The sequence below is a fragment of the Gymnoscopelus microlampas genome (assembly GCF_963454915.1).
Source record: "Gymnoscopelus microlampas genome assembly, chromosome: 3".
In the NCBI taxonomy this organism is placed as follows: Eukaryota; Metazoa; Chordata; class Actinopteri; order Myctophiformes; family Myctophidae; genus Gymnoscopelus; species Gymnoscopelus microlampas.
This window is the reverse complement of record NC_139940.1, coordinates 291,109-360,583: the sequence shown is the minus strand read 5'-3', so window position 1 is coordinate 360,583 and position 69,475 is coordinate 291,109. Positions and strand designations below refer to the sequence as shown.

Sequence of the window (69,475 nt, the reverse complement as noted above, 5' to 3'; positions counted from 1 at the left end):
AGCGTCCAAAGTCTGACGTCACGCAAGAATTTCCGCTTTTGCGCAGTATGCGTTAGCTTTAGCTACAGTTAGCTTTATTTTATCTTCATATGTATTAGCAGGTGTTATGTGTTTTATTGTTGCACTAAAGGACAGAAGGTTATTTAACAACTGTCGATTGAAATAAAGAACAGTTTTATAATCAATGCAGGACGTTTTACTTCATTTTAGAAGCTAGCAGGCTAACAGGCTAACAGGCTACCGGATGTAAACACAATGAGTCAAGTCATGTTCTGTCAAAAGCGAGCAGTCCTTCGGACACTTCCGGCGGAGGGTTTTCAAAATAAAATCATGCTCTGTGCGTCCAAAGTCTGAGTCACGCAGGCATTTCCGCTTTTGCGCAGTATGCGTTAGCTTTAGCTACAGTTAGCTTTGTTTTATCTTTATATCTATTAGCAGGTGTTATGTGTTTTATTGTTGCACTAAAGAACAGAAGGTTATTTAACACAACTGTTCTTTACTGTTGAAATAAAGAACAGTTTTATAATAAATACAGGACGTTTTACTTCATTTTAGAAGCTAGCAGGCTAACAGGCTAACAGGCTACTGGACGTAAACATCTGTTTACATCTGGTAGCATGTTAGCATGCTAGGCTAGCTGTTAGCCTGCCAGGCTATTTATCTGCTCTAATGATGTAAAATGTTCTGCATTTGTTATAAAACTGTTCTTTATTTCAATGAATCCAACAGTTGTGTTAAATAATCTCTCTTTTATTACAATAATAAAACACACGTTTATAATTAAAGTTAGAATAACAATAAAAGCATCACAAAGCTCAGAGTGTGGAGGTAATGATGAACCACAGGAGGGCGACACTGAGCCGCTGTTCTTTCTGAGTGACGAAGTAAAGAAACCAATGATGAAAACAATAGCAGATCTACAAGCCCACAACGCGTCGCATCCGTGACGCGTTGTAGGCTTGTAGATCTGCTATTTTCGCCACTCATCACCGTCTTACGACGGTGTATAAATGTACCTGCTGTGGAAAATAACTTTAAATGAATGGTTGTGAAGTAATCTAGTTTAATTATAGTTCTACAATATAACTATTAATTAATGGATTATTTTAATGAATATTAATTCATATTTTCTGTTATTTGTTTGTTGGTTTATATAAGTTTATATAAGTTTATAAAATGAACATTCACCCCTCTTCATAATGGCTTTGATTGATTGATTGGTTGATTGAATATACTTTATTAGCAGTAAAGTTCAGTTCAAAACAAGGTCTTTAAGAGGATTTTAAACCCAAGAAAGCCGATGGCTTGTTTGTGCTGTTTTACATTTATTTGCCTATTGATTGATTGATGTACTTTATTTAGTAAGACATGAGAACAACAGTACATGGAAGTACAAATTCACAATACAAGGTCTACTAAACTGGAAGACTCATAAAAGCACAGAGCTTGTTTCAAATGAGTTCCCCATGCACACAAATCATGATGACATATAAGAGACAGACAGATATACACAACTACTATAGAATGTCATACAATCAGTTTACAGGTTACTGGTATGAAGAGTGAGAAATATGTACAAAAGGAGAAGGAGAGAGGGGGGGGGGGGGGGGTAGGGGGGTAGGTTAGGTTAGGACTTAGACAGGGGCCATTTTCCAATTGCGGCCTCCTGAAGGTGTATCTTTAGGGCAGTTTTGAAAGAGAGTAGGGTTTTACACTCCTTTACTCCTTTTGGTAGGGCGTTCCACATTTTTGATGAATAGCATGAGAACGAGTTACTTCCCTTTGTTGAGCCAAAAAAGGGTTGGACAAGGTTTGTGGAGCTGCCTCTGGTATTGTGATCGTGGACATCATTAACATTTTGGAAGTATTTTGACAAATACAGGGGGATCCCAATGTTGTGATATATCTTGAAGACCAGGCCCATAGCAAGTTGCTGTACTCTGTCCGCAACCCTAAACCATCCAATCCTATCAAAATGATCAGGGGTTAGATGGATTTTGTAGTTGAGGCCAAGAAGTAGCCTTACAAGTTTGTTTTGGGATGTTTGGAGCCTTGTTTTTAAGGCCTTGGTGGTGTTGTGATACCATGAAGTACATGCATAATCGTAATGACCTTGTATGAGGGCCACTGCAAGAGTCTTCAGAGTCTTCTTACTGACTTTACGATCAATACTCCGCAAATAGCGTGTTTTTTTGTGGACCGTTTTGATCGTTTTTTCAGCATTTTTGTCACCAGAGAGGTCAGCCTCCAAGATAGAGCCCAGGTAGGTAATTTCGTTTTTTCTTTTGATGATATCATCACCCGCTTTGATCGTGAAGCTCTCTGCCTTTCTGAGGTTAGGAGTGGACCCAAAGAGGATGCATTCCGTTTTGCCCAGGTGTAATGAGAGCTTGTTGTCGGAGAGCCAGATGCAGATCTTGTTGAGTTCAGAGCTGAGAGTTTTCTCAACCTGCAGCCTGTCCCTGTCCGAGACTAGCAGGGCCGAGTCATCTGCGAACAGGAACAGGTTGCAGTCGCAGGCTGACGACATGTCATTCACATATATCAGGAACAGTAAGGGTCCTAGTATACTTCCTTGGGGAACACCACAAGTCACTGGGAGGGGGGGGGACTGGGTGCCGTTTACTTCCACCACTTGCTCCCTCCCTTCCAGGTAGGATCTCATCCAGTACACTGACGTGTCATCAAAACCTATTGCTCTGAGCTTATTGATCATAATCGGGTGATTAACGGTGTCAAAAGCCTTCTGGAGGTCCAGCATGACCATGCCGCAATATTTGCCCTTTTCAATCTCTTGTTTGATAGAGTCGTTCAAATAGAGAAGGCATGTGTCAGTGGAGTGGTTTGTTCTGAAGCCAGATTGGAATTTGTAGATTAGATTTTTCTCGGCAAGATACTTGTCGACCTGTTCATAGACTATTTTTTCCATGACTTTCGAGATGGAGCTTAGAATAGAAATAGGGCGGTAGTTGCCAGGGTCTAATTGGTTTCCTTTTTTGAACAGAGGGGTCACCCTTGCTTTTTTGAAGTCGTTGGGGACCTGTCCCTGTGTGGTGGAGAGGTTGAATATGTGGGTAATGATTGGAGCAATGGAGGCGGCTGAGTCTTTTAGAAATTTGGGGGGGATATTGTCGAGGCCTGTGGCTCTGTGTTGATGAAGAGCACTCAATTTTTTAAACACCTCTTCTGTTTTCACAGGGGAGAGTTTAAAGTCATCTTTGCAAACACCCTGTTTTTCGTAAAATGAGACAACATACTCCTCACCATATCTCCCAGAGTGTGGAGGAAGTTTTTCAACCAAATCTGAGGCTACGGTCGTGAAGAATATGTTGAGGATTTTACTCACTTCGTGTTTGGATGAAATGAGAGTGTCATTCACCTTGAGGCTTAAGTTTGAAAGCCTGGTTTTCAATTTTTTGCTGCCTAATAAAATATTCAATCAATCAATCGATCAATCAATCCATTGGGGTCCTTTAGTTTGTACTCAATTGATAGAGACATTTAATGACATACAAATATACAATATTATGCAAAACATCACATAAACATTTAGAAAACAAAAACAAATGATTACAGCAAATGTACACTCTCACAGTTACATTAACACAGAGGGTTTACAGTGTAGATTGGGGGTCCAGAGATTTTACAGTGTAGATTGGGGGTCCAGAGGGTTTACAGTGTAGATTGGGGGTCCAGAGGTTTTACAGTGTAGATTGGGGGGTCCATAGAATAATGTGGGGGTCCTTGAAATAGCCTACAAATAATACAACTCCTTGTATGCTGCAGTTGCTTAATACATCCAGCAGGTGTCATCAGAAAATCATTTCATAGACTGATAGACTTTTAGACAACTTGTAACCGTTTGACTTTGATGTAATGATTGACAGTTAAGAACAGCTAGGACCTAAGGACAGTTAGGACAGAAGGACAGTTAGGAGAAGGACAGATAGGACAGAAGGACAGTTAGGACAGATAGGACGCAATGTCTAACACGATTTGAGTCCAGTTTGGACAAAACTGCCTTTTAAAAGCAAATCTTACAAAGGATTTAACAGAACAAATAGCAAACTTTTGATCCTACTGTGAGATAATTAAAAGAACAACAACTTAAAACCATATATCCAGGGATTGGATCCAAAAAAAGCAAACCTTCAACTCAATAAATAAATCAACTGTGTATTGAAAATGTTCCAGCCCACACCCATACTCCAGTCCACAGTTTCCAAAATACCAGTTCCACAGAGCACAATCATGTTGGCTGAACATTGTGCTCTGTGGAACTGGCATTTTGGAAACTGTGGACTGGATTTTGGGTGTGGGCTGGGACATGCACATATACAACATGTAACATATACAACAACACAACATACAACATACAACATACACCATAACATGTTCAGCCTGTTTAATGAATACCTGCTTTCAAAAAAGAAACAAAAAGAAAACCTAAATAAAACTAGAAAAAGTGCTCCACGGAGCACAGATCTCTGCCAGGTCAGGTGTGGGCCAGTCATTTAAAAAAAAAATCAGGATGGGATATGAAACATAGGACGGATCCGTCTTGATCACATGACTATAGAGATGATGTGTACCCATTTGGGTGATGTTTGGAAATTTGTAGGAGTAATTGTTATGGCTAGTGTGTGAGACCCAAGCGCACAGCAAGGAGGAGACAGGTAGGGTGAAGCCCGTGGGCTAGGGGTGTGCCGATACACTAATTTCATGAAACGATACGATACTGGGCTCACGACATCCATATGATATCGATACGATACGATATATGGCACTTTTTTATTATGAAAATATATGGGGGGGGGGGGAAGCAAATGCAAACAAATATTTCTGTTTTGCATTATTCAGACATGCAAACTTTTTGCCGTTTTGAATCCAAATAGGGCAATAGTGTGACACCTGAGCCGAAAAAACAACAACATGTTGTCACCCTTTTCACCTCGGGGCTGTTTGCATGCCTGATTATTATTATTGTAAAAAAAGAACTATACATATCGCGATATATCGCGGGACGATATATCGGCACACCCCTACCGTGGGCGTATTTATTGAAAAGAGTATTTTCAGGTGGAAAGCGGAGTTGGTGTGGATCGGTGGCTCCGCAGGTCGGCACAACTCAGCGTTGGAATCCGGGGTACTGGAGAGGAGAGGAGACACAGGATCAGTGGAAATAATCACAGGGCAAAAAGCAACAGAAAGCTGGCACTGCAACTGAATGGAGTTAAACAGGCTGTTAAAGTAGCTAAAGCTAAACTGGAGAAGCACTACAACTAGAGTAAATAAACTACTGTAGGCTGGCCTGTACTTTACCGTACGGGTAGACTGGTGAAGCTCTGGCGAGGAGTGAAGTGCAGACTGGGCTTTTATAGTGGCAGCAGTTGATTGTAGAATGGAAGACAGGTGTGGAGATGAGGGAGAGCAGGTGCGCTGAGTTGAGCCAGGGAGTAGTCAGAGAGGGGGGAGGAGCCGTGAGTGTGAAGGTGAGGAGGACTGAGCCGTAACAGTAATATAAATAAAAAGTGTTAAGCAAAAAGCGTGGCATTTGTTCCTCAACGTAGTGCGAATCTGCGTGCAAAGTTTCACCGCAAACGGACGCTGCGTTCATGATTTGAGGCATTTTGTTCGAAACGGGCCACTCCTGCAAACTTTAGATGTCGATCTTAGCCAATCAGGATGGAATATATAAAATCAAACAGATCCGTCTTGATCACATGACTATAGAGATCATGTACATTTTTGTGTGAAATTTGGATAAAATCTGAAGGAGTAATTAAAAAAAAGTGTTTTACATAAGTCGGCCTACTGGTGGCGCTATAAATGGCAGATGTGAAAAATGCAGGTTAAAGGTTTTTCCTTGGCCTCTAGGGAGTGCACATACAAAGGTTTAAACAGATCGGTGCAGTTATAGGTAAAAACGCGAATCGGCCTGTTATAGTGCCACCATGAGGCTGATTTGAAAAAAATCAAGTGTAATTTCTTCCTCGGCCTAATGGGAATGTGCGTGCAAAATGTCACGGAAATTGCATGCTGTGTTCATGATTTGAGGCATTTTGTTCAAAACGAAGCACTATTGCAAACTTTGGAAGCCAATCTTAGCCAATCAGGATGGAATATGAAAAATCTGAAAGACCCGTTTTGTTTAATGACTATAGAGATACTGTGTACCGATTTGCGTGATGTTTGGACAAAATCTGTAGGAGTACTTTAAAAAAATGTGTTTTGCACAAAGCGGCCTCCTGGTGGCGCTATAACAGGACCATGTTAAAAATGTGGGGCAGAGGTTCTGCTCTGGCATCCAGGGAGTGTGTGTGCACAGTTTCACTGCCATCAAGCCAACGGTGCCGGAGATTAGCTGTTCACAGACGGAACCACAGACGGACAGACAGACGGACAGGGTGTAAAACATAGTCTCGGACTCGGCCATGACCATCACCCACAGCCTTTACCGTGGTGTGATATGAGGCAACCAGGCTACCGTAGTTTGAGATGGCGTTTGAGAAGGAGTCCACTCCGGATCTTCCAAGTCTCCGTCAACCGGTTTGTTTACAAATGGGCTTTGATCCTGATCCTCTGCAGTGATCCTCAGCCTGGTCTTCTGATCCTCAGCCTGGTCTTCTGATCCTCTGCAGTGATCCTCTGCCTGGTCTTCTGATCCTCTGCAGTGATCCTCTGCCTGGTCTTCTGATCCTCTGCCTGCTCTTCTGATCCTCTGCAGTGATCCTCTGCCTGGTCTTCTGATCCTCTGCCTGGTCTTCTGATCCTCTGCCTGGTCTTCTGATCCTCTGCAGTGATCCTCTGCCTGCTCTTCTGATCCTCTGCAGTGATCCTCAGCCTGGTCTTCTGATCCTCTGCAGTGATCCTCAGCCTGGTCTTCTGATCCTCTGCAGTGATCCTCTGCCTGCTCTTCTGATCCTCTGCACAGTGAACCTCCGAACATATTTTCAGACATCCGGTTCCTGAGCTAATATAAGTTCAAATATAAGGTTTCCGGTTGCCTTCAAAATGAGATTATCATATTTAATGATTTTTAAAATACATACATTTATGATGTATGTATTTCACTTCTAAGTGCCAGGTTGTTCCAGATTTAAATTGGCTATTGATCCCCATAAATGTGCACAGTTTCTGATATGTTTTGCACTTTAACTTGATGCTGTGTTCATTTGTGTGTTAAATAATACATGTTTATTATTATTATTATTATTTGCTTCTGCAAATAAACAATATAAGGGTAATAATAATAATAATAATGTTATAATAATAAAAACAATACACATGAGCTTTCAAAAGCACTGCCTTCTATCTGTCATCAAAGGTAAAAATAACTTTGTCAGTGCTAGTTATTTGTTGATTGCTTATTCACGTTGTAAACGTGTGACTGACATATACTAGATAACCTCTGTAATGTCTACTGTCAGCCTGAGAGTTATTCGTCATTGTTTTGACTGCAGAAGCCGTTCAGAAGACATTCAGAGAGACAATGGAGAACCTGGTCAGCGCTGCCATCTCTGACCACTTCAAGCAGGCGCCTGGTAGAAGTTAGTCTACTTGCCAGCCCATAGACCCCCATTGTGAACCCGGAAATGTTGAGTACACCAAGGTTTTATGTTAGAAATGTTGAGTATGGGTCCCCAGCATGTGGAAACTGCCGGATGCTAACTTGGATATGTTGAGCAATTTTCAGAATTGGCGTAATTAGCTTTTATTAGCATAATCACCTATATGGACAATATTTCAGCAATTGTCCCGGGCCTTAGGGATATTTTCGCGCTAATCAGTCTTAAATGCACCAAATTTGGCCCAGATGTAGCCCAGGGCATGCTCTAATGATTTAGCTAGGGCGCCCGAGCGGGCGACCTTTGAGGTCGCCATAGCGGCCAAATCCAAAATGGCCGCCATGTAAAACGGTTTTGGCTGTAACTTTTGAACCAGATGAGCTACAAATACAAACTTGGTGTCTATTTCATGTTTTTTGACCATTGCGAACACATTGGAATGCTTATCATTACGATTGGGTGTGTCTGGAACCCTAATTTGCATATTTCCAAGATGGCGGCTATGTGAAAACGTTAACTTTTGACAGTTTTGGCAAACTTAGTGTCTATTTTATGTTTTTTAACACTTGGGGTGCCAGAGTTTTATTAAATAAGTGTACGTTGAGTGCCTGGATTTTTAACCATTTTTTAACCTTTTTCAAGTAGTCACAAAATATTTTCAGTGATCACCGTCCTCACGGTGATCCCCTAAAAACATTCGGTAATCCGTTCCATTGTTGCAGCCAGTTGAAAATAGTCAAAAATACATTGTAAAAAAAAAAGTACACAGGAGCAGAGATACAGGCTTTTGAAGTCATAAGTTAACCAGGAAGTGGATTAAGGTCTAAATCTTCGAAAATGATATCTCCTGGTGCTGTGAAAGAAAAAAATATATATATATCAACACTATCCCCAAAAAGGTATTCAACATTTTCACCCAGAACACTTTTAGGAACAACCTTAATAAGCAACCTTTGTATGTTACACATATAATGTATTTGAAAGATGAGTGAATGGAGTGCAGCACATTCCTATTGATATAGATAGGAGTATTTGAAACAATCTTACAATTAATGCACAAAAACTGTACGTGCATACGTGGGCTGGGCGTATCAGTATAGTATAGGCATATATGGAGATCCGGTTGTCCAGAACCGCTGATCCAAACGATATGCCTCTCTCTGAAGACGGGGGGGGGGGGGGGGGTGCCGCAACTGTGGCAATCTTCCTGCATTGTCCCGGTGCCTAAGAAAAGTTGCACCTTGTGACTACAGGCCAGTGGCTCTGACATCAAAGAGCATGAAGACCTTTGAGCGTCTGGTACTGAATCAACTGAGACCGATGGTGAGTGAATACCTCAACCCCCTTCAGTTTGCATACCAGGCGGACATTTGATGATGCCATCATCTACATGCTAAACAGGGCATTCACACACCTTGACACCCTGGGCAACACAGTCAGAATCATGTGTTTTTACTTCAACACTATCCAGCCACAACTGCTTGCTGAGAAGCTTGCGTTGATGATGTGGACCACGGCTTGGTGGCATGGATCACAGACTACCTCTCGGGCAGACCGCAATATGTGAGACTGCAGGGTTGTCAGTCGGAGGTGCTGGTGAACAACACGCTGTCCCCAGGGCACAGTGCTGTCACCTTTCCTGTTCACCCTATACACATCTGACTTCCGATCAACTCCAAGACATAGCCCCTACAGAAGTTCTCAGATGATAGCAAGACCAAGGATGATGGTGGTGGACTATGGCCCGACCAAGAGGGTACCTCCGGTCCCCAGCACCATACTGTACATGCTGAGGTGGTGGAGATTGTAGCCAACTACAAGTTTCTAGGAGTGCACCTGAACAGGTCGTTGGACTGGTCTGACATACTCTAATGTAGGAGCAGGCTGTTCTTCCTGAGAAGACTCCGATGTTTTGGCGTGTGCAACAGGATGCTGTAAATGGCTGGTGAGGAAGGTGGGCTCCGTCGTGGGGACCTCACTGGAGGGGTGGCTAAGGTGCGTACAGTGAGGAGGCTGGACGCTATCATGGCAAACACGTCCCTCTCCCTTCACAAGGATATAGTGGGGCATCCCAGGGTAGATTCACCTACCCCGGGGTGGAACTGTTTGAGACTTGGCATGTCTTTTGTGCAGGTAGCTATGAGGATTTACAACGAGACACACGTTGGTCGCTCTGCCAGGTCAACTGTCTATAAAGAATACATCACATGGATGCACCTGGGACGTATCATCAGTGTTGTAGCCTGGGGTCATAGGGTGTTTCGGGTCTCGCAACAAACACCCTCGCCCAGGTGACCCAGCCGGGGTTGATCAAGCCCCAACTTACGTCCCAGGACCCACGGTCAGTCCTATAGGGAAAGACAGGGCCACTCAGTCCGCTTCTCCGGAACTACTCTGCCGGAACTCGAGGAGGCTCTGGCACGTGGAGGGACTAGGCTCTGTGGGTGGCCTCCTGGCCGGGCTCCTCCTTCGTCTCACCAGGTCCAGGACCTGAGCACTGTACCAGATCCACTGCACCAGATCCGCTGCAACACCCCGATCCAAACATCCAAGCAGTGATTGTACTGGTTGCACGGTTTGACAGGACATTGTAACCTGGTGTTGTTATTTTTCTGCATAGTGCAGGATAGTTTGTACAGGTGTATACTTTTGTTCTTTAGTGATGGTGCATCTTATTGTTATTCCTTACCTTTGTATTGCTGTATACATTCCTTACTCTGTATCTGTAACTTTGTAACTCTGACTGCTGTGCTGCCTCTGGGTGACTGAAATTCCCCTGTGCGATCAATAAAGGTATCTATCTATCCATTGTGCTTATATGTTGTCATCTGGACCCCTCATTGTTGGTGAGGCATCCTCACACCCACATAATCAGGTGCTACTGTGAGATCCAGTGTTGCCTCCTTAAGTTAATTTCAAGGACCCCCATAACCCTGAGGAACTAAATGGACCCATAAGGGTCTATTTGGTTCCATTTGTACACTCTCAGAGTTACACACCTGAAAGGGGCCTTTTGGAACCCCCTCAAGGAACCATGAGGGTACCACACTTTGAGACCCACTGGTGTAACAGAGTGTATCCAGTGAGGCAACATGCACACTACTTCTGTTTGACCAGAATGGAACAGAGCCTTCATTCTGGTCAAACAGAAGTAGTGTGCATGTTGCCTCACTGGAAACACTCTGTTACACCAGTGGGTCTCAAAGTGTGGTACTCTAGCCTACTGGCTTATTATCTGTATCAATAGGGATGTGCTCCACTCCATTTTTCTATTGTTTCAATAAAATTGTATGTGTAACATACATAGATTGCTTTTTTTAGGTTGTTGATAGTGGTCATATTGGTAATAAGCTAATTAGAGTGCTCTAGATAGATTTAATCATTAATCTGAGCATTCCAATGTGTTTCTAATGCTTAAAAAAAAAAACATAAAATCGACACCAAGTTTGCCAAAAGTGTCAAAGGTTAAGTTATAACTCGTTTTCACATAGCCACCATCTTGGAAATATGCATATTAGGGTTTCAGACACACCCAATCGTAATGATAAGCATTCCAATGTGTTTGCAATGGTCAAAAAACATGAAATAGACACCAAGTTTGTATTTATAGCTCATCTGGTTCAAAAGTTACAGCCAAAACCGTTTTACATGGCGGCCATTTTGGATTTGGCCCCTATGGCGACCCCAAAGGTCGCCTGCTCGGGCGCCCTAGCTAAATCATTAGAGCATGCCCTGGGCTACATCTGGGCCAAATTTGGTGCATTTAAGACTGATTAGCGCGAAAATATCCCTAAGGCCCGGGACAATTGCTGAAATATTGTCCATATAGGTGATTATGCTAATAAAAGCTAATTATGCTAATTCTGAAAATTGCTCAACATATGCAAGTTAGCATCCGGCAGTTTCCACATGCTGGGGACCCATACTCAACATTTCTAACATAAAACCTTGGTGTACTCAACATTTCCGGGTTCACATTCTGGCAAGCGGACTAAGTGGTGGAGGGGGTTACAAGAAGAAGAGGACAACGCCTTGAAGCAAATCCAATGTTATTATTTGATCAAAACATTTTGTTAAGACTTGTCTTTTCTAGTTGTTTAACCCATTAGGACAGGGAACGCATCTGTGTCACTTAAGATTTATTCGGCTATTCAAAAAAACATCAGATCTACAAGCTCATAGCGCTTCAGATATTCATTCAGATATTATAATACAACAAAAAGGCTAAATGGCACCATCAGCATCTTCAGTGATGTTGTAGTAGCCTACAGGTGTAAACGTGTGTTTACAAGAAAACATAAGAAGTGGGTTTCAGGTGAGCTGATTTGATACACAGCCAATACACACAGTTGTCAACAGTTTCAGTAAAATTGTTAATTTCTTAACTCATTAATAACATTTCATGTAATCATACAACAGGACAAAGGTGACACACTCAGCAGGGTACACAGCACTGCAGGGAGTTGCACCCTGGATCCAGCAGATGCTAGAAGTACTACTACCAGTGCTTGTTGGCTTTGTGACACACCACCATGTCTTACTTGCATGTGAAAACAGAAAATATTAAAAAAGGGCTGAATAGCCGGTGTAAAAACACAAATCGGCTGATTACAAGCCAATCTACAAGCTTGTAGATCGGCTATTTAAAAACATTAATGAAGTGTTTTGGAATATTTGCATACATAACTGTCTCAAATAGGAACACACAGTATCCCCTGTCACAGTGGTTCTCAAACCTTTTAATTTCAAGGACCCCCAGTTTGATATGCATTAGACCAAAGACCCCCATTTGATAACATTTTCTATATCTCTGGGACCTCAATCTATATTACAAAATCCTATCTCTCAGAGTGTACAAATGGAACCAAATGGACCCCTGAGGGTCCATTTGATTCCATTTGTACACCCTCAGTGCCCTATAATGTACAATAAACAAGAGCATGGGGGCCTAGACATACACAAACAGATCAGATACAGTGATTAGAATCAACATCTACAATACATTACATTGTCTGAAACAGTCCATCACTAATTAGATTTCTCCTCATTTAGCAGTATAATATATATCATGCATGTTACACTGAGCGGTTTACAGAACCCCCCACACACCCCAGATGGAGGTAAACATGTGTTGACCAACAACACACATTGACCCATGACCACAAAACATTAAACTGTCATGTTAAATAACAGTACAAAAACGGAGCTAGAGCTCTTTCCCTCAAACTGCTATATAATAACCAAGCTAAAATATATTATAAATAATATGAAATATAAAATCGGGGACTAGATATGTGTCTAGCATGGACTTTTTATTAGCTTTAAGCAGCTTTCAGCCCACTATAAAGCCTGCAGCAGCAGCTATATGAAAACAGCAGTTACAGTCAGCCCAATACACACTCATAACATCCCAGATTGATCTAACAATGAATCCACTGTCCATTCATCAGCTCACCAGGTTATCTGAGCACACAACCGTTAGCTTTACAGTGTTATAAACGGTCCCATACAGCCTTTAAACCCCTCAATAAATGACGCTAACGCGCTAATTTCGCTAGCATCTCCTCCTTTCAACAAATAAGAGCCTTAAACTAAGCTAAATGTATATTTAAAATCATATTAAACATAACATCGTCTTCCTTAGGGACTAGGGAGTATATACTGATCAATGATTATGTCCTATTAGCACAATTGGAGCCATTTAAACGTCTGTTTACAACGTTAGCATAGCATCCCTTGGTCATATAAAAAAAAGAAACATCTGTCAGTTTAAACACACAATGTTACACAATGTGTTAAGTGCCGTTTTGTGGCGTTTTGTGTCTGACTATGCTCTCACCAGTGGATCTGCTGTTTTCATACTGACGATGTAAACAGTAGGTTTAAAAGGCCAGCCGCTCGTTTCACTCCCAAACCTGGCAACGCTGGCCGTAACGGAAGGCTGCGACGGAGATGTAAGAATCCACGGCTTGATGTCATCAAAAGCTCATAAAACATCAAATCTAAACGTTATTGGGTCCCAACCAGCACAAAGAGACCATCCGTTGGGGCTCGCGTGGCCCATATAGTCCACACAGTCGCTTCTTTTGGGCTTTGTTTTCCCAGACCGGGTCGCTCGATTCTCTCCCACAGTCTGGCAACGCTGGCTGCAGCGGGCCCGGGCCCGGGCGTGCCCTCTCGCATGTACGCATGTCTGCTTGTCAGACCAATCACAGCCCTTGCTGACTTTGTCCCTCCCCTTAAATCCACGCCTCCTGCGCTGCTCGTATCACTTCTCATGTTATCGTGCGGATGCTACGTCTCTCCGTCCGATGAGAGATTACTATGGAAAGTGTTCTACTTGATGTCGCTTCATATTATATCACTGATCTACTTTCATTTCGTCGTCTTTTGTCTGAGGTGAGTAATATTACTTTATATTTACTTTTTTCCCGCCTTTATTACTTTATATATTTTTTTCCCGCCTTTTTTGGAACCTACATCTACGTTCATATTTCAAACACAGTTTGTACCCCATGGCCACGGATGTTATAATTATGTACGGGCCATCAGAAGTAGCCGTATCTTCCGTATTGTTCAATAAAAACGCATCTTAATCCGATCGGTGGCCATTTGCTCATAGTGGGCACAGTCTATCAGAGTGCAGTACACCTACCAACCGATGGGTAAAGCAGTTGAAAGCATGGCGGACATGCTGAGAAAATGGCCACCGATCGGATTAAAATGCTTTTTATTGAACAATACTGAAGATACGGTTACTTCTGTGGGCTCGAACAGAATTGTCACATCCGTGGCCATGAGGTAAGAACTTTATATTTGAAATTTGAACGTGTATGTACATGTACGGTCCTTAAATGAATTAAGTGCAATGGCCAGGTTGCGTTTGTTTCAGGCCCCAGGACTCTGGGTAATGGTTTGTTTTAATAAACTTATGTCACAATCGACCTGTCCATAACAATTCATTATACAACGCAGAATGCAGCTTTTAATCAACATTGCATTTGTTATATCAACAACAACATGTTGGTTTTCACATCCGTGTAATGAACTAGAGTTAGTCAGAAGCTAGCTTTCATCTGTAGTCCCTGAGCAGGCTGTTAAAAGTGGTGATATAACTATCCATACAAAAACGGTTGTATTAATACCATACAAGACCAGTAGACATAGTACAGGAGACAGAACAATGATATTTTATATGTTAGTGGACTTTACTGAGACAATGGCAAACAACGTGGCTTTGACTCAGTATAGAGTAACATGAGTTTAACTCTAGAAGGAGATGCTGTTGTAATTTGACTGTTTTACTAGCAGTAAATAGACATTCATTTGACGCACTGTTTGGTTCAACAAGTGTTTATCTGCACCGAGCATTGTACTGGGTTGACTAATGTTAGAGGACGACGCGGTTTTGTTGTTTGTTGTTGTTTCTCTCGCTGAACCTGGCAACTGCCATGTCCGCTTATTGTAAGCGGATGGTCGCGCTTCTTTTGGGGCTTGTTTTGGGGTTGAAAAGGACCGTATGAGAGTAGACGGTGCACGGTTGGTCGTACCGTGTCGGTCGCGCATGCGCGCCACTCTCAATTGTATATTAGGATCATCATATTTATGATTATGTGCCCACATTTGCCTCTAAATTGTGGAGAAACTGGAACCAAACTGTCAATCAATTGTTTCCGCCCAGACACGTTTCACTGTCGCACATGCTAAAAAATAGTGAGCTTGTAGATCGGCTATTTTCAAATAGACTATGTATAAAATAAGGCTAAAGTGGTTCAGGTATGTTTTATAATGTAACTAGAAAAAGTGCTCCTCGGAGCACAGGTCTCCGCCAGGTCACGTCGTTATTGTGGCCTCCTGGTGGCGCTATAATAGGCCAATGTGAAAAGGGTGGCATTTCTTCCTCGGCCTAGTGGGAATGAGCGTGCATTCATGATTTGAGGCATTTTGTTGCAAAAATGTGTTTTGCTAAATTAGACTTGCTGGTGGCGCTATAACAGGCCAATGTGAAAATGGGGGGATTTCTTCCTTGGCCTAGTGGGAATGTGCGTGCACATTTTCACGGAAATCATGATTTGAGAAATTTTGTTCAAAACGGACCAATCCTGCCAACTTTGGAAGCCAACCTTAGCCAATCAGGATGGAATATGAAATATCGGACAGATCCGTCTTGATCACATGACTATAGCGATACTGTGTAACGATTTGCGTGACGTTTGGATAAAATCTGTAGGAGTAATGTCCAAAAATGTGTTTTGCACAAATCGGCCTCCTGGTGGCGCTATAACAGGCCCATGTGAAAAATTTGGGGCAGAGGTTCTGCTGTGGCATCGAGGGAGTGTGTGTGTGTGCAGTTTCACAGGGACCGGGGCAACGATGGCGGAGATTAGCTGGTAACAGACAGAAGGACGGACGGACGGACACACGGACGGACGGACGGAGGGTAAAACATACTCTCTCGCCATGCCTTCGGCCTGGCGGAGACAATAATTGATATCTTAAAAGTAACTAGTAACTAAAGTTTTCAAATAATTCTAGTGGAGAAAAAAGTACAATATTTGCCTCTGAGATGTAGTGGAGTAGAAGTAAAAGTATTGGAAATTGGAAATACTCAAGTAAAGTAGAAATACCTCAAAATTGTACTTAAGTACAGTACTTAAGTAAATGTACTTAGTTACTTTCCACCACTGCCTTTTAGCTCGAGACCCAAAATAAATCTATAGTCTCCCCGTGACCCAAACTAGTGAAAATAGCCGATCTACAAGCTCACAAGATGCGACATGTTGCAAGCTTGTAGATCTGCTATTTTCACAAATTCTTTAAAGTACTTTTCCCCCTCTAATTAATTGATTTTTAAATGTATTTGTATGCTTTCGAAAAAAAGTTTTTTGTTGGGAATGTTTTGATAATCTTTTGAAATAATAAAAAAAATGAGGAAGTTTGGAATCACAAAATAAACATATTTACTCGCGTGACCCATACAACACGACCCACATATGGTTCCCGACACACTGTTTGGGAAACGGTGGGTTAGAGTACCTCTTTCTCAAGTGGTATGGTAACGGCCGTCTCTCTTTTGTCATGAGGCGGATCGCTGCTTGGAACAAGATAACAATAAAATCAACAACATGGGAAAAGCTGCCATTCAGCTATTGATTTTGTGTCCAATATTGTTTGTTCTGAAAATAATAATAAATTGATTGTTTGACTGTGCTATGAAATCTAGCAGCGCAGGTATGGTTTTCAAATGGCCTATACTATAAACATTGCTTGTGGTGTTTGTCTTCTCCCGAAAATAAAACCAATCCGGTGATCTCCAAAGTAATGCAGCTAGTTTGTTGTGGTTTGCTAAATGACTTACAGTACGTGAAGTGTGTGTTTTATGTTTTTGGGTCTTCATAGTGGCTCCTAACCTAAGCTCTTGTTTGATTTCAACTCGCATAGATCACTGTCATTGGACGCTATGGTAGCACCAATGCCCGGGCCAAGATCCCATTGGGCTTCTACTATGGCCACACCTACATCTTACCATGGGAGAGTGAGCTGAAGTTAATGCACGACCCGCTGCGGGGAGAGAGCGATGCGGCCAGCCAGCCAGATGTGGACCAGCACCTGGCCATGATGGTGGCACTGCAGGAGGACATCCAGTGCAGGTGAGCCAGGACATGAACCACTCCCACAGTTACATCACTCTGGTTACTTTACAAGTTAGATAAAATGGTGAAAGCAGCTGACCACACAAGCCAGTACCGTCCACACTGATTCCAATCACTTTCATAACCCATTTGTTTAATGTAATTGGAAGTTATAAAATAATTGTAAGAGACTCTTGTCTCTGCCTAGACTAGAGGAACAGCTCCGACAGTGGCGCACACACACATGCTCACAGGGAGCAGCCCCAACTCGTAATGTAGTCACAGTGAGAGACAGTTTCTTGTCAAAATCAACTTTTCTCGTTTCACAGCTTGAAATTATTTTAAAAGAATTACTTTCTACACATAAAGTACTGGAATGTCTGCACAGCAGCACCCAGTGGCGTCTCCACTCCATCTTGTCAATGAGTAAACAATCACCATTCTATTGGAGCTGTCGGCTCACAAGGCAAGTCATTTCAGGGGAAGAGGAATGCTCATTTTGGTTAATTCGTCGTCCCGTTTTGGTCGTACCACAACAGTTATTCGCACAAAATAATACTCACAATTATATTTTGAAGTCACACAGATGACATTTCGGGCGAATATGCACAATTTGAAGCCCTTTAGAGTCCATGGAAAGTGCAGTGATGTGTCTCTTCTTCGTCCCTCTTCCCATCCAGGTATAACTTGGCGTGCCACAGGCTGGAGACGCTGCTGCAGAACATCGACCTGCCGCCGCTCAACAGCGCCAACAATGCCCAGTACTTCCTGCGCAAGCCCGACAAGGCTGTGGAGGAGGACCAGCGTGTCTTCTCCGCCTACCAGGACTGCATCCAGCTGCAGCTCCAACTCAACCTGGCCCACCACGCGGTCCAGAGGCTACGCGTGTCCCTGGGCGCCGGACGCAAAACGCTTCCAGAGGCCGGAGCCACGGTCGCAGATGCACAGGAGCTGATTCAGAACTCTTCCACCGAGCAGCTGAGGACCATCATCCGCTACCTGCTGGACACGCTGCTCAGCCTGTTGCACTCCAACAACGGTGAGGAGAATGGTGGGTGGTTCAGGCAGGGTGATGGGTTTGGGTGGGGGGGGCTGTGATTCATTTGAGTGTTTTGTGATTGAGTTTAACTGCATGTGTTATTAACCACATGACATCTAGCATCCCTACTATGGACATGTCATAATAGACTTATATAACTTATATAACTTATATATAGATATATAGTATAATGGACCCTTCGCTAAGCCCCACCCACTCGACTCTGTGACTGGTGGTGCAAAGTTAGTCACACCCAGGCCTGGCAGCGCCTGGCAATCTCTGCTTCTCACCCATTGACTTGCATGTTAAATGATGGCTTTTCCCCTTAAAAATAATCGATCATTTCAGGAGCAAGAGCTTCAAAATCTCTTCTAAATCTAGTCAAGAAAGCCTGCAGTAGGCTATGCACTGGACAAATGTGCATGACATTATTTCAATAAACTAAAAACATGGGAAATGTTAGAGGGAGTAATAGCCATGGATACACGATGGTCGACTGTCACGACCGTCATGGATGAACTTCAACCTGGTGTTTGCACTTTCTCCATTTATGGCCCGTACATCTACATAAACGTTCATATTTCAAATATAAAGTGCTTATCCCATGGCCACGGATGTTACATGTATATACGGGCTCTCAGAAGTACCTGTATCATCCGTAATGTTCAATAAAAAGCATTTTAATCTGATCGGTGGCCATTTTCTCCATATGCTTTCAACGGAGTGACCCTATCGGTTGGTAGGTGTATTGCACTCGAATACATTATGATAAAATGGCCACTGATCGGATTAAAATGCTTTTCATTGAACAATACGGAATATACGGGTAATTTTGAGAGTCCCGTGCATAATTGTAACATCCGTGGCCATGGGGTAAGCACTTTATATTTAAAATCTGAACGTTTATATAGATGTACGGACCGTAAATGGAGAAAGTGCAAACACCAGGTTGAAGGTGATCCTTGACTGTAACAGGAGTTTTCATGTACCGCAGGGACTGCAGTAGCAGTTAACAAATAGACGAACAAATGAATTAATATACTTTAACGTGCGGAATCCGAAACAGGCAGCGCTGTGATTCTGAATTTTGTTACGATTACGGTGATTAGTAGCCTATTATTGACACCACCTGGGCGAGTGAATCGTGTAACTTTCCCGAGGTAAGTTAGGCTGCGTATGTGTTCAACAACACAGCCATGAAGCCTTGCAGTTTAAGTGCAGATTTCAGCTTGGGAAAAGTAGCCTCCAACGGGTTTGGGTACGTGGTTCATAGTCACCATTACGTTATCGTGGTATTCCTATTCTTGCCATTATGTTGGAAATGATTGTGTGTGTGCGGACGATAACATTGACAGCTATGGCAGGTGACGAAAGCTTGCCAGACCTATGCCAGGCTAGCAACGGTTGCTAAGCTGGCACTGGACAATCGCTTTTGGGGTGGGGTTTAGCGAAGGGTCCATTGGCAGCCACATACAGTATGTAATAGGGGTGCACAGTGTGCACTACATTCTTATGTTCTTAACAGAAATTGAGCTAAGGCCAGTGAAGTCTCAAGTTGAAAAAATAATGAATTGCATTAATTTCTTGAAGTAAACATTGAAAATGGGTCCCACAGACCCGACAGTGTTTAAGCATAACCTATGAAATTGTACACGTTTGACTCTGAGAGTGTTGGATAGTTTTTGTCTAGATCAACAAGATGATGTGGTTTCAAAGCAAAATATATTTTTAAAATTTGTTTTATTTCTGATAGGTCAGTGTAGAGAGACAGGAAAACAAGGTCAGAGAGTGAGGAGAGCCGTGTAAGACGCGCTCACTAGGAGAATAGAGTATGGTGTGTGGCTGAGTCACCAGGCACCCAAGTATTTTGACCTACTTTTAATGGACATTGGAGATGCATATTTTATGCCCCAAAATGTACTTAGGGGGGACCACGCAAGTTGTAAATTGGGAATGTATGCCCCACCGTTGTTATGCAATACCCATCCCGTTGTACCTGTTGTCAGAGTTCTCGCTGTACCCCTTTTTTAGAGTACCCTGTGTGGCACTGGTACCCGTTACCACACTTTTGGATGTAAATCGGGAGCAATGCAGGACTTATGTTGACAAAGAGGCTCATATGTAACGCAAAGCTCTGCGAACAATTACACAGAGATTCAGTATGTCCTCCGCAGACCCATGGACTGTCAAGACACAGATATTTGTGTTTTTTTCGGTTATCGGAAAACCGTTGGTCCGAGACACTGCACACCTCTGTAATCTGGGGGACACAGTGTCTTGCTCACGCCAAGTTTGAGGTGCATCGGTTAGACGGCCCACAAATTATGCCACACACACACACACACACACACACACACACACACACACACACACACACACACACACACACACACATTCCGTAAATAGATAGATAATTATACAAGTACATTTGGCAGCCACACTTATCCATGCAGTCCTCCTTAACAGTCAGTCGTCTAATCTAACATAGTGCACCGTTGTGCAGATTCACACGGCTGCTTTCATGAAAGGGAATAATGCATCATCTCCCTAGCGGCAGGCTCTCGCCGTTTCTTTGATTGTCCTATGCCTCTATCCAGAGTACACTGAAGGCATGTTAAAAAATGCCTACAGTAGCCTCATTATTTCTCTAGCCTTGTGGTTGGCTCTCCCCTGAAGAGGCAGCAAGTGGAGCAAGATAAGCAACAATAAAATAAAATTCTCATGAATGTGTAAAAATGGTTGAGTAATGATTTCCTATGTAGGCGTTTGAGGAGACTCCGGTATGCTTGCATGATGCAAAAAAAAAGTGTCGGAATGATTTTGCTCCCACTTTTCTTTGTTTGTCTTCCCTTGTTGATCTTCCACTCAGTTTGTCACGTCCTTACAATACAGATAGTAGCAGTTATTATGGCAATGCTTTTCAAAGTATTCCAAGTCTTCTCAACAGTGAGAGTCAAGGAGAGAATAAGTCAAGGATAGCAACTTAAAATATAAAGGTTTCATTTTAATTTAAATATCATACCGTATTTACCGATATGTGACAAATTATGGGCGGCAGTGAGGCAGAGCGACGGGTTTGTTCTCCGTCTCCGCCTGGTTTAGTTTTGAGTGTCCTTGAGCAAGACATTGAACCCCTATTTGCTCTCAGTGAACTGGATGGTGCCTTGCATGGTTGCCTCTGCCGTAGATATGTAAATGACTGATGCTTGTGAATTAATGCTATACAGTATGTAAGGAACAAGACCGGTTCTAATAACGGTGTGGCTTCCTTGTTGGATCTATGATGTAAAACTAAACCTTTTAAAAAGATAAAAACTAAAGCAAACTGTAAATCCACTAACAATGTATTAAAAATAAACTTAAATTGAAAACAAATATTCCAAATAAAATAAAAATAGAAACTAATGAAAAATGAAAATCAATAATAACCTTGGTGTATTGCACTCGCCCCTGTCTTTTTTTAATCGCTATGGCAGACGGTTCTAAATCTGATTTAGATCAAACTTGGCAGATGAGTTGGAGGTAGGATCAGGACAAAGCTGCAATTTGATTATTTGTTTTTGGTTACATTTATGAAAGTTCAAGGACACAGCGCAAGTTTAGCCCTATGCTTATAGTATGTGGTGCAGTTGAAATAATGATAATAATATAGCAGAGATGCTCGTAGGCCTGCGTCCTGCGTCGCTGACGCACCATATTGCGAAAGGACGCATTCATGACAACTCTAGTGCGTCCATGGGACGCAGCTCCGATTAGCTCCGATAATATATAATATTTGTCAGCTGTGATCTACATGGACTCTCTCGGTTAGGCACCGTTGGTGGAGAAGTATAACTCTCCGGTTAGACACCGTTGTACTGGAGAAGTACTTGGCGTTGTGTGGCAGAAGCAGCAGCACAGCCCCTCGCTGTTAGTCTACGCTACACACACACAGAGAGAGAGAGAGACGGCATGAGGACCTGCTCTTAAACGTGTTAAAACGTCTTGGATAGACCACTGTCTGGAATAATAACTGATCATCATACATACAGGTCTACTACTAATCTTTGTTGCTGTTGTCATCTTAAATTGACCAGCCAAAGTAAAATCCCCGATTTTAGAGTGTTCTCCCACTTGCTTGGAGATCAGAGTGAGTGGTGGATTAACGCATGTTGCCAATCAGCTGTGTAACATTAGCAGGTTAACGATGGCTCGTTGATCCTATGCATTTGACCCTGATTTGACCACAAAGGCAAACAAAAGCACTAATTAATGGCAGCTGTAAGTAACCGGTTGTCTATCGTCTGTGTCTTGTGTATGTTTAATAGGCAACTGGATGTTTTCTGTAGCTTAGAGATATCATAACAATTAATTCCCTGAAGAGGGTAGACCCTCTCCCTCATGCTAAACTTAAAGTGACTTATAAGGTTCCACTTCTCCTCAAAAAGACAACTTTATTTTCCTTTCTCAATGACAAGCCTAATAGTATTATTGCATGTTGACTATGTGCAATAACTGCAAGCCAATGTTCATAGGCATTGTCAGTATTTGTCTTCATTATTTCTTGAATTCCTATTTCTTTATTTGCCAATACTTCCACTGTAAGCCAGTGTTTTCAGTCTACACAATAAATAGTAAAAATAAATTCTACATTCATAAATAATACAAAATAAAATAATAATAATGATTAAAAGGTTCTATGATTAAATGTATTCTATTGGTCAAAGGTATGTTAAATCCACCTGTTGCCCACTATTAGTATTTCTTACCATAAGGTGTGCTAATACTACGGAATCATATACATTTGAAAAAATATATTTATGATTTTTTAATATATGTATATATATCGGTATCGGTCTTGAAAAGCAGGAACGGGTCGCACTGATCTAGATCTGCTATTTTCACAATATGTATCTGTGGAACTGAATCAAACTAAATTAAGTGCCTCAACTCCTAATTCCTCAGGGTGGGGGGTCCCCAGTTAAAATATGATTATTTTGGGGGGTCGCTGCCTGAAAAGGTTGAGATCCACTGCATCAGGATATAATGTACACAGTCACACACGCATAGAAGATATGGAGATTGGAGATCAAAGAAAACGATAGGGGGGGGGACGTGTAATTGGGGACCCATAAAATGTCCCTGGGACCCATCTAAAAGACCACCCTTGCATCCCAGGACCCATTACATTGAAAACCTAGCAACATCACTGATATAGTGCATTTAACCCATCCTTAGTAACAGGAGCAGTGGTCCTTCGGTTTCCCAGGCGGGCTCTCTCTCTCTCTCTAACCATTCAGCTATGGCCGTTGTAATTAATATTTCGATTAATGACTAATGGTCATTAGAATGATAAAACTCAGTCCTTTTGCTCATGATTAGTTTTTTAAAGCCATTCGGACATTTTGCTCTTGTCAAATACTTATTCAGTCACTTAAAACCTATTCTGTCTCTCTGTCTACTCTCTCTTTCTCCCTTCATCTGTTTCTCACTCCTTATATATCTCTCGTTCCGCTCTGTCTTTCCTCCCTATGTCTCTCTGTACTCTCTCTCTCCCCCTCTTTCTGTCTTTCTCTCCATTCTTCTCCTAGGCCACGCGGTACCCTCGGTACTCCAGAGCACCTTCCACGCCCAGGCCTGTGAGGAGCTCTTCAAGCACCTGTGCATCAGCGGCACGCCCACAATCCGTCTACACGCGGGCCTGCTGCTGGTGCAGCTGTGTGGTGGCGAGCGCTGGTGGGGACAGTTCCTCTCCAATGTCCTGCAGGAGCTGTACAACTCAGAACAGCTGCTCATCTTTCCCCAGGACAGGCAAGAGAGGGCACACAAGCTTCACTATTCCGTTTCATAATGAAGTTTTCAAATCTGTTAATTATTGACTGATTATTAAAATTAATTGTTATGACGTGACAGTAGACAGTGTTAAGAGTGATATAGGGTAGGATCATCAACTATCCCTATCTTCTATGTCATTTTCTGCAAATAATACACAAAACACACATTTTGTGATGCCAAACGTGTCGTTTTACAGTATTATTCGTGCATTTCATATTTTTTGCCACATATCAGAAGAAAATTAACATATAGGGTTTGGTAAAATACAGTTCTGTTTATGTCCTGTGTCTGACAAATTGTTATCATGGCTTATAAATGGTCAATTACTTGCTGATAGTAATTCCATGATGTTTATGGCTCATCTACCCCAGGGTGTTCATGCTCCTGTCCTGCATTGGCCAAAGATCCCTCAGCAACAGTGGTGTGTTAGAGGGCCTGCTCAACCTCCTGGACAACCTGCTGTGTCCCTTACAGCAGCCTCAGGCTGCCAGCCAGAGGAGGACTGAAGGTAAAGAAGAAACACCTGACACACCATTCCGCACAACTACTAGCTGGCAGTATCTCAGTGTGCTGTACAAGCAAGCCCGGTCAAAAATCTCTGTACTGAAGTTGAGCCAAGTTCAACTTCTACTGCCACACTGTGAACACATAAATGCTCTCAAAGGCCTCTGAGTTGAGACAAAGGCAAGTTTATGCATAGCACATTTCAACAACAAGGCAATTCAAAGTGAATTGAGAACATTAAGAGCATTAAGACGATGTTTAAAAGAAACGCATATCGTAAAAGACATTTGAATACAATTATAAATGGTTATTAAAGAGTTAAGAGAATAGGCAATAAGTATAAGCTAAAATAAAACTGATAATGTACGAGAATAATGGTACAGTGCAGTACAAGAAATGAATCAAAAGCCTCAATAAAAGACGCCTGCAAACAGAAAAGTCTTCAGCTTTGATTTAAAAGAACTTGACAGCTGTAGCAGACCTGCAGTTTTCTCAGTTTGTTCCAGATATGTGATACGTAAAAACGGAACACTTCTTCCCCATGTTTATTTTTGTCTCTGGGGACAGAAAACAGACCTGTCCCAGACGACCTAAGAGTTCTTGATGGTTCATAATGTAGCAGAAGATCATAAATGTATTCAGGCCCTACACTATTCAATATTTTATAAATCGGTAGTATTATTTTGAAATCAATTGAAATTCACCTCTGAGTCCATGACTTCACCAAGAGGTGAGGTTTTGAGCTCACTGAAAACTTGGGGGTGTTGCCTCTATTTAGGGCTGTCTACTTAGATTTGTTATGGCTATAAGTATAACCTAAGGCACTGCTTTGAGGAGGTAGCTCTCAGAACAGTGAAAATACCAAGATGTCAAGTATTACTAAGATGATATAGTGGCTCAAGAAACTTCAAGCTGTTAATATAACGTTATTGTAGAAGAAAATCATTGAATTGGCAGATTGTGCAACGTGACTGCAAGTTTCCTTTAAAGGCGTAGTTCACCCCCAAAATGACTTTTTTTCTATCGATTACTCACCCCATGGAGACTTCATGGATATAGCCAATAATTTGATGACAAACAGTGGTTCCGGTTGGAGACACAAAGAGTCTCTTTGTGTCTCCTACCGGAACTGCTGCTGGTCATCAAATTATTGACTTAGGAATGCGACGAAAATAAAAAAATATCCATGAATTCAAGTCTCTAAGGGGTGAGTAATCGATTTTTGGGGGTGAACTACTCCTTAAAGGCACTGCAAGTTAAATGAGGGAGATGAAATACTTACCAAAATAGAAAGCTATTGAAACAGTTGTAGGTGAAAGCAGTTTTCCCAGATATGCTGACCTAATTGTAACCTGTGTGCTGAACCATGATATCTGAAATGCTGCTGTCTGCTTTTGGCCAGAGTGTTAAAATTACATTCTGTGTATGCGCTTGTTTTCAAGGTGTGCTGGACATTCCCATGATCAGCTGGGTGGTGATGCTGGTGTCTAGACTTTTGGACTATGTGGCCAGTGTGGAGGACGAGGCTGCAGGCTCTAAAAAGCACCTTGGAGGGAAGGACAGGGACAGGACCTTCACAGGTACTTGAACTGTCTGCAATCGACCACTGAGAACTGAGATGACAGGACCGGTTCACATAGTCTGTGTGCTTAGATTTTCATTGGTGTCATTTCTTTATTGGCTGTCAAGGAAATACTTTGTGTGTGTCAGCCTTCCTCAGACTCTTAACCATATGCCAGTCTGATTCTTTATTTAAATCCCTACATAATTCACCAATATAACCATCTGGTGTCTAGACAACATTATTACCAACTTGAAGTGAGGGATATAAAGTCAATTAATTGAACTCAAAGTTAGCTTTTTTCTAGTAATCTTATTGGTGGAACAAATATTTTGGATGCAAGAAGGGGTTTGACACAAATAAGTCCATTCTATGACTATTGAAAAGTATTTGCCTTTTCTTGAGCTTTGTAACCTGGGAATTACTGCCTTTGTCAGAGTTGTGTGCAAGTGCCCCTCAAAAGTGAAAGTTATTGAACTAACTCCTCTGCCTTCTTCATCCGTCTCACCATGATTAAATGCAGGGAACCAGTGGAGTTTTATAAACAACAGTCTGCAGTCTCAGAACTCTAGCAGATCAACCAAAGGCAACAGTAGCTTGGACAGACTCTATTCTCGCAAGATCCGCAACAAGCTGGTCCACCACAAGCAGGTAAATGTGTCTCATCCCAACACCATTAGAAAAGCTTTATCCCGATCAACAACTTTGTTGTTGAGTACGTAAAACAAAACACTCTGATTAAAGCATGATTAAAGCATTAAAAAAATATTGGAAATGAAGTGATGATTGTTTTTCAGATGTACTGGAATCTCCAGTGTCATCATTTTCTGAGCTGCAGGATCTTTAAAAAAAATGTCATAATATTTATACATTTTTGAAACTTTAAAAAATAGTCAAAATAGATGGTCTACAAGGTCACAACACGTGCCGATGCAACAATCATTTCATGGAGGCACTGCTTTTCAATGTCACTTTTCACAAACTCTGATTGCACAGTAATAAACTAATATTAGTCGTACCTTTTTAATCTGGAGTCATACTACATGGACCACAATAACGTTTCTATGTGCTCCTTCATCGGCCAGACATTAAATCTTCATGCTGAGTTTGTGTGTTTATGCGTATGTTACGTGGTAGTGATAGCTACACTACTGGCTCTGTGCCTCTGAGCATTTTTGTTGTTCCCAGCGCCTTTGGCACTTTTCTGCTCACACAAGATGCCTAGAAGACACAGGGCCTAAAAGCTTCTCACAGAGTTCAAACGGTGGTGAAATGTGTTGTGTTGGATTGTGTATTTATCATGCCCTTTTCATTGTAGCAGTTAAATCTATTGAAAGCAAAACAGAAAGCTTTGGTGGAGCAGATAGAGAAGGAAAAGATCCAGAGCAACAAAGGTTCCTCCTATAAACTCCTGGTGGAGCAGGCCAAGCTCAAACAGGCCACATCAAAGGTGAGCATTCCCACATAAATGATCACATATCTGCTACCACAATGAAAACAAACTACTTCAACGCTACCCTAATTTAATGAAAGACCTTATTTAGCTTTCTTAAAACGGCTGAACTTGTGATGTTGGGGCTTTCTGAACATGGGTTAACATGGAGAATGATTAAATGTTCGTTCAACTTAGTAACTCTTGGTATCCTCGTGCCTCGCTCTCCCACTGCTCCTTTGATCCCAGCACTTTAAGGACCAGATTCGTCTGCGGCGTACCGCCGAGTGTCCCCGCTTCACGCTGGACACGGAGGCCACGGCGGCCAAGGAGGCCCCCGAGGTGGAACCCCTGCCCTTCACGCTGGCCCACGAGCGCTGCATCTCCGTCGTGCAGAAGCTGGCCCTCTTCCTGCTCTCCATGGACTTCACGTGCCATGCCGACCTGCTGCTCTTCGTCTGCAAGGTCCCAAATCTACCTATTAAATAGCATTTCTAGACTCCTCCTGTCAGTCTGCAAGCAGATGTCATTTGGACACGTTTTTGCATCTTATTCACCCTAAATGATTTCTTGACTGCCTCCATATTAAATGATGGATTACTGGCCATTAAAAAGTGAAAGAACTGGGAGTGATTTTAAGAGAGATGGATTGATGGTCTGTATTGTACTAATAATTGATGTATTAATTTATGAAACTATTAATCTGTAGACTAATACAGAGGTCTTCAACAGGGGGTCCGGAACCGCTAGGGGGTCCTCAGCGTTACTACAGGGGTCCGCCAAATGTTTCTGTGATTTTTACATTAACCACTTCAACCAAGCATCCCTATTCTGAGGAGAACTTTAGCCAAACTTTAGTGGTTTGGTGTAGGGGGAAAAAAGAGCAGACTAAGTACAGAGTGAAAGGTCAGGTTTACTAAGTATTGTTTAAGTGCATGGTTACATTTCTGGAAATACACATTAACATGAATCCAACATGTGAAACAAGTCTATGAAGCTGCCGATGAAATCTATGAAAAAATAAATATTTTATACAATATATAATGGGGGTCCCTGCTTTATCTCGCTCTCAGCCAAGGGGTCCTTGGCCTGAAAACGTTGAAGACCCCTGGACTAATAGATGAAAGTGAAAAGGAAATGTATATTTTTCAGTTCACTATTACTTCATGAGCATGAACTCTCTCTCTCGTGTGGGTGTGTGTGTGTCCACTCTAGGTCCTAGCTAGGATAGCGAATTCCACCCGACCCACCATCCACCTGTGTGAGGTAGTGTCGGAGCAACAGCTGGAACGCCTGTTGCTCCTCCTGGTAGGGACAGACTTCAACCGGGGGGACATCTCCTGGGGAGGAGCCTGGGCCCAATACTCACTCACCTGCATGCTACAAGACATCTTGGCAGGTAGGCGGTTCTGCTCCTGTGGGGCAAATAAGAGTGGTAGGACATGCATTGACATTGTCAAGTGGTGTTTGTGTCATATTTGTTCAAAGGGGTTGCAACAGTTAATCGAACTGATACATTAAATAGTAGCTTTTAAAAAATGGCAAAACTACAAGCGAAAATAGCTGATCTACAAGCGAAAATAGCTGATCTACAGTACATGGTACTACTACAGTACATGCACTCAACGCATTTTTTTGCGTGACACCGTTTTACAGTTTTTTTCTTATTTTCTTTACTTTAAGGACACATAAGGCCCACAAAGTAATTTATGTAATCAATTATGTCCTCCTCGTCCCCCAGGTGAACTGCTGTCCCCGGGCTCTCTGGATGTGATGGACGAAGGGGCGGTGGGGGAGGAGGCCGGCGCGTCGTCCTCTTCAGGGGCAGGGGCCGACTCGGACGACTCCCTGCCCCAGCAGACGCCCATCCCCCTGGTGGAAAGCATCGAAGAGGTCCTGGCGCCTGATATCATCGCAGGTACACCTGGTACCTCCTCTGTTTTCCAAAGTGCGTTGGTAGGCCACCCCGTAAACACACACACGCTCCCAAAAGCACCACATGGATTTTTTTCCCCCCATGAACCCTCACATTTGTATGATCATGATGACGGTGATGCATTTTATGTTTTAAAAAAATTCCCTTCCTTCCCCTCTTCTTTTCATAGCTGCATGTTGTATTTTGTTTTCTTCCACAGTGTTGTTTTGCAGTACTTGTATGGCTTCCTGTGCGGAAATTCTGTTTTGTTTTTTATAGGGTATTTGCAGGTTATTCTAACAGCCTTCATTGTTAATGTACAGTTTTTTTGTGTTTTTGTCTTTTTGAAGTGAGAGTTCAAACATTGCAGATTCATGGCATGTCAATTTGATTACATGCGTTTTCTTATGTCAACTGCAGTCATGTTTGCATGGTCATGATTAGATTTGTATTCCATTTGTAAACTATTATGTCTGTCTTAGGCTGTAATTACTGACATAAATGTAGTAGTAGAAACCACCTTCAACTCAATTTGGCTCTTCTCTATGATTTTGACATTCCTATAAGAATGCACAGATTTGGTAGAGTTGGTTGGATTTGATGAAGTTGTCAGATGGTTTCGACTAGTGTTGGCCAACAAATCCTTTGTCTGGACTCTCCCTATATTACAGAGAAACCAGTGATTTTAATCGGCCTTAAAATTGCCTAGTAACTTTCTAAAGAAAGGCCAGTTTGAGTTTACTTGCTGGTTGTTTTTTTAGTGTGCTTGCTTGGCAATATTAAAGCTGTTTTCGTTATCCAAAGGTGCTCCACCTCTATCATCTTTGGAAAAAGATAAAGACATAGACTTTGACTTGCTACAAGACCTGATGGATGTTGATATTGATCCTTTAGATATTGATTTGGAAAAGGATCCACTCGCCGCCAAAGTATTTAAGGTATGTTAAGCCTGACTTCCCTTGTCTCTGTTCAACTCTGCATTTATTCTGTGTTTTCTCCTATACTGTATTGGTATTTGGCTATTGGTATTGGCACCCTCCAGTTAACAATTGATTTAGTGAAAAATAAATCAGTTCAAGCACCAGTTCAAATGAACACCAAGCGCATCAATAATGTAGCTACACTGACCTCAACCCATCCAAAAGATATTTGAATTGTTACTGCACAGTACACAGCTCCACAACACTACTGAATACCTATTAAATTGTGTAGATGCATTCAATTGGCCAAGCTAACCATCGTCGGTAAAGTGTTACTCTTCCTTTCTCAGTTTGTAATTTAAAATGTTCTTGCATGTAAATGTAGCCATAGGCAACTATTAAACCAACTGTAGCGGTTTTATTTATTTATCTTTTGTCTTGTGCTGTCTTGTGGTAGTTTGCATGCAAGCACAAATGTACAGGTATGTGTGTTGAGAAAGGAATGATTACATTTTGTATTTTTGTTTTTGTCTATTGCTCCCTCCCTCCCTCCTGTCCTTCAGCCTATAAGCAGCACCTGGTATGACTACTGGGGCGCTGACTATGGCACGTATGGATACAACCCCTACATAGGAGGGGTTGGTATCCCCGTGTCCAAACCGCCAGCTGCTGTGGAAAAGACCGGCTCACAGGGTCTCTCCGTTTCTGTGTCACAAGGTGAGAAAGGGGCTAGTGAATGTAGACATTGTAGTTCAATTATTCTTTTCATTTCTTTAGGGCAGGGGTCTTCAACAGGGGTTCCGGGACCCCTAGGGGGTCCTCAGAGTTACTACAGGGGAGCGCCCAAATCCACCCAAATCTTGTAACTTTTTTTTACATTAACCACTTGAACCCTAGCGCCCCGATTCTGGGGGGAACATTAGCCGAAAATTGCAGATCTACAAGCTGAAGGACATTTTGTGTCAAATCTTCATTATCATGGCTGTGACCAGACGAGGTGCCATTAGCACTGTCTTGATTAAAAATGTTTACTCTTGCAGTGTAACGACGAGGCTCTCTTTGCAATTTCACTGCTATCTTTAAGCTGGCGCCCATTATAAGCTGATATGGACATTAACCTCAGATACAGTATGACATCTCATTTACTGAGCGATGCCCACATTTATTGCACTCAATAAATGTCATGATCCGATTTAGCAGGTATCACTTGTTACAACAGTGTCTGCAAATTCTGCATGTTTGATATGGATCCCTTAACTCGATTGAACCGAGAACTTTCCAGTTCCAAGACAGCTGCTCTACCCCTAGAGCCACTGCCTGATTGTTGGCATTGTTAAGGATGAAGAATTTAACAGTGTTCAATTTCTTGCTAGAAGTGGTTTAGCAGTTCAATAGGATCTGGTAAATCCTGGTAGTAATCTTTGGCCTTTTCCCGTCTTTGCTCTTGACAGCATTGGATGCCCGCCTGGAAGTGGGGCTGGAACAGCAAGCAGAGCTGATGCTCAAAATGATGGCCACTCTGCAGGCCGACTCCATCCTACAAGCCCTCACTTCAACTTCACCTACAGGTACACACACATACGGAGCAGGGAAGCAGCAGCAAATATTAAAATCTTAATACATTAATTTATTGGTTTGTAACTTGTTTTTAACGGATAATAAAGTAAATCTTGAATCATAGGACAAAAAAATCTACATTAATCACCCTTTTCTTATCAGTGTTTTACACTACGAAATAACTTGCACCTTTTTGATTTAGGTTCAGAATAGGTACTATTGGTGTACAACATTAGCGATCAATGATAGTCATTGTAGGTTCTTCCTGGTAGTCAAACCAGATGACATGACGTGTGTGTGTCTCTTCTCTCCACCCCCTGTCCCCAGTGGCCCAGGCCTCCAACGGGACAGATGACTCCCTGCTGAGGGGGCTGCAAGGGGGAGGATCCTCTCCTCCAGTCAGCAGCTTGATGGTGCAGGCCTCTTCTATCCCCATGCTGAGCGCTTGCTTCAACAAACTGTTCTCCATGCTGCAGGTCCACCATGTGCAGGTCAGAATGCAGTACCACTACCTAGTTAGAAAAAATCACACCCTGTGTGAAGAGAGTGGTGCCTTTGATGAGCCCCGTATTGATGTTGTCATCAATGTTTGTTTATTGGACACACACCCGGACAGACACACACCCGGACACACGGACACACAGACAAAGTCAGATATAAATCACACCCTGTGTGAAGGAAGCGGTGCCTTTGATGAGCCCCGTATTGATGTTGTCATCAATGTTTGTTTATTGGACACACACCCCGACAGACACACACCCGGACAGACACACGGACACCCGGACACACGGACACACAGACAAAGTCAGATATAGAGCGGTTGGCACCGCTAAAAACTAAACAATAAATACAAGTTGAACCTGGTTTCAGGGCAGGAGGAGACGGAACAAATATCAATCTTTGCCATTCAGCATGGCTACATTACAGCAGATACTGTGCAATCAAAACACACATGCAAAAGGTTAGAGAGTTATGATGCGTTACGGCATGTCACTCTGTCCTTGTCCACCCATTCCCTTTCGACACTCCACAGCTTGGTATTTGGGAAACAGTGGCGGTAATGTAATGTGCCCCTTACCCTAGGTGTCTGTGTTTTTCCATGGGTTCATGAAACCTTCGTCCCTTTTCAATTAGCTGTACTATAAACTCCCTGAATTCAATACCACTTCTACAGGCTTAGATTAAAACTGACTTCAAAGGCTTACAAGGTCACCATCAGTTGCATTTATTTACACATTTGGTGTGTTTCCATCCCACTGATGAGGTGTTTTGTGCTTTAGTTGGAGTCCCTTCTGCAGCTGTGGCTGACCCTCAGCCTCAACTCCTGCTCCAATGGCACAGAAGAGAGCGGCTCTGACATATTCATGTTCAATGCCAGCCGAGTGCCCGCCATCCCACTCAACCAAGGTCAGTGTTCATCATAATGCTGTATGTACTTTTCTGAGGGTGCCTGGTGACTCAGCCAGTTAGTGCAGGATAATTATGCTCCTAGGGAGCGTGAGGATATGGGTTTGAATCTGAATCCCCCATCTTGTCTTGCATTTCTCTCCTCCCTGTCTGCCTCTGAAATAAAGCATAAAATGAAAAAAAGAGAGAAAATAATCTATTCAAACGTGTAAAGTGTTGACCTACAGTGATTCCTCTAGTGGTTCCTCATCACAGTTCTTTTGGAATGTCAAAAAAATTAAGTACTGTGTGGAAACAGGTTTTATCTTCTCCGGCTTGCTAGTGAAAAAACTGATTTATGGGAGAGACGAGAAAAGGCTTTCAGTGTTAGAAAGCATGCTGTGTAGCAAGATGACTTAACCCCCAGCAGTAAATCTTGATTTGGCAAGCTGGCCGTCTTTAATACACACACAACATACTATTCTTTGAATATTGTATTATTATTCGGGAAAAATGTACTGAAAGACCATAAAAGCTATCTTAATTTTAAAGGCAAAAAACATTTGTACACTATCAGAGTAATATTAACAACCAGGATTTTACTGCATGTGTATGTGTATTCAGCCTCCATCAGCAGTTTCCTTACCGTGCTGGCTTGGTATCCCAACACTTCCCTGAGGACCTGGTGTCTGGTTCTTCACTCGCTCACCCTCATGACGAACATGCCGGCCTGTGGTCAGTACTCAACACTTGGTATGTTTTTTTTAGAAAGAGGTTTATATATATATAATCTGAATTAAGTCAGTGTTGTTGTTTTCAACCTTACCATTTTGTATGTGTATGATGAATGAATTAATAAATTACCCCCTTGGTTCCCTACGTAAGATACTGCTGACTTCCTTGTTTTTTTGCAGCCTCCAGCAATGGGCTGGGTGGTCAGGAAAGCACGGCTCAGCAGATGGTGTCCGACCCCACACTGGTGCATTTCCTGGTTCGCTTCCTCTCCGGCAGCAACCCCCACGGAACCAGCCAGCACAGCTCCCAGGTGGGCCCCACTGCCACCCAGGCCATGCAGGAGTTCCTCACCCGACTGCAGGTGCACCTGTCATCCACCTGCCCGCAGATGTTCAGCGAGTTCCTGCTCAAGCTCATGCACATCCTGTCCAATGAGAGGTACGAGTGTCTTGTCATGGTGTTCTGTGTAGTGACAACTTATGTGTTTCACTGCCATCATCCATGGACATACTTTGGTCCATGGAGTAAGTGCTTGTAATCCTAGGGTCTCTGTTTTGAAGCAGGAGTCGTCTTTACCACAAGTATTAACACCATCCACATAAAGCCTAGACATTGTTTTTGTGTCCATATATAAAGTATTTAAAATGGTCCTGGATCTGGCCCCTCCTGGATACCTGGCCCCTTTATGCGGAAAGTGTTATGCCATTTGTCCTGCCCTAAGACTCCATAAAACAATTATTATAATTATACCACTAGCCACAAGCTAGGCCATTAACCGGCTGATGGAATGCATTGGCATAAATAAGGAATACTAATAAGCCTTTAAGGTGAACCCAAGTGTAGAAACCCTGTTACAATGTGACAAGTGTCTTTTGTCAAAGTCAATTATTTATTTTTCCATCTGACTGCATTGCTTCCGGTTTGAAATGATGAACTTTCTAGTTACGCGTTAACAAGCTGAAGAAAAGCAAGACAACTCCGTGAGGACTTAACTTGATCATGTTGCTGCCTTCTGTATCGGAAACCATTACTGCATGTGTTCAAATCTCATTAATAAACTGGCTCAGTTGATGGTGGTTGTTTTCCCTCTGTAGGAGCCAGTGGTCTTCACCTGACCAAACACGAGAACTTCCACGGTGGTCTAGATGCCATCTCCGTGGGCGACGGCCTGTTCACCATCCTCACAACTCTCAGCAAGAGGGCCACCTCGGTCCAGGTCATGTTGCAGCCCATACTCACATACATGGCCTGTGGCTACATGGGCAGACAGGTGAGGAAAGAGCACACGTTGAAGGCAGCTTGGGGTTTACATGCATCACTGATGCTCTGGAAAATAGTTTGCACTTTCTGATAAACGTTCCTTGTGGTTTGTCAAAATGACAAATGACATTGACCTGTTTTACCTAATCTCAGGGGTAAAACGTGTTTAGCTTCATGAGTGTTAAGTGGGACATTGCAGGAAAAAAGAACATGCATGCTCAACACATTTTCCTAGCACATGCTAATTCATGGAGGTTAAAATTGAATTTATGACAAATTCAGTGGGTTTTGGCCGTATTAAAAAGTGGTGTATTTCATTTTCCATTTTCCTAGGGTTCTCTTTCCACCTGTCAGCTCTCTGAACCTCTACTTTGGTTCATCCTCCGAGTGTTGGACACCAGCGAAGCTCTCAAGGCCTTCCATGACATGGGTGCATATGCGCGCGCACACACAAACACACATACACATTTCTATTAGGACACATATTCGTATGTGTGGTCTACAGCCCCGGCTGTCGCTTATGACCCCAAGCAATACTACCAGCAGCCCATCGCTACATCAGCTGTGGCCGCAGCACAGCCCCAGCCCACAGTGGCAGAGTCCTACTATCAGACAGGTACGTTCAACTCGCCACTGACTGGACTCGTCATGGTGAAGAAAAGTCCTCCTAGAGCTGTCATTCTCAAAGCTTTTTAAAAACTTTGATGACCTCCAGTTTGGTGTGCATTAGGCCAGTGGTGCTCAAACTTTTTAATTTAAATGACCCCTCATAACTCTGAGAGTGTACAAATGGAACCAAATGGACCTGTACGGGTCCATTTGGTTCCATTTGTACACTCTCAAAAGTTCCAGACCTGTATGTGTCTATTTGGAACCACCTCAAGGAAGCCTGAGGGTCCCTGGACCCCACCACTGCATTAGGGTCCATTTGGATACAAGCTCACAGCTTGTCTTATGAAGTTTTATACATTGACTATTTTTCAAAATTTGAGAACTTTGATAAATATATTTTTTAAGTCTTTAAACCTTTGGCTATAATGGCATGCCCAAAATGGGTAAGCCAGGATTAATGTGGTTAACTACATTAATCTACAATCTTTCAACGTGTCGCACTGTGAGATTGTAGATATTTGTAAAGGGGTAAAAAAGGAGGGGGCCCATTATAGACCCCTGGCTGACACCGATACACACATTATTTAGGAACATAATGGATTGTAAACGGTCACAAAAGATATTAACCCTCATTCAATATACACACGCCCACACACAGGCAGGCTTACTGGACGTTGTGTACTTGTCTCTATACTGTGTATATTTGGCACAGATGTATGCATATTTGACCGGTACGCAAGTTCTATGCTTGGTTCAGGTGTTTGGAAGGACAAAAAAAACAGAACATATTTGCATATCTGGTTTAATAAAGACATAAGCCAATCCTTTTACAGCTTCATAAGTCATAAGGGGAACTTTAGCTTTGACGTGTTTTGGCAATTATAACAAAGATGTCAACATGTGTGTTCCCAAATATGAGATTTATGATATGAGAGCATTGTTGTTTGGAAAACAAACCCTCAAACGTGTTGCTCTGCTCCGTTCCCCAGGTGGTGAAGCTTCACACCAAGCTGGGGAAACCCATCCCTTCACCCAGACCTCCTCCTCCTCCAGTAAGACCCCCTCCTCTGGCCTGGGCAGCTCCAGCACCACCTCTTCGTCCCTGGGCACCTCCTCCTCCAATGCTTCTGCCTCCACCCACAACTCCTCCTACCTGAAGCCGGTCAACATAGTGAGCGGTGGCGGGGGGACCAACTCTGTCGGTCAGTAGGTCAGTAGGTCAGTAGGTCAGTAGGTCCCCTTTGAATGTTGACGTCTCCTGGCGGTATTTGACAATGACTTCATTCTTCACCTTGTTGCCATTATGCTCTGTTCTGTGTTTTTGCTGTATTCCTGTTTGATTAGTATAGCTCTGCATTTAGCCAGTTCAACCACATGAATCCTAGCGTCCCTATTCGGGGCTTGTCGTAATAGGCAAACATTCAGTGAAAACAAAAATCGTCTCACTACACGTCACGAGGCATTGTGTGAGCTTGTAGATCGGCAGAGATTGATGAGTGATAGAAAAGGACGGGGCCAATTACAGACCCCTTGCACACCCATCTAAGTATATAGGGTTTAAGTCATTGAACCCCTATGTACTTATCACACAATGAATAAAGAAAACGACTTCCATTTTCACTTTAAAAATTATAAAACATTTTTTTTTGACAATTTGCACCTATAATGACGTGCCCAAAATAGGGACACCAGGTTGAAAGTGGTTCAAACACTCATCACTAATAAAGAGTGAAGCTGGTTTCACAGAGCGTGTTTTGCACTCAAAGGCTACATGCCAATGTCTGGATAAGTCTCTGCCAACTTGTGTAGTGATGGACAGCGACCAGGCGTGCGTTTCCAAACCTAACATTTCTTGAAGTTCTGTGCCTTGTAGAATAACAAGTGTATAACCTAGTTTAACCATGCAGTCAAATGGCCAATAGTTCACTCCTGGCCCTTGCAAATGGAAACGGTCATTGTTTTCCTTTTTTTTTAAATTATTATTGTGATTTATTGCATTTGTATGCTGTCCATTAGTCAAAGCATCTGTGGACTAGTGACTAGTGACTACTGATTATAAATATCACTGTGTGCATCAGTTTGTGACCCATGTCCTTTGTGTTTGACCTCAGTGTGGATCCATTCTTGAGGGAGTGGATCAGGATCCCGATGCAGGGAACTCCACCTTCTATAGACCATGCACACCCTGATTGAATGCTACCAGAGGGTAAGAATTTAACCCTAGCACCACAAGAATATATACCCTGACACCACCCTAACACCACAAAAATATACCCTGACACCACCCTAACACTAGCATGGCATTGGCCAGACTGATAACGTGGATTCACTCTCACGTTCCTCCCTGCATCAGTCTGGACTTCGGGAGCGAGTATGAGAAATCAGAAAATGATCGGGCCAATCAGTGACTGCGTTTCAACTGCTGTCCGTACAACAGTGAAAAGCATCAAAATCATTTTCTGATTTCTCCTACTCGCTCCCTATGGGCCGAAGTTCAGACTGATACCGGGGAGGAACGTTAGAGTGAAGATACTAGGTTCTTTGTTTACCTGGTATCCTATAGTTTCAATGTACAGATAAAATTGTGTGGCAGATAAAACTTTCACAGATAGCTTCATAGACTTGTTTGACAGCACTGTCATCAGTGTTTTGTTGCATTCATGTTAATGTATTAGTGTATTTTCAGACATTTAACCACTTAAACTCTCAATACTTACACAACTTGACAGTTTGGCTCTGTGCTGTTCATTTTCCCCTCTACACCAAATGTCTGGGATGCGTTGTGAGCTTGTAGATCGGCTATTTTACGGTGAATGTTTCGACCAGAATAGGGATGCTAAATAGGGTTCAAGTGGTTAACCCATTAAAACCGTGAAAAGCATATGTGTCATTTTAGATGTTGCTAGTCTGCACTTCCAATGTTCCGTCATAATCTGAAGACTCACCTCTTCAGACTGAGCCTCAGCCCTTCAAGCACTTCACTTTCCCCATACTCCTTCAGTCATTATTTCCACCATAACCAGCTTACATTAGTAACTACAAAGTGGGCTGTGGCTGGTCGACTAACACAGTGGTTCTCGGGGTCCCCAGCTAGTTTAATACCTGCAAAAAAAGAAAGAAAGAAAAAGACCATTACTCCATCAAAAACAAACTATACTATGAAAACTTGTCAAACATTGGCCAAATTGTCAAATAATATAAGAAAGAAGTAACTCCTACAATTCCAAAGGGTGGGGGTCCCCAGAAATATTATTATTTTGGGGGGTCACGGGCTGAAAAGGTTGAGAACCACTGGACTAACACATTAGCCTGGAGGAGAAAAGAGCGTGAGACCCTTCACATTCTGCTCCATTGATGCTACAGTATAGTGACTGACCTAGATATGACGACCATGCAGACACACCCTGGTCATTTGTTCTCATGTGTTTGTTACTTAGGCTTGTTTTTTCTTGACCACAATGTTAAAAATGTTAATTTAGATAGCATGATATTTAGACAGATACTAGGTTCATTGTTTACCTGGTATCCTATAGTTTCAATGTACAGATAACATTGTGTGGCAGATCAAACCTTCTCATAGATTTCACAGATAGCTTCATAGACGTGTTTGACAGCACTGTCATCAGTGTTGTGTTGCATTCATGTTAATGTGTATTTTCAGACATTTAACCACTTAAACCCTCAATACTTAGAAAACTTGACCTTTGGCTCTGTACTTGGTTCTGTTCATTTTTCCCTCTACACCAAATCTCTGTGATGCGTTGTGAGCTTGTAGATCGGCTGTTTTACGGCGAATGTTTCCACCAGAATAGAATAGAATAAATACCTAAAAGTTTGACTTGAGTACAGTACTGAAGTACTTAGTTACTTTCCACCACTGTTAACTTCTTTGAACACAGTTGTAGATTAGAGGTGCAATCTGAATCACTCACAAAGGGCCGTAGTTGACCCAACATACCACAGGTGAGCGCTAAACTACAATAACCTTCCCCACCACCCCACAAGCCCCAGTGTGACCGCTCTGGCTGCTCTGTCTATGGCTGTATTCTACTTTTAAAAGAGCAACAGTGAAATGAATGGATTATAAATATCACTGTGTGCATCAGTTTGTGACCCATGTCCTTTGTGTTTGACCTCAGTGTGGATTCATTCTTGAGGGAGTGGATCAGGATCCCGATGCAGGGAACTCCACCTTCTATAGACCATGCACACCCTGATTGAATGCTACCAGAGGGTAAGAATTTAACCCTAGCACCACAAGAATATATACCCTGACACCACCCTAACACCACAAAAATATACCCTGACACCACCCTAACACTAGCATGGCATTGGCCAGACTGATAACGTGGATTCACTCTCACGTTCCTCCCTGCATCAGTCTGGACTTCGGGAGCGAGTATGAGAAATCAGAAAATGATCGGGCCAATCAGTGACTGCGTTTCAACTGCTGTCCGTACAACAGTGAAAAGCATCAAAATCATTTTCTGATTTCTCCTACTCGCTCCCTATGGGCCGAAGTTCAGACTGATACCGGGGAGGAACGTTAGAGTGAAGATACTAGGTTCTTTGTTTACCTGGTATCCTATAGTTTCAATGTACAGATAAAATTGTGTGGCAGATCAAACTTTCACAGATAGCTTCATAGACTTGTTTGACAGCACTGTCATCAGTGTTTTGTTGCATTCATGTTAATGTATTAGTGTATTTTCAGACATTTAACCACTTAAACTCTCAATACTTACACAACTTGACAGTTTGGCTCTGTGCTGTTCATTTTACCCTCTACACCAAATGTCTGGGATGCGTTGTGAGCTTGTAGATCGGCTATTTTACGGTGAATGTTTCGACCAGAATAGGGATGCTAAATAGGGTTCAAGTGGTTAACCCATTAAAACCGTGAAAAGCATATGTGTCATTTTAGATGTTGCTAGTCTGCACTTCCAATGTTCCGTCATAATCTTGTAGCGCTGCCACACATGTGTAAAAGAGGATTTAGTTTTATAATGGCATTTAAAAGTTTATGCCTATGAATTAAAATAGTCCTTAAATTAACGCCATCCTTTAAGGGTAAGGTCCTATCGTTTTGTGATGTTTATGTTTTCATTGTGTTATTGTTTTGGGGGGGTTTATATGTTTATGCTTTCATTTTGATGTATTCTGATGGATTGATTGACATTGATTGATGGGTCTGTGAATGACGGACGCACCATATAGAGTGCGGAAGTTGCCGGCCCTCAGGGGGAAAAGAAATGACAGAGACAAACCGTCAGGGAGTCCACGGGAGACCTGGTTTAGTTTGATTATTTGTCTGTTCCTCGAAGCTATCAGTGGAAAATAGCAAAGGCCACATTATCTGTCAATACTCACCGATAAAGGGAAGAAACGCTGAGGACATTCTTCTATTGGTGAGACCGTTTATTTTGTGTTTATATCCAGCGTGGATTTACGTTTCTTTTCTCCGTGGAGATCTGCCGTTTCTTGGGATTATTCCGCTTCTGGAGAGGATTACTTTTGCTTTTGGATTTCTTTTGGATTAACCTTTTTTCGTGCTGTTTTGGGGAAGCGTTTGGGAGACGCCACAAGGAACTATACTGGAACAATAGGCGCGTGCGCGCGAGCGTGCGGGAGACGCGGACTTTACCGTCGGGCTTCATGATCTGCTACTTTTGCAATGCATGTATTATTTTCCTGTCATTTGATTTAGATAAAAGGGTTAAACTTGACCACAAACTTTCGTGCTTTATTTCTGGCTGTGTTTATTTGTTGTTTATTTGTTGAAGTGTACTGCTCTCAACATAATCAATTGTATCTGTAAAGAGATCATTCAATACCCGTGATTTAAAAAATAGTAACAGTCAAATATATAGTATCTGACCGTTACATATGGTGGCCCGTACGGGGACTGATTTAAATTGATTTTGTTTTGTTTGTTTTGTATTGAACGTTGAACAATATGGCAGAACACCCAGTAGATACAGCCGAGGTTATTGATACTCCATCTACTCCAGTGAATGAAAATATGCCTGTATTTGGTGACCCCGATTTCACCGCAGGACCTTTCGTCACAAGGAGAAATCCTACTGATGAAATATCCTCTTTATTGAGTGATTTGTACTTAGAAAATGACGGTCAAGACGTTAAAGCACTTGTTGGGAATAACGATGATAATGATGATGATGATGATGATGATGATGTTGATGATGAGGAGGAGGAGGAGGGGGTTGGTGATGGTGTTGGGGTTGAGGCTGAATTAAATGTTACTGGTGACAGACAGGGAATACAGTATGCTACACAGGCTGATTTTGGGCAGCTTAAAGACATAGTGAATGCTATGAAGGCTGAGTATGGGGAACTTAAAGGTGAGGTGAATTCTCTGAAGGAACAGGTGGTTAAGCTGGAAACTGATTTCAGAGATTCTGTGGACAGTGCCCTGAATAGAGAGACCCACCTAAGGAAATCCATTGACACTGCCCTAGCCAGGGTGGACGAGGGAACTGCAGCAAGCATACAGAGACTAGAAAGAGAGACAGTGAACTGTATGTTACGTAGGGATGACAAATGGAAGAAGGAGCTTGATGGCTTAAGACCAACAAGCACTCCTGTGGCAAACCGAACCAGAAATGTAGCGGTTTCTACAGATGTCAGCTACATAGCACCCCCTAGATCCCATAGTCTGCCTGGTGCACATTCACTCTCCTCTCCGTCGTACTCCAAACCTCCCGTGAAGTTGGAGTTTCCTACATTCGGCGCCACGACTGAAACTTCTGATGTCCTTGCCTTTGTCGAAGAGTGTGAGAACTTCCTTGGGCTCAGACCCCTCTCCAACCCGGAACTCTTAGGAGCACTGTCTTCTGTCTTCAAGGGGCCAGCACTCAGCTGGTGGAAGGCTGAAAAAAGCCAAGTTCATGACTGGGTCTCATTTAAGAGTGCCTTCATGTCTGCTTTCCTTCCCTCCGACTACATGACTGAAGTAGAGGAGAGATTGAGGGCCATGGTGCAGAAACCAGAACAATGTCTCAGGGACTTTGCTTATGATTATCGTGCACTATGTCTCAAGTGGAAGCGAGACATGCCAGAGGACGAGATAGTGAGACGCATCCTGAGTAATCTCAACCCAAAAGTGGCTGGCTGCCTGAGGGGGACTGTGACGACAGTGACCCAGCTGGTGAAGGTGGGTTCCATGGTGGAGAAGGACTTCTCAGGGTCCCAGGAGTACTGGCAGAGGGTGAAGGCAAGTACCGAAAAACAGGGAAAGAAGGAGAAGAAGCAGTCTCAGAAAACAGCAGAGCTTTCAGTAGTACAACACCAGGGCTACAAAAAGAAAGAACCCAGGATCCTGTTAGTCCCGGTTACCATCAAGGGAATATCAGTAGAAGCCGTTGTGGACACTGGGAGTTCATACACGCTGATTAGGGAAAGTCTGGGGAAGCGGATCATGTTACCCGACGAAACCTTCTTACCGGCAGGAGGACAAGGATTTGTCCTAGCCGATGGGACAACTCGCCACGCTGTGGGAAAGAAAGGTGTCTGCTTCGACTGGCACGGTATGAAAACCACTATCGACACCCATGTGATGCAGGACCGCCATCTTGTGTTCCCATTAATCCTTGGGCTGGACTTCCTTTCTGAAACTGGTGCCATTCTTGATCTGGCTAAGAGGAGATATGGGTTGAAATCAGGTAAAGGTTACACCTATTATCCATTCTTAAGCCAACCCAACCCCGACTCCAGCGTGTGGGACAAGGCTCCCTCCATCATGTACCAACCAGGTATTCGCCTCTACTACGCCTTACCACCAGGGGAGATGAGAAGTTGCTGGGCTTCCACTGTCCAGAGAGAGTCAGTGGCACCCTACGACACGGACAGCCCGGAGGAGCTACACCAGCTCATGGGAGACTGGCCCACCGTCACCTCCAGTATACTGGGGAAGACATCGGTGGAGAAACACACCATCTTCCTGCAGGATGAAGTGCCGGTGCGATCCAAGGCTTATCGTGTCTCCCCTCTGAAGAAGAAGGTCATCGAAGACCATGTGGAGAGAATGCTCGTGGATGGGATCATTGAGCCGTCGCAGTCAGCTTGGTCATCCCCTGTGGTCCTAGTAAACAAACCTGATGGATCCTATAGGTTTTGTGTGGACTATAGGCGGGTCAATGCCAAGACCTTACCAGACGCTTATCCGATGCCCATCATTCACGACATCCTTGAATCCCTGGAAGGTGCCTCCTGGTTCAGCTCTTTGGACTTGCAGTCTGGTTACTGGCAGGTGGCGATGGCAGAGGAGAGCAAGCCGAAGACTGCTTTCATAACATCTCTTGGCCTGTTCCAGTTTAAGGCCATGCCATTCGGTCTGCGGAACGCTGCAGCCTCCTTTCAACGTTTAATGGAGCGGGTCTTGGCGGAGTTGAGAGGAAAGCTATGCTTCGTGTACATCGATGACATCATTGTGTATTCTCGCTCCAAAGAGCAGCATCTTCGAGACTTGGAATCTGTTTTCCAGAAGTTGCATGCTGCCAATCTCAGCCTCAACATGAAAAAGTGCCACTTCTTCAAGCGGGAGCTGAAGTTTCTGGGACACATTGTCTCCAACCGAGGTGTGGAGGTCGATCCATCCAAGACCCAAGCTGTGTCGGACTACCCTGTCCCTCGGGACCTAAAAGCCGTACAGCGTTTCTTGGGGCTTGCGGGATGGTATCACAAATTCATACCCCGGTTTGCGGACATGGCAGCTCCACTAAACAACCTCAAGAGGAAGGGAGTGGAATGGAACTGGACCATGGAGTGCCAGGACAGCTTGGACGCTCTGAAAGAGGCGTTGAAGAGTACACCGGTGTTGGCTCAACCCAATACCGCCCTGCCATTCCAGGTACATACGGACGCCAGCGAAGTGGGTCTCGGAGCCATCCTCTCTCAAATCACCGAGGATGGTGAGCACGTAATATCTTACGCGTCGAGGGGACTCCGAGGTCCAGAACGGAACTATTCCACTTCTGAGAAGGAGTGCCTGGCAGTGGTCTGGGCGGTGGAAAAATGGAGGCACTATCTGGAGGGACCAGAGTTCAATGTCTTCACCGACCACGCTGCACTGTCATGGGCCTTCAACTGTCCGAAGACCACATCTCGGCTGACTCGGTGGACACTCCGTTTGCAGCAATTCACCTTCAAGGTTCATTATCGGAAGGGTTGTCTGAACGCCGCCCCGGATGCACTGTCCAGAGCTTATGAACCACTCTCCATTCACTCATCACCCTGTCTGGTCATCTCCTCCAAAAGCCACTCTGACCTACCGACCACGTTGGCAGAATTGGCCCAGGCACAGGAGAAAGACCAGGTAGTATGTGACTTGAGGAGGGACATCGGTCAGTCAACATCTCCACCGGATCGCATCGGCTTCTTTGAACACCAAGGGGTATTGTACCGAAGAGTTCCGGTGAAAAACCAGGGAGAAAAATGGCAGTTGGTTGTTCCTAAGTCTCTGGTGTCAGAATTCCTTCGGTACTTCCATGACAATCCTTTGGGTGGCCATCTGGGCAGGCTGAAGACCCTGTTGAGAGTTCTGGAGGTGGCTTGGTGGGCAAATGTCCGCAAAGACGTATGGGATCATACGAAGACCTGTGCCACCTGTCAGCAGTACAAGGCAGACAACACCAAACCGTCAGGGTTACTGCAGAGCACCCAAGTCACCGCACCCGGAGTGATGCTGGGAATCGACCTCATGGGGCCATTCCCAAGGAGCAAAAGCGGCAACTGTTACCTCCTGGTGGTGGTGGACTATTACTCCAAGTGGGTGGAGATGTTCCCCTTGAGAGACAGCAAAACACCTCGTCTCATCAAGATCCTCAGGGAGGAAATCTTCACCCGCTGGGGTGTGCCATTGTACCTGGTTTCGGACCGAGGACCACAATTCACGGCCAACTTGCTGATGGACCTCTGCAAGGCTTGGGGTGTTGTCCAGAAGCTCACCACCAGTTATCATCCACAAACCAACCTTACAGAGCGTGTCAACCGGACACTGAAAACCATGATTGCATCATTCGTCGGCCAGCATCATAACACCTGGGACCAGTGGCTACCGGAATTCCGTTTTGCCCTCAACACCGCCCAACAGGAGACTACAGGCAAAGTCCCTGCTGAGCTTGCCTTGGGCAGGAAGCTCCAAGGACCACTGGAGAGGCTGATCAATAAACCACCGTCTCCTGAACAGCAAGCCGCTTATGATCTGGTGGAGAGACAGCAGAAGATGGCGGAGGAGGTCAGGAGGAGAGTGGGTGTGCACCAGGCTAGACAAGCTAGGTTTTATAATGCCCGCAGGAAAGATGCGCACTTCCAGCCGGGTGACCTAGTCTGGGTCAGGACGCATCCTCTCTCAAAAGCCAGTGACAAGTTCTCAGCTAAGCTTGCGCCGAAGTGGGAAGGGCCAGCGAAAATACTGAGAAAATTGGGGCCGGTAAATTACCGAATAGGATGGAATAACCCACCTGATAAACAGGACACAATAAATGTGGTCAACATAAAAAAGTTCTATGGCACCTCACCCTAGAAGCCGCTGGCTGGAGGGGGGGTCTATGTAGCGCTGCCACACATGTGTAAAAGAGGATTTAGTTTTATAATGGCATTTAAAAGTTTATGCCTATGAATTAAAATAGTCCTTAAATTAACGCCATCCTTTAAGGGTAAGGTCCTATCGTTTTGTGATGTTTATGTTTTCATTGTGTTATTGTTTTGGGGGGGTTTATATGTTTATGCTTTCATTTTGATGTATTCTGATGGATTGATTGACATTGATTGATGGGTCTGTGAATGACGGACGCACCATATAGAGTGCGGAAGTTGCCGGCCCTCAGGGGGAAAAGAAATGACAGAGACAAACCGTCAGGGAGTCCACGGGAGACCTGGTTTAGTTTGATTATTTGTCTGTTCCTCGAAGCTATCAGTGGAAAATAGCAAAGGCCACATTATCTGTCAATACTCACCGATAAAGGGAAGAAACGCTGAGGACATTCTTCTATTGGTGAGACCGTTTATTTTGTGTTTATATCCAGCGTGGATTTACGTTTCTTTTCTCCGTGGAGATCTGCCGTTTCTTGGGATTATTCCGCTTCTGGAGAGGATTACTTTTGCTTTTGGATTTCTTTTGGATTAACCTTTTTTCGTGCTGTTTTGGGGAAGCGTTTGGGAGACGCCACAAGGAACTATACTGGAACAATAGGCGCGTGCGCGCGAGCGTGCGGGAGACGCGGACTTTACCGTCGGGCTTCATGATCTGCTACTTTTGCAATGCATGTATTATTTTCCTGTCATTTGATTTAGATAAAAGGGTTAAACTTGACCACAAACTTTCGTGCTTTATTTCTGGCTGTTTATTTGTTGTTTATTTGTTGAAGTGCACTGCTCTCAACATAATCAATTGTATCTGTAAAGAGATCATTCAATACCCGTGATTTAAAAAATAGTAACAGTCAAATATATAGTATCTGACCGTTACAATCTGAAGACTCACCTCTTCAGACTGAGCCTCAGCCCTTCAAGCACTTCACTTTCCCCATACTCCTTCAGTCATTATTTCCACCATAACCAGCTTACATTAGTAACTACAAAGTGGGCTGTGGCTGGTCGACTAACACAGTGGTTCTCGGGGTCCCCAGCTAGTTTAATACCTGCAAAAAAAGAAAGAAAGAAAAAGACCATTACTCCATCAAAAACAAACTATACTATGAAAACTTGTCAAACATTGGCCAAATTGTCAAATAATATAAGAAAGAAGTAACTCCTACAATTCCAAAGGGTGGGGGTCCCCAGAAATATTATTATTTTGGGGGGTCACGGGCTGAAAAGGTTGAGAACCACTGGACTAACACATTAGCCTGGAGGAGAAAAGAGCGTGAGACCCTTCACATTCTGCTCCATTGATGCTACAGTATAGTGACTGACCTAGATATGACGACCATGCAGACACACCCTGGTCATTTGTTCTCATGTGTTTGTTACTTAGGCTTGTTTTTTCTTGACCACAATGTTAAAAATGTTAATTTAGATAGCATGATATTTAGACAGATACTAGGTTCATTGTTTACCTGGTATCCTATAGTTTCAATGTACAGATAACATTGTGTGGCAGATCAAACCTTCTCATAGATTTCACAGATAGCTTCATAGACGTGTTTGACAGCACTGTCATCAGTGTTGTGTTGCATTCATGTTAATGTGTATTTTCAGACATTTAACCACTTAAACCCTCAATACTTAGAAAACTTGACCTTTGGCTCTGTACTTGGTTCTGTTCATTTTTCCCTCTACACCAAATCTCTGTGATGCGTTGTGAGCTTGTAGATCGGCTGTTTTACGGCGAATGTTTCCACCAGAATAGAATAGAATAAATACCTAAAAGTTTGACTTGAGTACAGTACTGAAGTACTTAGTTACTTTCCACCACTGTTAACTTCTTTGAACACAGTTGTAGATTAGAGGTGCAATCTGAATCACTCACAAAGGGCCGTAGTTGACCCAACATACCACAGGTGAGCGCTAAACTACAATAACCTTCCCCACCACCCCACAAGCCCCAGTGTGACCGCTCTGGCTGCTCTGTCTATGGCTGTATTCTACTTTTAAAAGAGCAACAGTGAAATGAATGGATTATAAATATCACTGTGTGCATCAGTTTGTGACCCATGTCCTTTGTGTTTGACCTCAGTGTGGATTCATTCTTGAGGGAGTGGATCAGGATCCCGATGCAGGGAACTCCACCTTCTATAGACCATGCACACCCTGATTGAATGCTACCAGAGGGTAAGAATTTAACCCTAGCACCACAAGAATATATACCCTGACACCACCCTAACACCACAAAAATATACCCTGACACCACCCTAACACTAGCATGGCATTGGCCAGACTGATAACGTGGATTCACTCTCACGTTCCTCCCTGCATCAGTCTGGACTTCGGGAGCGAGTATGAGAAATCAGAAAATGATCGGGCCAATCAGTGACTGCGTTTCAACTGCTGTCCGTACAACAGTGAAAAGCATCAAAATCATTTTCTGATTTCTCCTACTCGCTCCCTATGGGCCGAAGTTCAGACTGATACCGGGGAGGAACGTTAGAGTGAAGATACTAGGTTCTTTGTTTACCTGGTATCCTATAGTTTCAATGTACAGATAAAATTGTGTGGCAGATCAAACTTTCACAGATAGCTTCATAGACTTGTTTGACAGCACTGTCATCAGTGTTTTGTTGCATTCATGTTAATGTATTAGTGTATTTTCAGACATTTAACCACTTAAACTCTCAATACTTACACAACTTGACAGTTTGGCTCTGTGCTGTTCATTTTACCCTCTACACCAAATGTCTGGGATGCGTTGTGAGCTTGTAGATCGGCTATTTTACGGTGAATGTTTCGACCAGAATAGGGATGCTAAATAGGGTTCAAGTGGTTAACCCATTAAAACCGTGAAAAGCATATGTGTCATTTTAGATGTTGCTATGTACTGTATGTACATAGCAACAGGATTTTTGTTTAAATTTTTGGGAAAATTAGGAAGATTTTCTGAAAATGTAGGTTAGGATTTAGAAGGCGTTTTTAGCGTAGGGTTACTGTGTGTGTGTGTGTGTGTGTGTGTGTGTGTGTGTGTGTGTGCGCGTGCGCGTGCACACTTAACCCCTTTAGAATCATGAAAATGTGTGCAAATCTTTGTATGTATATATATTTTTGTAGGGGAACGTTTGTAACTCAAATATTTGATTCTGGGGGATTCGCCAAATGTCTTCTATCTAAATCAGTGAAACGTATGATGACATGAAACCTTTTCATGTCAAGGACCCCCCAAAATGATATGTATTTGGCCGCAGACCCCCATCTCAAAATACGTTGTTCCACAGGATCTGATCATTATTCTACTGTTGTAAAAGAGCAACAGTGAAATGAATGGATTGTAAATATCACTGTGTGCATCGGTTTATGACCTATGACCTTTGTGTTTGACCTCAGTGTGGATCCATTGTTGAGGGAGTGGATCAGGATCCTGATGCAGGGACCTCCACACCCTGGTTGAATGCTACCAGAGGGTAAGAATTTAACCCTAGCACCACAAGAATATACCCTGACACCACCCTATATAACACTATACCCTGCCAGAATGTTACCAGAGGGTAAGACACCACAAAACGACACTATTTGAGATCCGCTTGATGCAAACACTGTACTCCTTTAAGTCCGCACTGAAGAGACACTTATTTACTCAAGCTTTTGGCAATTAATGTGTTTATTGTGTGTACTGTAAAGCGTCCTTGGGTTTCTGAAAGGCGCTATATAAATCCAAGTTATTATTATTATTATTTGAGATTCAAAACAGGTTCTATACACCCATATTGTTAAATGTAGGGTATGTGAGTTACTTTGGTTAAAATAAGTGTTAAATAGCTCTATATTGTGATAGTACTCATCCCTATAGAGCGTCGCAGTTCCCGCCCACTTCCAGTTGCCGGAAGTAAATACTCAATGCATTTTTCCCATTGACTTTTCCGAAAATATTTATATAAATTAATTTAAGCCTAGAATCAAGCTATCCAGGATCCTGGTGAATCATGACCATAAAACGTTTGATTCTGTGAAAAAACTTTTTTGAAAACGGCAAAACAAAGGGTATTTATTAAACATAGTATATCATATCATTAAATATAACATTTTAAAAATCACAGAAAAAAAGGTTTTATGGTCATGATTCACCAGAATCCTGGATGGCTTGATTCTAGGCTTAAATTCATTGATATAAATATTTTTGGAAAAGTCAATGGGAAAAATGCATTGAGTATTTACTTTCGGCACCCGGATTCTGTGCAACTGCGATGCTCTATAGAGTGTTTGTTCAGTAAAAGGAGTCTCTCCCATGTCTCTCCAGCTCTTTATTAAACAGAAAATGCCTTTTCAGTGCTCTCTCCTGATTGGCTTACATTTTGTCACCTACCTGAAAATGTGCTATATTCTGTTATATATATATATATATATATATATATATATATATATTCTATAAGCTCACAACACATCGCAATGCGAAACGTTGTGAGCTTGTAGATCGGCTATTTCCACTACTTTAAAAAAAAGAGAGAAAATGATTAAATATGGCCTATTTTGGCCATAGTATATTATTTATTTTGATTATTGGTATCATTCATTTCTTTGTATATTTAAGTTATATGCCATATGCAATTTCTGTTTGCAAAGCCTAAACATAAATTAACGTAATTTATATATTCCAATGTTCACAGAAAAAAGACAATTAAATTGTTAATCGCAATTATTTGTAAGACAATTAATCGTCAAGTGGAATTTCATGATAGTCACTGATCTAGGATCTGATCCTTAGGCCTATACTCCTTACTATTGGTTGATTGTAACAGTTGTAAATACTCTGTTTCTCTCTCTGTTTTGCACTCTTCAACCTGCCACTCAGGTTGAAGAGTGCATCGCTGCATGTCTGGCTGACATCTCACAGTGGATATCTTCTCTTCTCACCACCTTAAGCTGAATCTAGACAAGACCAAGGTTCTCTTCTTCCCAGGTAAGTCCTGCCCCATGTAGGATCTCACTATTTACATAGACAAACTCCCTGGTGGCTTCTGTTGGTGTTGTCCTGGACGGTCTCATTCAAGGCACACATGCAGCGGCCACTTGATCCTGTAGGTTTACACTCTATAACATTCGAACGATCAGACCCTTCCCTACCCAGGAATCAGCCCAGCTCCTTATCCTGGCTTCAGTCATATCAAAACTTGTAACTCGCTCCTTACTGGCCTCCCGGTATGTGCACTTAAGCCCCATCAAATAAAGCATGCCTGGTCTTCAACTAGTTTACAGACCTACAGAACCTACAGAAGTTCTCAGGTCTCCCCCCTTTTCAGCTCCCTCCATTGGCTCCCAGTTGTTGCCTGCACCGAGTACAAAACACTGATGCTGGCCTACAAAGCAACCAAAGTCATAGCCCCCCCCCATACCTTCACAAAGCCTGATCCAACCCTGCAACCCCTCCAGCTCACTCAGATTAGCTAACACAGGGAAGCTGTCAGAACCTTCCCTAAAACATCCGGGACAACGCTCCACACGTCCCAGACTCTTCTCCCTTCTGGCTCCCAAACTGTGGAATGAACTCCCCATTGCAGTTAGAACTGCAGACTCACTTCCAATATTCCGTCGTAATCTGAAGACTCACCTCTTCAGACTGAACCTCAGCCCTTAGCACTTCACTCTGTGGGACCCCCCCCCACATGATTTTGGGGGGGTCCTCAGCTAGTTTAACACCTAAAAAAAAGTAAAGAGAGAAAAGAAAATTTAATCAACAAACTATACTATAAAAACTGGTCAAACATTGGCCAAATTGGCAAATAATATAAGAAAGAAGCAAACATTTTGAAAATAGCCGATCTACAAGCTCACAACGCCTCAAGTTGCGAGTGTGAGGCGTTGTGAGCTTGTAAATCTGCTATTTTCACAATATTTATCTGTGGAACCGAGTCAAACTAAATGTCATGCCTCAACTACTACAATTCCAAATGCTTATCAGGGTGGTGGGGTCCCCAGTTCAAATATAATTATTTTGGGCGGTCACGGCCTGAAAAGGTTGAAGTTCCTATCACACAAAGATTTGGTGGCCCCCCTGTAGTAACTCTGAGGACCCCTTTGGGTCCAGGACCCCCTGTTGAAGACCCATGGTTTAGACTGATGCTAGGTTCTTGGTTTACCTGTGATCCTAGTGTACTGAGGCACTACACTGGCTCACTGCATTCTATGTACTGTATGTGTTTATCTTGCTTAATGTGAGTCGCTCTGGATAAGAGAGTCTGTCACTGATCTAGGATTTGATCCTTACTCCTTCCTATTGGATGATTGTCATCAGTGGAGTGTTCTACCGTGTTACGCTGTATACGTCATATACCGTGCAGATTTTTGGGGGAAAAAGTGTATATTGTCTAGTTTCTACTAACCATTTCATCCATTGAAAACGCGCTAGCGTATACCCACGACCATGTGCATGTGGTCGTGGGTATATGCATTAAATAATTATCGTATACCCCCCTCAGTGCAGGCTGTTTGTGTGTGTGTGTGTGTGTGTGTGTGTGTGTGTGTGTGTGTGTGTGCGCGCACACACTTAATGTTACTTGTTAACTTCTTTGAACATAGTTGTACATTAGAGGTGAATTCTGAGTCACTCACAAAGGGCCGTGGTTGACCCAACATACCACAGGTGGACGCTAAACTATAATAACCTTCCCCACCACCCCACAAGCCCCAGTGTGACCGCTCTGGCTGCTCTGTCTATGGCTGTAGGATCTGATCATTATTCTACTGTTGTAAAAGAGCAACAGTGAAATGAATGGATTATAAATATCACTGTGTGCATCGGTTTGTGACCTATGACCTTTGTGTTTGACCTCAGTGTGGATCCATTTTGAGGGAGTGGATCAGGATCCTGATGCAGAGAACTCCACCTTCTATAGACCATAGTATATTATTTTTTGTGGATTATTGGTATCATTCATTTCTTCTTATATTTAAATGTGCATATTGCCATATGCAATTTTTGTTTACAAAGCCTAAAAGCTAAACATAAATGTAATTTATACATTCCAATGTTCACAGAAAAAAAGACAATACAACTGTTAATCTCAATTATTTGTAAGACAATTAATGGTCAAATGGAATTTCATGATCATGATAGTCACTGATCTAGGATCTGATCCTTATACTCCTTACTATTGGTTGATTGTAACAGTTGTAAACACTCTGTTTCTCTCTCTACCCTCTGCCACTCAGGTTGAAGAGCCTCGCTGCATGTCTGGCTGACATCTCACAGTGGATGTCTTGTCTTTTCACCACCTTAAGCTGAACCCAGACAAGACCGAGCTTCTCTTCTTACTAGGTAAGTCCTGCCCCATGCAGGATCTCACTATTTCCATAGACCAGTGGTTCTCAACCAGTGGTCCGGGGTCCACAAGTGGTCCTTGGGGGGGGTACCAGGGGGTCAATCATTTTAACCACTTAGCCTTGGCTATTCAAAAATAGCAGATATACAAGCTCATAGTGCGGCACAGACTGTCCCGCTATGAGCTTGTAAATCTGCTATTTTTGAAAAATCTTGAAAATGTGTGCTAATTTTTGAATATATATTTTTAAGCACATTTGTAATTCAAATCTTTGCTTTTGGGGGTCCCTGCCACAAAAACAATTCAGATGGGTGTCCGTGGCCAAATGTATATCAATTTAGGGGTCGTTGGCATGAAAAAGGTTGAAAACCCCTGCCATAGACAACTCCCTGGTGTCCTCTGTTGGTGTTGTCCTGGACAGTCAGCTCTCATTCAGAACCTTGGTGTTGTCCTGGACAGTCAGCTGTAATTCAAGGCACACATTGCAGCGGCCACTCCATCCTGTAGGTTTACACTCTATAACATTGGAAGGATCAGACCCTTCCTCACCCAGGAGTCAGCCCAGCTCCTTATCCTGGCTTCAGTCATATCAAAACTTGACTAATGTAACTCGCTCCTTACTAGCCTCCCGGCATGTGGACTTAAGCCCCATCAAATAAAGCGTGCCTGGTTTTCAACTAGCTAACTAGTTTTCAGGTCTCCCCCCATTTCAGCTCCCTCCATTGGCTCCCAGTTGCTGCCTGCACCGAGTACAAAACACTGATGCTGGCCTACAAAGCAACCAAAGTCATTGTCCCCCCCCATACCTTCATAAAGCCTGATCCAACCCTACAACCCCTCCCTGCTCACTCAGATCAGCTAGCACAGGGAAGCTGTCAGAACCTTCTCTAAAACATCCGGGACAACGCTCCACACGTCCCAGACTCTTCTCCCTTCTGGCTCCCAAGATGTGGAATGAACTCCCCATTGCAGTTAGAACTGCAGACTCACTTCCAATGTTCCGTCATAATCTGAAGACTGAGCCTCAGCCCTTCAAGCACTTCACTTTCCTCATACTCCTTCAGTCATTATTTCCACCATAACCAGCTTACATTAGTAACTACAAAGTGGGCTGTGGCTGGTCGACTAACACAGTGGTTCTCGGGGTCCCCAGCTAGTTTAATACCTGCAAAAAAAGAAAGAAAGAAAAAGACCATTACTCATCAAAAACAAACTACTAAAAACAAAAAACAATTACAAAGGGTGGGGGTCCCCAAAAATATTATTATTTTGGGGGGTCACGGGCTGAAAAGGTTGAGAACCACTGGACTAACACTCTAGCCTGGAGGAGAAAAGAGCGTGAGACCCTTCACATTCTGCTCCATTGATGCTACAGTATAGTGACTGACCTAGATATGACGACCATGCAGACACACCCTGGTCATTTGTTCTCATGTGTTTGTTACTTAGGCTTGTTTTTTCTTGACCACAATGTTAAAAATGTTAATTTAGATAGCATGATATTTAGACAGATACAAGGTTCATTGTTTACCTGGAATCCTATAGTTTCAATGTACAGATAACATTGTGTGGCAGATCAAACCTTCTCATAGATTTCACAGATAGCTTCATAGCCTTGTTTGACAGCACTGTCATCAGTGTTGTGTTGCATTCATGTTAATGTGTATTTTCAGACATTTAACCACTTAAACCCTCAATACTTAGAAAACTTGACCTTTGGCTCTGTACTTGGTTCTGTTCATTTTTCCCTCTACACCAAATCTCTGTGATGCGTTGTGAGCTTGTAGATCGGCTGTTTTACGGCGAATGTTTCCACCAGAATAGAATAGAATAAATACCTAAAAGTTTTACTTGAGTACAGTACTGAAGTACTTAGTTACTTTCCACCACTGTTAACTTCTTTGAACACAGTTGTAGATTAGAGGTGCAATCTGAATCACTCACAAAGGGCCGTAGTTGACCCAACATACCACAGGTGAGCGCTAAACTACAATAACCTTCCCCACCACCCCACAAGCCCCAGTGTGACCGCTCTGGCTGCTCTGTCTATGGCTGTATTCTACTGTTAAAAGAGCAACAGTGAAATTAATGGATTATAAATATCACTGTGTGCATCAGTTTGTGACCCATGTCCTTTGTGTTTGACCTCAGTGTGGATCCATTCTTGACGGAGTGGATCAGGATCCTGATGCAGGGAACTCCACCTTCTATAGACCATGCACACCCTGATTGAATGCTACCAGAGGGTAAGAATTTAACCCTAGCACCACAAGAATATATACCCTGACACCACCCTAACACCACAAAAATATACCCTGACACCACCCTAACACTAGCCTGGCATTGGCCAGACTGATAACGTGGATTCACTCTCACGTTCCTCCCTGCATCAGTCTGGACTTCGGGAGCGAGTATGAGAAATCAGAAAATGATCGGGCCAATCAGTGACTGCGTTTCAACTGCAGTGAAAAGCATCAACATCATTTTCTGATTTCTCCTACTCGCTCCCTATGGGCCGAAGTTCAGACTGATACCGGGGAGGAACATTAGAGTGAAGATACTAGGTTCATTGTTTACCTGGTATCCTATATTCAATGTACAGATGAAATTGTGTGGCAGATCAAACTTTCACAGATAGCTTCATAGACTTGTTTGACAGCACTGTCATCAGTGTTGTGTTGCATTCATGTTAATGTATTAGTGTATTTTCAGACATTTAACCACTTAAACTCTCAATACTTACAAAACTTGACAGTTTGGCTCTGTGCTGTTCATTTTCCCCTCTACACCAAATGTCTGGGATGCGTTGTGAGCTTGTAGATCGGCTATTTTATGGTGAATGTTTCGACCAGAATAGGGATGCTAAATAGGGTTCAAGTGGTTAACCCATTAAAACCGTGAAAAGCATCTGTGTCATTTTAGATGTTGCTATGTACTGTATGTACATAGCAACAGGATTTTTGTTTAAATTTTTGGGAAAATTAGGAAGATTTTCTGAAAATGTAGGTTAGGATTTAGAAGGCGTTTTTAGCGTAGGGTTACTGTGTGTGTGAGTGTGTGTGTGTGTGTGTGTGTGTGTGTGTGTGTGTGTGTGTGTGTGTGTGTGTGTGTGTGTGTGTGTGTGTGTGTGTGTGTGTGTGTGTGTGTGTGTGTGTGCGCGTGCGCACTTAACCCCTTTAGAATCATGAAAATGTGTGCAAATCTTTGTATGTATATATATTTTTGTAGGGGAACGTTTGTAACTCAAATATTTGATTCTGGGGGATTCGCCAAATGTCTTCTATCTAAATCAGTGAAACGTATGATGACATGAAACCTTTTCATGTCAAGGACCCCCCAAAATGATATGTATTTGGCCGCAGACCCCCATCTCAAAATACGTTGTTCCACAGGATCTGATCATTATTCTACTGTTGTAAAAGAGCAACAGTGAAATGAATGGATTGTAAATATCACTGTGTGCATCGGTTTATGACCTATGACCTTTGTGTTTGACCTCAGTGTGGATCCATTGTTGAGGGAGTGGATCAGGATCCTGATGCAGGGACCTCCACACCCTGGTTGAATGCTACCAGAGGGTAAGAATTTAACCCTAGCACCACAAGAATATACCCTGACACCACCTTATATAACACTATACCCTGCCAGAATGTTACCAGAGGGTAAGACACCACAAAACGACACTATTTGAGATCCGCCTGATGCAAACACTGTACTCCTTTAAGTCCGCACTGAAGAGACACTTATTTACTCAAGCTTTTGGCAATTAATGTGTTTATTGTGTGTACTGTAAAGCGTCCTTGGGTTTCTGAAAGGCGCTATATAAATCCAAGTTATTATTATTATTATTTGAGATTCAAAACAGGTTCTATACACCCATATTGTTAAATGTAGGGTATGTGAGTTACTTTGGTTAAAATAAGTGTTAAATAGCTCTATATTGTGATAGTACTCATCCCTATAGAGTGTTTGTTCAGTAAAAGGAGTCTCTCCCATGTCTCTCCAGCTCTTTATTAAACAGAAAATGCCTTTTCAGTGCTCTCTCCTGATTGGCTTACATTTTGTCACCTACCTGAAAATGTGCTATATTCTGTTATATATATATATATATATATATATATTCTATAAGCTCACAACACATCGCAATGCGAAACGTTGTGAGCTTGTAGATCGGCTATTTCCACTACTTTAAAACAAAGAGAGAAAATGATTAAATATGGCCTATTTTGGCCATAGTATATTATTTATTTTGATTATTGGTATCATTCATTTCTTTGTATATTTAAGTTATATGCCATATGCAATTTCTGTTTGCAAAGCCTAAACATAAATTAACGTAATTTATATATTCCAATGTTCACAGAAAAAAGACAATTAAATTGTTAATCGCAATTATTTGTAAGACAATTAATCGTCAAGTGGAATTTCATGATAGTCACTGATCTAGGATCTGATCCTTAGGCCTATACTCCTTACTATTGGTTGATTGTAACAGTTGTAAATACTCTGTTTCTCTCTCTGTTTTGCACTCTTCAACCTGCCACTCAGGTTGAAGAGTGCATCGCTGCATGTCTGGCTGACATCTCACAGTGGATATCTTCTCTTCTCACCACCTTAAGCTGAATCTAGACAAGACCAAGGTTCTCTTCTTCCCAGGTAAGTCCTGCCCCATGTAGGATCTCACTATTTCCATAGACAAACTCCCTGGTGGCTTCTGTTGGTGTTGTCCTGGACGGTCTCATTCAAGGCACACATGCAGCGGCCACTTGATCCTGTAGGTTTACACTCTATAACATTCGAACGATCAGACCCTTCCCTACTCAGGAATCAGCCCAGCTCCTTATCCTGGCTTCAGTCATATCAAAACTTGTAACTCGCTCCTTACTGGCCTCCCGGTATGTGCACTTAAGCCCCATCAAATAAAGCATGCCTGGTCTTCAACTAGTTTACAGACCTACAGAACCTACAGAAGTTCTCAGGTCTCCCCCCTTTTCAGCTCCCTCCATTGGCTCCCAGTTGTTGCCTGCACCGAGTACAAAACACTGATGCTGGCCTACAAAGCAACCAAAGTCATAGCCCCCCCCCCATACCTTCACAAAGCCTGATCCAACCCTGCAACCCCTCCAGCTCACTCAGATTAGCTAACACAGGGAAGCTGTCAGAACCTTCCCTAAAACATCCGGGACAACGCTCCACACGTCCCAGACTCTTCTCCCTTCTGGCTCCCAAACTGTGGAATGAACTCCCCATTGCAGTTAGAACTGCAGACTCACTTCCAATATTCCGTCGTAATCTGAAGACTCACCTCTTCAGACTGAACCTCAGCCCTTAGCACTTCACTCTGTGGGACCCCCCCCCCCCCCCCCCCCCCACATGATTTTGGGGGGGTCCTCAGCTAGTTTAACACCTAAAAAAAAGTAAAGAGAGAAAAGAAAATGTAATCAACAAACTATACTATAAAAACTGGTCAAACATTGGCCAAATTGGCAAATAATATAAGAAAGAAGCAAACATTTTGAAAATAGCCGATCTACAAGCTCACAACGCCTCAAGTTGCGAGTGTGAGGCGTTGTGAGCTTGTAAATCTGCTATTTTCACAATATTTATCTGTGGACCCGAGTCAAACTAAATGTCATGCCTCAACTACTACAATTCCAAATGCTTATCAGGGTGGTGGGGTCCCCAGTTCAAATATAATTATTTTGGGCGGTCACGGCCTGAAAAGGTTGAAGTTCCTATCACACAAAGATTTGGTGGCCCCCCTGTAGTAACTCTGAGGACCCCTTTGGGTCCAGGACCCCCTGTTGAAGACCCATGGTTTAGACTGATGCTAGGTTCTTGGTTTACCTGTGATCCTAGTGTACTGAGGCACTACACTGGCTCACTGCATTCTATGTACTGTATGTGTTTATCTTGCTTAATGTGAGTCGCTCTGGATAAGAGAGTCTGTCACTGATCTAGGATTTGATCCTTACTCCTTCCTATTGGATGATTGTCATCAGTGGAGTGTTCTACCGTGTTACGCTGTATACGTCATATACCGTGCAGATTTTTGGGGGAAAAAGTGTATATTGTCTAGTTTCTACTAACCATTTCATCCATTGAAAACGCGCTAGCGTATACCCACGACCATGTGCATGTGGTCGTGGGTATATGCATTAAATAATTATCGTATACCCCCCTCAGTGCAGGCTGTTTGTGTGTGTGTGTGTGTGTGTGTGTGTGTGTGTGTGTGTGTGCGCGCACACACTTAATGTTACTTGTTAACTTCTTTGAACATAGTTGTACATTAGAGGTGAATTCTGAGTCACTCACAAAGGGCCGTGGTTGACCCAACATACCACAGGTGGACGCTAAACTATAATAACCTTCCCCACCACCCCACAAGCCCCAGTGTGACCGCTCTGGCTGCTCTGTCTATGGCTGTAGGATCTGATCATTATTCTACTGTTGTAAAAGAGCAACAGTGAAATGAATGGATTATAAATATCACTGTGTGCATCGGTTTGTGACCTATGACCTTTGTGTTTGACCTCAGTGTGGATCCATTTTGAGGGAGTGGATCAGGATCCTGATGCAGAGAACTCCACCTTCTATAGACCATAGTATATTATTTTTTGTGGATTATTGGTATCATTCATTTCTTCTTATATTTAAATTTGCATATTGCCATATGCAATTTTTGTTTACAAAGCCTAAAAGCTAAACATAAATGTAATTTATACATTCCAATGTTCACAGAAAAAAAGACAATACAACTGTTAATCTCAATTATTTGTAAGACAATTAATGGTCAAATGGAATTTCATGATCATGATAGTCACTGATCTAGGATCTGATCCTTATACTCCTTACTATTGGTTGATTGTAACAGTTGTAAACACTCTGTTTCTCTCTCTACCCTCTGCCACTCAGGTTGAAGAGCCTCGCTGCATGTCTGGCTGACATCTCACAGTGGATGTCTTGTCTTTTCACCACCTTAAGCTGAACCCAGACAAGACCGAGCTTCTCTTCTTACTAGGTAAGTCCTGCCCCATGCAGGATCTCACTATTTCCATAGACCAGTGGTTCTCAACCAGTGGTCCGGGGTCCACAAGTGGTCCTTGGGGGGGGTACCAGGGGGTCAATCATTTTAACCACTTAGCCTTGGCTATTCAAAAATAGCAGATATACAAGCTCATAGTGCGGCACAGACTGTCCCGCTATGAGCTTGTAAATCTGCTATTTTTGAAAAATCTTGAAAATGTGTGCTAATTTTTGAATATATATTTTTAAGCACATTTGTAATTCAAATCTTTGCTTTTGGGGGTCCCTGCCACAAAAACAATTCAGATGGGTGTCCGTGGCCAAATGTATATCAATTTAGGGGTCGTTGGCATGAAAAAGGTTGAAAACCCCTGCCATAGACAACTCCCTGGTGTCCTCTGTTGGTGTTGTCCTGGACAGTCAGCTCTCATTCAGAACCTTGGTGTTGTCCTGGACAGTCAGCTGTAATTCAAGGCACACATTGCAGCGGCCACTCCATCCTGTAGGTTTACACTCTATAACATTGGAAGGATCAGACCCTTCCTCACCCAGGAGTCAGCCCAGCTCCTTATCCTGGCTTCAGTCATATCAAAACTTGACTACTGTAACTCGCTCCTTACTAGCCTCCCGGCATGTGGACTTAAGCCCCATCAAATAAAGCGTGCCTGGTTTTCAACTAGCTAACTAGTTTTCAGGTCTCCCCCCATTTCAGCTCCCTCCATTGGCTCCCAGTTGCTGCCTGCACCGAGTACAAAACACTGATGCTGGCCTACAAAGCAACCAAAGTCATTGTCCCCCCCCATACCTTCATAAAGCCTGATCCAACCCTACAACCCCTCCCTGCTCACTCAGATCAGCTAGCACAGGGAAGCTGTCAGAACCTTCTCTAAAACATCCGGGACAACGCTCCACACGTCCCAGACTCTTCTCCCTTCTGGCTCCCAAGATGTGGAATGAACTCCCCATTGCAGTTAGAACTGCAGACTCACTTCCAATGTTCCGTCATAATCTGAAGACTGAGCCTCAGCCCTTCAAGCACTTCACTTTCCTCATACTCCTTCAGTCATTATTTCCACCATAACCAGCTTACATTAGTAACTACAAAGTGGGCTGTGGCTGGTCGACTAACACAGTGGTTCTCGGGGTCCCCAGCTAGTTTAATACCTGCAAAAAAAGAAAGAAAGAAAAAGACCATTACTCATCAAAAACAAACTACTAAAAACAAAAAACAATTACAAAGGGTGGGGGTCCCCAAAAATATTATTATTTTGGGGGGTCACGGGCTGAAAAGGTTGAGAACCACTGGACTAACACTCTAGCCTGGAGGAGAAAAGAGCGTGAGACCCTTCACATTCTGCTCCATTGATGCTACAGTATAGTGACTGACCTAGATATGACGACCATGCAGACACACCCTGGTCATTTGTTCTCATGTGTTTGTTACTTAGGCTTGTTTTTTCTTGACCACAATGTTAAAAATGTTAATTTAGATAGCATGATATTTAGACAGATACAAGGTTCATTGTTTACCTGGAATCCTATAGTTTCAATGTACAGATAACATTGTGTGGCAGATCAAACCTTCTCATAGATTTCACAGATAGCTTCATAGCCTTGTTTGACAGCACTGTCATCAGTGTTGTGTTGCATTCATGTTAATGTGTATTTTCAGACATTTAACCACTTAAACCCTCAATACTTAGAAAACTTGACCTTTGGCTCTGTACTTGGTTCTGTTCATTTTTCCCTCTACACCAAATCTCTGTGATGCGTTGTGAGCTTGTAGATCGGCTGTTTTACGGCGAATGTTTCCACCAGAATAGAATAGAATAAATACCTAAAAGTTTTACTTGAGTACAGTACTGAAGTACTTAGTTACTTTCCACCACTGTTAACTTCTTTGAACACAGTTGTAGATTAGAGGTGCAATCTGAATCACTCACAAAGGGCCGTAGTTGACCCAACATACCACAGGTGAGCGCTAAACTACAATAACCTTCCCCACCACCCCACAAGCCCCAGTGTGACCGCTCTGGCTGCTCTGTCTATGGCTGTATTCTACTGTTAAAAGAGCAACAGTGAAATTAATGGATTATAAATATCACTGTGTGCATCAGTTTGTGACCCATGTCCTTTGTGTTTGACCTCAGTGTGGATCCATTCTTGACGGAGTGGATCAGGATCCTGATGCAGGGAACTCCACCTTCTATAGACCATGCACACCCTGATTGAATGCTACCAGAGGGTAAGAATTTAACCCTAGCACCACAAGAATATATGCCCTGACACCACCCTAACACCACAAAAATATACCCTGACACCACCCTAACACTAGCCTGGCATTGGCCAGACTGATAACGTGGATTCACTCTCACGTTCCTCCCTGCATCAGTCTGGACTTCGGGAGCGAGTATGAGAAATCAGAAAATGATCGGGCCAATCAGTGACTGCGTTTCAACTGCAGTGAAAAGCATCAAAATCATTTTCTGATTTCTCCTACTCGCTCCCTATGGGCCGAAGTTCAGACTGATACCGGGGAGGAACATTAGAGTGAAGATACTAGGTTCATTGTTTACCTGGTATCCTATATTCAATGTACAGATGAAATTGTGTGGCAGATCAAACTTTCACAGATAGCTTCATAGACTTGTTTGACAGCACTGTCATCAGTGTTGTGTTGCATTCATGTTAATGTATTAGTGTATTTTCAGACATTTAACCACTTAAACTCTCAATACTTACAAAACTTGACAGTTTGGCTCTGTGCTGTTCATTTTCCCCTCTACACCAAATGTCTGGGATGCGTTGTGAGCTTGTAGATCGGCTATTTTACGGTGAATGTTTCGACCAGAATAGGGATGCTAAATAGGGTTCAAGTGGTTAACCCATTAAAACCGTGAAAAGCATCTGTGTCATTTTAGATGTTGCTATGTACTGTATGTACATAGCAACAGGATTTTTGTTTACATTTTTGGGAAAATTAGGAAGATTTTCTGTAAATGTAGGTTAGGATTTAGAAGGCGTTTTTAGCGTAGGGTTACTGTGTGTGTGTGTGTGTGTGTGTGTGTGTGTGTGTGTGTGTGTGTGTGTGTGTGTGTGTGTGTGTGTGTGTGTGTGTGCGCGCGCGCGTGCGCGTGCACACTTAACCCCTTTAGAATCATGAAAATGTGTGCACATCTTTGTATGTATATATATTTTTGTAGGGGAACGTTTGTAACTCAAATATTTGATTCTGGGGGATTCGCCAAATGTCTTCTATCTAAATCAGTGAAACGTATGATGACATGAAACCTTTTCATGTCAAGGACCCCCCAAAATGATATGTATTTGGCCGCAGACCCCCATCTCAAAATACGTTGTTCCACAGGATCTGATCATTATTCTACTGTTGTAAAAGAGCAACAGTGAAATGAATGGATTGTAAATATCACTGTGTGCATCGGTTTATGACCTATGACCTTTGTGTTTGACCTCAGTGTGGATCCATTGTTGAGGGAGTGGATCAGGATCCTGATGCAGGGACCTCCACACCCTGGTTGAATGCTACCAGAGGGTAAGAATTTAACCCTAGCACCACAAGAATATACCCTGACACCACCTTATATAACACTATACCCTGCCAGCATGTTACCAGAGGGTAAGACACCACAAAACGACACTATTTGAGATCCGCCTGATGCAAACACTGTACTCCTTTAAGTCCGCACTGAAGAGACACTTATTTACTCAAGCTTTTGGCAATTAATGTGTTTATTGTGTGTACTGTAAAGCGTCCTTGGGTTTCTGAAAGGCGCTATATACATCCAAGTTATTATTATTATTATTTGAGATTCAAAACAGGTTCTATACACCCATATTGTTAAATGTAGGGTATGTGAGTTACTTTGGTTAAAATAAGTGTTAAATAGCTCTATATTGTGATAGTACTCATCCCTATAGAGTGTTTGTTCAGTAAAAGGAGTCTCTCCCATGTCTCTCCAGCTCTTTATTAAACAGAAAATGCCTTTTCAGTGCTCTCTCCTGATTGGCTTACATTTTGTCACCTACCTGAAAATGTGCTATATTCTGTTATATATATATATATATATATATATTCTATAAGCTCACAACACATCGCAATGCGAAACGTTGTGAGCTTGTAGATCGGCTATTTCCACTACTTTAAAAAAAAGAGAGAAAATGATTAAATATGGCCTATTTTGGCCATAGTATATTATTTATTTTGATTATTGGTATCATTCATTTCTTTGTATATTTAAGTTATATGCCATATGCAATTTCTGTTTGCAAAGCCTAAACATAAATTAACGTAATTTATATATTCCAATGTTCACAGAAAAAAGACAATTAAATTGTTAATCGCAATTATTTGTAAGACAATTAATCGTCAAGTGGAATTTCATGATAGTCACTGATCTAGGATCTGATCCTTAGGCCTATACTCCTTACTATTGGTTGATTGTAACAGTTGTAAATACTCTGTTTCTCTCTCTGTTTTGCACTCTTCAACCTGCCACTCAGGTTGAAGAGTGCATCGCTGCATGTCTGGCTGACATCTCACAGTGGATATCTTCTCTTCTCACCACCTTAAGCTGAATCTAGACAAGACCAAGGTTCTCTTCTTCCCAGGTAAGTCCTGCCCCATGTAGGATCTCACTATTTACATAGACAAACTCCCTGGTGGCTTCTGTTGGTGTTGTCCTGGACGGTCTCATTCAAGGCACACATGCAGCGGCCACTTGATCCTGTAGGTTTACACTCTATAACATTCGAACGATCAGACCCTTCCCTACCCAGGAATCAGCCCAGCTCCTTATCCTGGCTTCAGTCATATCAAAACTTGTAACTCGCTCCTTACTGGCCTCCCGGTATGTGCACTTAAGCCCCATCAAATAAAGCATGCCTGGTCTTCAACTAGTTTACAGACCTACAGAACCTACAGAAGTTCTCAGGTCTCCCCCCTTTTCAGCTCCCTCCATTGGCTCCCAGTTGTTGCCTGCACCGAGTACAAAACACTGATGCTGGCCTACAAAGCAACCAAAGTCATAGCCCCCCCCCATACCTTCACAAAGCCTGATCCAACCCTGCAACCCCTCCAGCTCACTCAGATTAGCTAACACAGGGAAGCTGTCAGAACCTTCCCTAAAACATCCGGGACAACGCTCCACACGTCCCAGACTCTTCTCCCTTCTGGCTCCCAAACTGTGGAATGAACTCCCCATTGCAGTTAGAACTGCAGACTCACTTCCAATATTCCGTCGTAATCTGAAGACTCACCTCTTCAGACTGAACCTCAGCCCTTAGCACTTCACTCTGTGGGACCCCCCCCCACATGATTTTGGGGGGGTCCTCAGCTAGTTTAACACCTAAAAAAAAGTAAAGAGAGAAAAGAAAATTTAATCAACAAACTATACTATAAAAACTGGTCAAACATTGGCCAAATTGGCAAATAATATAAGAAAGAAGCAAACATTTTGAAAATAGCCGATCTACAAGCTCACAACGCCTCAAGTTGCGAGTGTGAGGCGTTGTGAGCTTGTAAATCTGCTATTTTCACAATATTTATCTGTGGAACCGAGTCAAACTAAATGTCATGCCTCAACTACTACAATTCCAAATGCTTATCAGGGTGGTGGGGTCCCCAGTTCAAATATAATTATTTTGGGCGGTCACGGCCTGAAAAGGTTGAAGTTCCTATCACACAAAGATTTGGTGGCCCCCCTGTAGTAACTCTGAGGACCCCTTTGGGTCCAGGACCCCCTGTTGAAGACCCATGGTTTAGACTGATGCTAGGTTCTTGGTTTACCTGTGATCCTAGTGTACTGAGGCACTACACTGGCTCACTGCATTCTATGTACTGTATGTGTTTATCTTGCTTAATGTGAGTCGCTCTGGATAAGAGAGTCTGTCACTGATCTAGGATTTGATCCTTACTCCTTCCTATTGGATGATTGTCATCAGTGGAGTGTTCTACCGTGTTACGCTGTATACGTCATATACCGTGCAGATTTTTGGGGGAAAAAGTGTATATTGTCTAGTTTCTACTAACCATTTCATCCATTGAAAACGCGCTAGCGTATACCCACGACCATGTGCATGTGGTCGTGGGTATATGAATTAAATAATTATCGTATACCCCCCTCAGTGCAGGCTGTTTGTGTGTGTGTGTGTGTGTGTGTGTGTGTGCGCGCACACACACTTAATGTTACTTGTTAACTTCTTTGAACATAGTTGTACATTAGAGGTGAATTCTGAGTCACTCACAAAGGGCCGTGGTTGACCCAACATACCACAGGTGGACGCTAAACTATAATAACCTTCCCCACCACCCCACAAGCCCCAGTGTGACCGCTCTGGCTGCTCTGTCTATGGCTGTAGGATCTGATCATTATTCTACTGTTGTAAAAGAGCAACAGTGAAATGAATGGATTATAAATATCACTGTGTGCATCGGTTTGTGACCTATGACCTTTGTGTTTGACCTCAGTGTGGATCCATTTTGAGGGAGTGGATCAGGATCCTGATGCAGAGAACTCCACCTTCTATAGACCATAGTATATTATTTTTTGTGGATTATTGGTATCATTCATTTCTTCTTATATTTAAATTTGCATATTGCCATATGCAATTTTTGTTTACAAAGCCTAAAAGCTAAACATAAATGTAATTTATACATTCCAATGTTCACAGAAAAAAAGACAATACAACTGTTAATCTCAATTATTTGTAAGACAATTAATGGTCAAATGGAATTTCATGATCATGATAGTCACTGATCTAGGATCTGATCCTTATACTCCTTACTATTGGTTGATTGTAACAGTTGTAAACACTCTGTTTCTCTCTCTACCCTCTGCCACTCAGGTTGAAGAGCCTCGCTGCATGTCTGGCTGACATCTCACAGTGGATGTCTTGTCTTTTCACCACCTTAAGCTGAACCCAGACAAGACCGAGCTTCTCTTCTTACTAGGTAAGTCCTGCCCCATGCAGGATCTCACTATTTCCATAGACCAGTGGTTCTCAACCAGTGGTCCGGGGTCCACAAGTGGTCCTTGGGGGGGGTACCAGGGGGTCAATCATTTTAACCACTTAGCCTTGGCTATTCAAAAATAGCAGATATACAAGCTCATAGTGCGGCACAGACTGTCCCGCTATGAGCTTGTAAATCTGCTATTTTTGAAAAATCTTGAAAATGTGTGCTAATTTTTGAATATATATTTTTAAGCACATTTGTAATTCAAATCTTTGCTTTTGGGGGTCCCTGCCACAAAAACAATTCAGATGGGTGTCCGTGGCCAAATGTATATCAATTTAGGGGTCGTTGGCATGAAAAAGGTTGAAAACCCCTGCCATAGACAACTCCCTGGTGTCCTCTGTTGGTGTTGTCCTGGACAGTCAGCTCTCATTCAGAACCTTGGTGTTGTCCTGGACAGTCAGCTGTAATTCAAGGCACACATTGCAGCGGCCACTCCATCCTGTAGGTTTACACTCTATAACATTGGAAGGATCAGACCCTTCCTCACCCAGGAGTCAGCCCAGCTCCTTATCCTGGCTTCAGTCATATCAAAACTTGACTACTGTAACTCGCTCCTTACTAGCCTCCCGGCATGTGGACTTAAGCCCCATCAAATAAAGCGTGCCTGGTTTTCAACTAGCTAACTAGTTTTCAGGTCTCCCCCCATTTCAGCTCCCTCCATTGGCTCCCAGTTGCTGCCTGCACCGAGTACAAAACACTGATGCTGGCCTACAAAGCAACCAAAGTCATTGTCCCCCCCCATACCTTCATAAAGCCTGATCCAACCCTACAACCCCTCCCTGCTCACTCAGATCAGCTAGCACAGGGAAGCTGTCAGAACCTTCTCTAAAACATCCGGGACAACGCTCCACACGTCCCAGACTCTTCTCCCTTCTGGCTCCCAAGATGTGGAATGAACTCCCCATTGCAGTTAGAACTGCAGACTCACTTCCAATGTTCCGTCATAATCTGAAGACTGAGCCTCAGCCCTTCAAGCACTTCACTTTCCTCATACTCCTTCAGTCATTATTTCCACCATAACCAGCTTACATTAGTAACTACAAAGTGGGCTGTGGCTGGTCGACTAACACAGTGGTTCTCGGGGTCCCCAGCTAGTTTAATACCTGCAAAAAAAGAAAGAAAGAAAAAGACCATTACTCATCAAAAACAAACTACTAAAAACAAAAAACAATTACAAAGGGTGGGGGTCCCCAAAAATATTATTATTTTGGGGGGTCACAGGCTGAAAAGGTTGAGAACCACTGGACTAACACTCTAGCCTGGTGGAGAAAAGAGCGTGAGACCCTTCACATTCTGCTCCATTGATGCTACAGTATAGTGACTGACCTAGATATGACGACCATGCAGACACACCCTGGTCATTTGTTCTCATGTGTTTGTTACTTAGGCTTGTTTTTTCTTGACCACAATGTTAAAAATGTTAATTTAGATAGCATGATATTTAGACAGATACAAGGTTCATTGTTTACCTGGAATCCTATAGTTTCAATGTACAGATAACATTGTGTGGCAGATCAAACCTTCTCATAGATTTCACAGATAGCTTCATAGCCT

General features: G+C 42.9%; 1 protein-coding gene across 1 annotated transcript; it reads left to right on the top strand.

The window, feature by feature from the left end:
* Positions 1-8,846: 8,846 nt before the first annotated feature.
* LOC311038958 (dual E2 ubiquitin-conjugating enzyme/E3 ubiquitin-protein ligase BIRC6-like) lies at positions 8,847-35,134 on the top strand (the record flags this gene model as incomplete). Its single annotated transcript, XM_084048589.1, has 21 exons — positions 8,847-8,891; positions 9,255-9,424; positions 11,988-12,060; positions 17,010-17,218; positions 17,881-18,239; positions 23,810-24,029; positions 24,425-24,561; positions 26,000-26,137; positions 26,642-26,769; positions 27,437-27,568; positions 27,800-28,015; positions 28,766-28,949; positions 29,292-29,468; positions 30,270-30,403; positions 30,949-31,102; positions 31,837-31,953; positions 32,270-32,433; positions 33,223-33,349; positions 33,953-34,081; positions 34,243-34,501; positions 35,131-35,134. The coding sequence occupies 21 exons, from the start codon at positions 8,847-8,849 to the stop codon at positions 35,132-35,134; spliced, it is 3,276 nt and encodes a 1,091-aa protein (XP_083904715.1).
* Between the last annotated feature and the right edge of the window lie 34,341 nt (positions 35,135-69,475).